The sequence below is a fragment of the Rutilus rutilus genome (genome assembly GCF_951802725.1).
Source record: "Rutilus rutilus genome assembly, chromosome: 24".
In the NCBI taxonomy this organism is placed as follows: domain Eukaryota; kingdom Metazoa; phylum Chordata; class Actinopteri; order Cypriniformes; family Leuciscidae; genus Rutilus; species Rutilus rutilus.
The window spans coordinates 8,823,366-8,884,650 of NC_140228.1; the positions used below are offsets into that span (position 1 = coordinate 8,823,366).

At 36.9% G+C, this 61,285-nt stretch overlaps 2 protein-coding genes across 3 annotated transcripts; one reads left to right on the forward strand and one right to left on the reverse strand.

Moving 5' to 3' along the window:
• The first annotated feature begins 2,870 nt into the window (after window positions 1-2,870).
• On the forward strand, window positions 2,871-23,728 carry plppr4b (phospholipid phosphatase related 4b). Its single transcript, XM_084399410.1, has 7 exons — window positions 2,871-3,209; window positions 6,604-6,789; window positions 12,994-13,123; window positions 14,288-14,483; window positions 18,458-18,515; window positions 19,890-20,063; window positions 20,461-23,728. The coding sequence occupies exons 1-7, from the start codon at window positions 3,132-3,134 to the stop codon at window positions 21,892-21,894; spliced, it is 2,256 nt and encodes a 751-aa protein (XP_084255536.1). The 5' UTR covers window positions 2,871-3,131; the 3' UTR covers window positions 21,895-23,728.
• Window positions 23,729-41,476: 17,748 nt separating this feature from the next.
• On the reverse strand, window positions 41,477-59,584 carry LOC311284271 (asparagine synthetase [glutamine-hydrolyzing]-like). 2 transcript variants are annotated; one of them, XM_084399239.1, is made up of 13 exons: window positions 59,373-59,489; window positions 56,817-56,900; window positions 48,766-49,021; window positions 47,744-47,981; window positions 45,385-45,570; window positions 45,043-45,144; window positions 44,818-44,945; window positions 43,591-43,717; window positions 42,718-42,824; window positions 42,354-42,454; window positions 42,185-42,266; window positions 41,797-41,952; window positions 41,477-41,708 (listed from the first exon to the last, which is right to left on the reverse strand). In XM_084399239.1, exons 3-13 carry the CDS (start codon window positions 49,012-49,014, stop codon window positions 41,499-41,501), a joined length of 1,686 nt encoding a protein of 561 aa, XP_084255365.1. In that variant the 5' UTR covers window positions 49,015-49,021; window positions 56,817-56,900; window positions 59,373-59,489; the 3' UTR covers window positions 41,477-41,498. The 2 variants fall into 2 exon arrangements, with proteins under 2 accessions (XP_084255365.1, XP_084255366.1); XM_084399240.1 differs by lacking the exon at window positions 56,817-56,900 and having other exon boundaries at window positions 59,373-59,584.
• Between the last annotated feature and the right edge of the window lie 1,701 nt (window positions 59,585-61,285).

Sequence of the window (61,285 nt, forward strand, 5' to 3'; positions counted from 1 at the left end):
TTAATCTCTTTTAAACACTGTCAAGTCGCGATCTCCCGCACGACATCCGACAGCGCGGCCGCGGACATCCGCCTGAGTAGCTAACGTAGTCGGATGAAAAAAAAGTTATCTTGCTGCAGTTCCTGAATTTACCGTAATCATAGTAGACGTTCGCTAAACGTATATGATCGGAACTCCACGCAGCTCCCGTACGACTCTCCATTGGAAATTAATGACTTCCGGTCAAAGGGCTATCGTTTGTCATGTGCAGTGGAAAGCCGGTGACCCCGATCGCGCCAGACCTGCCTTCCGTTTCCATTATACACCTTCCGTTTCCACTATACGCCTTCCGTTTCCACTATACTTTCTCTCACACATACATACATTATTCTCTTACATGCACACATTTTTTTCAGACATACATACATTTTCTTCTTACATACATTTATTATTTATAATAATAAATGCATACTTTGAATACATTTGCATAAGAGTAAAATGTATATATATGAAAGGAGAATGTTTGTGTATGAGAGTAGAAATGTATATGTATGTGAAAGGAGAATGTATGTGTGTGAGAGTAGGAATGAATGTATGTATGTGAAAGGAGAATGTATGTGTGTGAGAGAGTAGAAATGTATGTATGTGAAAGGAGAATGTATGTGTGTGAGAGTAGGAATGTATGTATGTGAAAGGAGAATGTATGTGTGTGAGAGAGTAGAAATGTATGTATGTGAAAGGAGCATGTATGTGTGTGAGAGTCCAAGAATGGATTTTGGCTTGTATGGCCCCTCATGTATGTTTGTTTAGTATTTTACTGGTTCTTTATCTACTGTTTATAATTACATTATTGTTGTTAAATTCTGTTTTGATGTGTTACTGTGTATTTGGTTTTATATGTTTTATATGTTCAATAAAAAATGTTGTTATTATTATTAGCCTATTATTATTATTATACACAACTGAATCACAGTCACAGAATGATTTGCTGATTTGCAGTGTGCATATGTACAACCTTCTTGTGGCATTTAATAATAATAAAAATACTCATAATTCATCCCGTATTCTACAAGAACCCATTCAACTGTTACGTCTATGGCAAGCCATAATAGCATTTAATCCTTAAAACCTTCTAGTATCTATTTTCATGCTAATAGTACTTATTTTTTAGATACTAGTATCTATTCCATTACGTACTAGTACTTATTCATTAGCTGGTGATTTTTTTTTTAGGTACTATTCGTTAGATAGTACTTATTCCAACTAGTATTTAATTATACCTAACTTGTTAAGAAAAAATAGAACTTGTGCTTATTTTTTAGTTACTAATAACATTTTAGATAAAAGATATCCTTACCTTATATACTAGTACTTTTTAAATAATCAGTATGCAAATAATATGTTGAATATTAATGAACCAACAACATATCAAAGAGAGATGACACAGGAATCGGACTGAATTGCAGTAGACTGTTTTTATAATAACAATATAATAATAGTGGAGAAAAAATAAAATAATGAATAGGCATATGTAATATAGTGCATATATACTCTTATTTTGACATGACTCTCATTCTCAGACGCAGATTAATATTCTGAATTTTTGATTGTAAGGAATTATGAATGCTCACCAAAAATCCCAATCTCTGGGTATTGTGGTTGTTTGGCTGGTGGGTATGAACCGGTTTTTGGATCTACTTAACTGTTGTTTGAATTTTATTATTGGCAGTTAAGTCTTTATTATAGCCTATTGTACATTCAAAACAATTTTGTCATATTAAACATATATCTTTCCTTGTGTTCATGCTGACCAATTAGCTAGATAAACCAACAAAGCCAGTTACTTACGAAAAATCAATCTTCTATAGCCTTAGTTTAGCCTGCAATGCATTACCATATGAACTCTGATTGGATGGTTGAGAGAATACTCATGTATAATGATCTGATTAAAAAAGATTAAAAAAGATAAAAAGATATCTCTTGATATTTTCTTACTAGTTCCTTATGAGGTTGAAGATATCTGCAAATTAATATACTAGTAGCTATTCTGTTTTGATATCATCTAATAATTTATGACTAGTAATTATTCCAATATTGACTAGTATCTTTTTAAATATTACTAATAAGTATTCTTAGATGCTACACTTATTTATTGTATACAATTACTTTTCATTCGATACTAGTACCTATTTAACAGATAGTTATTTGTTAGGTACTAGTACTGATTTATTAGACACTAGTATATTTTTTAATTGTAACTAGTAACATTTCTTATCTTACTAGTCACAACTGTTTTTTTACTCGTCTTATATATGACTAGTCAGAAAGTAATTATAGAGTTACACTGTAGAGTTCAATTAAAAATCTCACTATAATAGTTGATATCTGAATGACAGATCCCCATAGAATGGTATGGCAAATTTTTTAAATGTGTTACTAGTAACAAAAGAATAGTTGATAGTCACTATCGAAATAAGTATATCTAATGAATAAGAACTAGTATAGTGAATAAGTACTAGTACCAATTTAATAGGCACTAGAATCTAATTAATAAGTGCAAGTGTCTATTTAATAGGTAGGCTACTAGTATCTAATGAATGAGCACCAGTCTCTAAAAAAAATAAGAACTAGTATCTAATGAATAACTACTAGTATCTTTTAAAAAGGTACTAATATCTAAAGAATAAGCACTATTACTTAATGGAATATATACTAGTATCTGAAAAATAAGTAGTAGCATGAAAATAGATACTAGTAGGTTTTAAGGATTAAATGTTAAAACTGCTTGCCATAACCGTCTATATTCGTGACATTATTAATAATAATGCGAATGACTGGAGGAATGTAGCCTACAGCTTGTGCGCATGCGCGTCAGGACGAAAGCCCCTCATCCGAAAAATCTGATGTCATCTTGCCGGCAATATTTTCCTCTGTCTGTATTTTCAATTTCAATCATATTCCACTCCAATACAAATAGCGTGTGCAATTGGTGAAGGGTGTAGTAGACTGTGTGTGTCGTTTGTTTCTGTTTGCACCCACATCATGCATCTCCATGGAGCAGCAGCAGCTGATCTAGACGGCTTGTTTTGTTGAATGAAGGTGGACGCTTAGGACACAACAGGTTATTAGCGTTTTTAAAGGAGATAAATACGATGTCTGCGAGAGAAAGACTGAAAGAGAAGATGATAAAAGAGAGCGTGACACTGCTGCCATGCTTTTATTTCGTGGAGGTAAGTGACTATCTGTTTACATTTGCACGTTTGATTTGACAGGTGACAACTTCAGAATATATCAGAATAAGATAAAGATAAATATTTAGCCTATATGTTACAGTCTGAATCGATAAATGTAAAATGTAAATGTATGACTAGCAATAGTGATCAATTAAACCTGAGGAGATTGTATTGCCCATGATGCTCTTTATAGACTCCAAATAGATAGATCATGAATGGACTTCCCATTCAGGTTTCAAAGTATCAACTTCACGTCAGATGTTTCTGCTAAATTTCTTAGGAGAAATTAAACAAATGTTTGAGTTCATATTGTAATTATCCAAAAGAAGAAGAAAAAAAATTTGTTATCCATTGAATGTCAATGCTGTAGTAGAAACAATCGAGCTTTTTTATACTTTATAAGCTTTATTCACCATGAAAATGATATATTTTTTGTTGCTGATGTTGACAAAGTAACAAATTAAATAATAATAAATGTAATTAAATATATATTTGATATACAATTTTAAATATTTAAAATAATTTTATTGAGTCATTCATTTTAAAAGTTTCTTTTTCTTCATAGCTGTTTGTAATTGATCTGAATCTCACAGTTGAAACATCAAACTCTAAGGATGCTAAGGATTTATTCTACTGGTTCAAATGTTTACTTGCCCTGACAAAATTTTCACTGGCCCCACCGCAAAAAGTAGGCTAATAAATAAATAAAATAGGCCTAGTTATTGTCTTCATTGTTTTTGTCTTTGTCCTTTGTTGCTTGATTAACATTAAAACAATGACAGGTTTAGGCTGCTGTCACTTTAAGAACTGCACGGATCCAATATACTGTTACACATGCATTTTTTTCTCAACTTTTTATGGTCACTTAAGATACAACAGACTATGTTTACTAGGATACTTGCCGAGACCAGCATTTTTTTACGTAATTTTGTGTGAAAATGCCCGTTCAAGTGCAAGAAGACGTGAAAGAGAGCTCAATTCAGCATTTACACACTGTCTGAGAAGCGGCTTTTAGGCGGGCACACAAAACTCATCACACTATTGAACTGAGTCCTCTTCCGCGTCTACTTGCACTTGAATATTTAAATTGTCAAGGATTAAAAACACGCTCAAGCTGACAGTTGCGTCAACCGTCCCGAGCAATGTTTACGCTGGTCTCGGGCCATCGGGCAGTCCTTATTGTCGAGCCCTGTAGTATTTCCTTTTGATTGCATTTAATAAGCACAGTGTGCAAACAAAAATTTATCTCACTAGCTCTATTATTATTCGCATTAAATGAAAATATCAATGGGGGTTGTAGAAACAAATTAAGGACACTGATTTTTGGATTTTTATAAGAAGCTCTTTGTTTTCGCGTTGCACCCAGGCTTTTTATTGAGCATTGTTCATTTCGGTAGATATTTTCAGTGTAAAATATCATATAGTTTGAAATGTATGAGTAACTAGCATAGAGTGATGTCAGCACTGGGATGCTGTGCTTCTGTCAGCTCTTCTTAGATGTTCGCCCCAGGAGGTGCTGCTCTGCTCTCCATACATCATGAAGTGGTTAGTGGAATATATGTAGGTCAGTGTGACATAAAGAATTGAGGCGGTGCAGCTTTCACACCGCACATGCATACACAAAACACGTGATCTAGTACTTAAGAGGAAGATCTAAGCGTGCACTCATACATTATGCAGGATTGTGCTGAATCTGACATTTTCATTCATTTATTCATTCCTCCATTTGCTGTTTTTCTGTGAGGTTTGCAAAAGTCTTTGTAAATACCAAGGTCTAGAAGATCAGGATTATCATATTTGAAGGTTTTAAGCAGAAACAGCTGGATTTTGTGCTTGTCAAGATCTCATTGAAGTTTCCTCAGGTCACAGAAACCTCCCTGACCCAAGCACATTTCCTCAGCAATACTCTTATCGTAACCGGTCCTTCACCAAGCGGACACCATCTGCACCTGCTGTGATGGTGCCTGTCCCACGTGGATCTGAAAACAGCCTCTAAGAAACACTATCCTCTCCCCAATTACGGCAATCAATTATTAAGACCTCAGTGTCACCTCTTCTCTTTATTTGGGATCATTTTAAAACCAACATGAAATGCATTCACAACCCATTATTCTTCCATAACATGACTGGAAATGGATTTTCAATCAGAAAAAAAATGTGAAGGATTTTATTTGATCTATTTTTTCGCTTATACTGTATATACTGTATCTGTAATCACCTTAATTATTCCACATATGAGCAAGTATGCTTGCAAAATCGGCCAGTATATTTAATGGCAGATTGTTTTGTCATATTTAGCATGGTATGCCAGTTATTAAAAGCCCTTAATTAAATTTCTTTACAGTAGAGTGCTCGAGGTCAGTTTGCGGGCATTTGATTTGCAGATGGTTACAGCAAGCAGCTGCCGTTCTGTGCTGATTCTGCAGAGGTGACCCATATTTTCTACCAAAGCACTGGCACTTGGGACAAACCGTAGGAGATTTACAGTCAAGCCGACCATAAACACGAACGTCAAAGAGAATCATGACACATGATGTGGCACCCATCAAAAGCCTACTTCTTAAATGACAGTAGATTTTAAGTTTTACATACCAGATAATTGTTCTTACTGAGCCTTCTCCCATCAGAGCACATTGCGCATTTCGGAAGAAGGGGCTTCATAAGACAGAAACTAAACGGAGCGTTACTGACAGACTGGGAAGAGAGGTGCTGCAACAATGTAAAATATGTGAAAATTTTGATTTATTGTTGAACATTCAAGCATGAAAATCTGTCCAAAAACAAAATCAACACTTTGAAAGCGGGCATAATTGATCCCCTTTAAGATTTATGTATTTGAATGGCATATTAAGATTTAACATAAACAAACCAACAAACTTAATTTGATGCATATTTATCAGTCATACATTACATAAATGAAACGGGTAATATTTATGCACTTATATGCACTCAAACATGGCATAGTTTATTATAACTATATCATTGTGAAAACAATTCAATTTATTTAAAAAGTATGAACATGGTTAAAATATAGCTAGCTGTGGAATAAAAAATCTGAGTGTAAGCCATACCAATTCACCCCCAGTTTCAATCAAATCATATATTCACCATGTGTAACTATACGAGTTCCTAATTTAAAAAGAGCTTTCTCTTTAATGTAAGTGTGACTCCATATAGTTTTAATGCAATTCTGTGAATCTGTCACCATTGGTCTGTTTTATTACTGGCCTGAACTCATTAAATGGCTTTCATATACCTAGGATATTATTTATTTAGCAATAATGACAGGCAGACAGTATGTACATTTCCATAGGGACATGTTATGTGGTGTAATGTAATACCTTGAAAATGTTTGTTGAAGAGTTATATGATGTTTTCTCGTCTCTAACAGCTTCCTCTCCTGGTCTCATCTGTGGTCAGTGTGTATTTCCTGGAGTGGACGGACATTTTCAAACCGGTCCGCTGGGGTTTCAGCTGCCACGACCGCAGTCTGAGTCTGCCTTATATCGAACCCACGCATGAGGTTATTCCATTCCTCATGCTCCTCAGCCTCGCTTTCGCAGCTCCTGCTATTACGGTCAGTCTAACCCTGTAGTGCTACATACACACACTGCAAGATGCACTCATGCTTCTGGATACTGTACACTGGATGATGTCAGAGAGATAGGATTTGTTACCTGCATAGAGGTAAAAATGTGTCTTGATGTGTGTGTTCAGGCACTTTGTGTTTCAGCCAAGCCTGACATGACTGGAACAACATTCTGTTCAAACAATCATAGCACTAACGCTAGTCTCACATTTACATTTACATTTACATTTAGTCATTTAGCAGACGCTTTTATCCAAAGCGACTTACAAATCAGGACTAAATTAAGCGAGTCATCATGAAGAGGCAAAAGACAACAACAACGCAAGAAGTGTTCAGAATACGAAGTTCAGGCATTATTCAGAGTAGCATAAGCATGATAAGTGGGATTTTAAGGGAAAGGTGTTTTTTTTTTTTTTTTTATGAGTTTAGGTGCTCATGGAAGAGATGGGTTTTCAGCTGTTTTTTGAATGTTGTCAGGGATTCAGCATTCCGGATGAGGGTGGGGAGAGTGTTCCACCAGCATGGAACTGTGAATGAGAATGATCTGGAAAGTGATCTTGTGGCTTTCTGTGATGGAACCACGAGACGTCGCTTGTTGATTGATCGTAGGCGTCTGGTGGGGATGTAGGCTCGTAGGAGTGAGTGAAGGTAGGAGGGAGCTGAGCCTGTGATAGATCTGTAAGCAAGCGTCAATGCCTTGAACTTGATGCGAGCAGCGAGAGGTAGCCAGTGCAGAGAGATTAACAGAGGGGTGACGTGGGCCCTCTTGGGCTCGTTGAAGACAAGACGAGCTGCAGCATTCTGGATCATCTGAAGAGGTTTGGTAGCACATGCTGGAAGTCCGGCCAGAAGAGCATTGCAGTGGCAGAGCTATCGGCTATCGGCATAGAGTCTAGTGTACTCTGCATCTTACATTTACATTTATGCATTTGGCAGACGCTTTTATCCAAAGCGACTTACATTGCATTTCAAGGTACACATTTACATTCTTATCAGTTCTTGCTTTCCCTGGGAATCGAACCCATGACCATGGCGTTGCAAGCGCCAACGCTCTACTGTTTGAGCTACAGAATAACATAAAGCACACAAGCAGGTTGTATTAAGTGGACACATTTTTTGTTACTGTAGGCACTTTGCTATTCATTTTATTTGTATTAAATATAGTAATAATAAGAATAAATGTTTCTTGAGCAGCAATTCAGCATATTAGTGTCAGAAGTTTAGCATGATCATCTCAGTGTTTGCTGTTACGACCTACGTCTACTGACTAGCCAATAAAAATGCAACATGAAATGGTGTATTGATCAACGCGACACGACGTTAAAACTTAAAAATTCTTACCTCAAGCTCCATTTGCAAAGTTGGCCTTTTTTCCCTAGCATTGACCATATTTTCCTCTTTCGCTTCCTCTTACTTTTTTCAGCGCACATAAAAACCACAATTGCCAAAGTGAGAGACATCTTGCTCAATTTGTTTACCAAATTTTATTCTTCTATACTAACTTGCATCATAGCGTACGATTCAATAGGTGTCATCATTGTACAGTCTACATACATGTCGTACCCAAGTTTATTAGATCCATGTCGTATAGTGTGTTTTGTAATTATCTTATAGGATAGCTCAAATTGTACAGTCTGTAAGCAGCCATTAGTTCTAGTTCATTCATTCGTTGCAATGGTCCTGATTAATTCACTCCTGTTCCTTTGATCTTTCTTGGGTTATGCTGCAAAGCCAAACCATTACAGTTGATTTCTGAAGGATCATGTGACACTGAAGACTGGCGTAATGGTGCTGAAAATTCATTGTTTGGCCATCACAGGAATAAACTGCATTTTGCAGAATCACTGATCAGGATTTCAGATTATGTCACAGCCTGGCAGACAACTAAGCTTAAAGCGGAAAATACAGCTATGCTCATAAATATGTATTCGACTTGCTGCTAAATGCGTCAAAAACTTTGAATATCTTTTCCAAACTAAACTGAAAACTCAATGACAGGAAAGTTGTTCCAGGACCAACTAGGATGTGGATGCAGGAGCATGTCCTACTTGAGTGAATTTATAGTTTGCCTGGTCTATTATCACAGCTGACACACACCAACTGGCCTCCCCTTCAGAGCCTTATCTGACACAGTACAGAAAAGAAAGCTTGTGCACGAATAGCTCAAATACACAATGAGATTTTCCTCACGCTACTCCGTGAGCAATGAGCTGTCAGATAGCATCTTTCTCTCCTCAACTCTATGACACCTTCAGTACATCAGTACACTGCCAGAACGTCTGCCAGCCCTCTGAGGATGCCCTGATGACACAGTGAATTTGCTGTTCTCTTCTTCTAGCTAGCAAGGAGTCCTCAGGTTAACTGCTAGTATTTGAGGAGATGAGTGCAGTTTCGCAGCCGGCTTTACTGTGGATTTTTTGGTAGTTTGGTTGTTCACTCGTACTGAAAATCGGATTATTTCACACTCAAATTCATGTTGAGTTTTTGGGGCAGATTGCCGTTGTTTCGGAAATGCAGGATGGTTAGTTTCACAAACGCTAATGGGCACTTGACGCTAATGAGTTGGTTGTGGTTCTCATCTCTCTGATCCTCTGAACTTATTTGTAGATAATAGTTACTCTAGTTAGTGGCAAATGAAAGAATCAAACATAGACTGAGATCTTCACACTTTGTAAATTTTCTAAATACACCGCTGGCATTTTTTTATATTAAGATCAAACATTTATCAAGCATGTCATCAAATTTTTACGGAGCCCCCCTAGTCCCACTTTGGCAAAAAAAAATTATTATAACTATCTTGTGGCCTCAAGATAGTAACTCGTGGCCTCAAGATAGTAACTCGTGGCCTCAAGATACTAACTCGTGGCCTCAAGATACTAACTTGTGGCCTCAAGATAGTAACTCGTGGCCTCAAGATAGTAACTCGTGGCCTCAAGATAGTATATCTCGTGGCCTCAAGATACTAACTCGTGGCCTCAAGATACTAACTCGTGGCCACGAGAAAGTAAGTTTTTTCAAGGCGAACGTTCCCTTTAATGTTTCCATGGCGACGCGTCACGCGATACACTGCAGCCACAATAATACTGTATTAGATGTGTCGCTTTTATTTCGCGTTTCCTTTTTTATTAAAAATATTCACAAACTTGCTTACCATGTCATCAACTAGCCCCTGAGAGTACGGCGCCACATTTAGAATGTTCAGTGCTGCCAGATTCAAACTGTGCTTTCGCGCATTGGCTGGCGCTGAGCCAGAGTCAGACGCGTTCAGCGCTGTCATCACAACTAAGCAGTTTTTTCAACTTCATAATGTTTATTTTTGGTTTCAGATATTTAAATACACATAAGCACGAGTAAAACAATACATTTGGAGTTTGTAAAACACACTGATGTCTGTGAAGCAGCAATAACAATCTATTCAAATATAATTTGCCGACATGTGTTATTCATATTAGACAAACATAGTGCAAGACAAGGAACTATAAAGTTTACTCTATTCTTCTCAGTTCACGGGCCACTTTTTTGCATTTATTTCGGGAGAAACTGATGAATTCACGTGCTGTAAATCCGACTGACAGGACAACATTGCAGCGCCCATCTCATGTTATTATAGATCAAGATTATTTATAAAGGTTTTTAAACGAGCCCAGAGTCGGACGCGTTCAGCGCTGTCATCACAACTAAGCAGTTTTTCAACTTCATAATGTTTATTTTTGGTTTCAGATATTTAAATACATAAGCACGAGTAAAACAATACATTTGGAGTTTGTAAAACACACTGATGTCTGTGGAAGCAGCAATAACAATCTATTCAAATATAATTTCCCGACATGTGTTATTCATATTAGACAAACATAGTGCAAGAGTCAAGACAAGGAACTATAAAGTTTACTCTATTCTTCTCAGTTCACCGGCCACTTTCTTGCATTTATTTCGGGAGAAACTGATGAATTCACGTGCTGTAAATCCGACGGACAACATTGCAGCGCCCATAACGTTATTATAGATCAAGATTATTTATAAAGGTTTTTAAACAACACACTCACTTACACGTATGTGAGAATCGGAATATCAGATAGGCTAGTTGATGACATGGTAAGCAAGTTTGTGAATATTTTGAATAAAAAAGGAAAAGCGAAATAAAAGCGACACATCTGTCATACAGTATTATTGTGGCTGCGGTCAATCGCGTGACGCGTCGCCATGGAAACATTAACATGGAAACGTTCGCCTTGAAAAAACTCACTTTCTCGTGGCCACGAGTTAGTATCTTGAGGCCACGAGTTAGTATCTTGAGGCCACGAGTTAGTATCTTGAGGCCACGAGTTACTATCTTGAGGCCACGAGATATACTATCTTGAGGCCACGAGTTACTTTCTTGAGGCCACGAGTTACTATCTTGAGGCCACGAGTTAGTATCTTGAGGCCACGAGTTACTATCTTGAGGCCACGAGTTACTATCTTGAGGCCACAAGATAGTTATAATAAATTTTTTTTGCCAAAGTGGGACTAGGGGGGCTCCGTAAATTTTACATTTCATAAGATGATTTTTTATCTTCAGGCAAAAACATGATTAGATTGAATATATCATGTTAACATGAATCAAAAGCAATCAAACATTATACAAAAATCTCCAGTAAAATAACATCTAAATATGCTCAGAAGGTAATTGACAGGGGTTTATATTAACTTTGTCTCAGATTTTACTTTTAGACTTCCTTAGGAGAAATAAAAATGCACACATTAGTTGACATTCAACAACAGTATAGAGCTATAAAATTAATGCGGATGAATAATCTGGCCTTGGGAGACTTCAGTGAAAAATGTTCATACTGAAACCTCTGACATTCTTTAGCAGACTTGAGCAAATATGAGCAAGGTTTGAGACTTTGTTCTCTTTTGAAAGTACAGAGAAGACATGTAAAATGAATGTATGTTTTTCAGGACAAAAACTGTTGCAAAAAAGTGATTTTTCATTCCTATTGCACAGGAAAGAGAAACAGAAAGCACTGACTGAACGACTAAAATGACTAGCATTACAAAGACACCCGATTTACTTTCTTCTGCAGCATGTGGCCACCATGCTAGCTATTTTAGGTAATTCAATAATTTAGTTTGAGTAGCAAGCAGAGAGCTCCGATCACATTTTCATCTTATCTCAACAAGTTCTGCTGCATAAAAATGCATAGCAAAGTGTGTCTAAAAACTAATTTTAGCTGTCCAATAATGACAGTCATTAAAAATGACCCGCTCCATCCTTTCCTTAGCGCATTCTGGGTCTAAAATCTGTTTACCTACATAGGCCTGATTTAGCATCAGGCAGGAAGTGACTGCAGGCATTGAGGTGTCCTGTTGTTTCTCCAGGTGTCACGACACAATATCAGTGTCTGAGAGCCGAGTTGGTCAGATGGGATGGGACGGTGGGATCTGCATGCTTCCTGGGATCCGATTCAGGTCACGGTGTGGCACATGGACAAGCCAATGTTTAGATCGTATACTTAGCACCTCCCCCACTAGGCTGGAGCGTAGAGCACAGCCGATAGCAATCCCACTGGGATATAAACTCCTCAACTGGCGACATACACAATATAGAATAGAAGATTGCTAGCTGTTGAGTATGTACAGCCTATATTGAGCTAAAGATTTTTTTTATAAAATCAATTATATATAACAATACATTCTTTAAAAATACACATTTAACAATGTATTATATTGTATAAATATATAGTACTGTATATAGTTCACTTCAGCACTTTACAGCCCTAATGTTTGTGCAGAAGTCAGTGGGTGGGTGATTTTCAGAAGACAGGGAGGTGAAACGACGGGGACAGATCTGGAGCAGATTACGGATGGATGTGCCTTTGATGCACAGTGACAGCCCTGCTTAAGATGGGCATTAATACATAAGTGTGCAATGATCAAAACGGCCGCTCTCTCAACCCATGAGAGAGCTGATTGCATTATGGCTCATCAAAACTGTGCATTTACAAGTAGACAAGGACATTATGGCTGTTCTGTTTAGAGGCATCTGTTTAGAGGCTTCACTTCAGAGCTTCTGGATTTGGTGTCACGGTAAAAAGAACCCCCTGAAGAGTTAGCATGAGAACGTTGAATGCAATCTGAGAGGAGAGATATCCACCGTTCTGAAAATTTTATCCACTCCCACCTCTGTCTTGGTGTGTTGCATGTCCACAGATCATGATCGGAGAGGGGATTCTGTTCTGCTGTCTGTCGCGAACGCAGTGCGGAGGTGGAGCTGAAGCCGATATCAATGCGGCCGGCTGCAACTTTAACTCTTTCGTCCGGCGAGGTGTCAGGTTTGTGGGTAGGTCACATTTCTAGCAGATAATATTCTTTCAATCCTGATTAGTCTTTATTCTGTTAAAGGACCACATGGAATGATACATTTTTGTGGCTGGAATTCTGTGGAATGAAAAAAAAAATAATAATCTTCTGCTGAGCTCAAAAGAAGAAATTCTGAAACAATGTTCATGCGGCTACCTGTTACGCATTAAATGCACAAAAAAATTAAATAAATGTATCTCTCAGAACATGCATCTAAATATTCCTTGCAATAAAATGACAAAATATCAATGGACATATCGGTATCGACTGATAAGACTTTTTAATGTTATCGTTATCAGTAGAATAAGCTGATTAATTATAGCCAAATGATCATGGAATCCCACATTATTTCTAGTTGATAAACGTGAAGGCTAAATAAGGGATAAATGTACATCCAGCCGGTTGTTTTCTCGGTCTTGCATCAGCCTGAAGGGGGTTTATTCTGAGATAACAACCGGCTAGATGTACATTATCTCGCGTATTACACGGCTACTTGCCACATAAGTAAATAATTAGACACGAAATATTGAAATTGAGTTGAAATATTTTATTAGGTCTTTAAACTTAAAGCTTCCGCGGAGAGAGCAGTTGCTAGCGCGGCAAGTTCAAACTAGACGGACATTTAAGACATTACGGTATCCAGTCATACCACTTATTATACAGCATTTCGCCACATAAATAATTATGGAGATAAGAGATATTGATTTCAGATTAAACTGTAATAATACCTAATTTTATCTAATAATCCAACAGTGTACAAAACAATAGACACAAAATGGCAGCAGCTGCGTTTGTATGAAACAAGAGAGAGCGAGTCCACGATACTGGATGGCATAATGAAATAACTGTACACAAAATATTGATTTGACTGAGTTTTAATATTTTATTAGCTCACCAAATGCAAAACTTCCACAAAAAAAACACGTTCCTAGCAAGCGTATAGCGCTACTGACTTTAGTAACCCGGATGAGCCTGCGTTATCTGGAGAAACTGTTATCTGCGCGATTGACCAAATCAGAATCAAGTATTCCCCTGAGCTGTGTAATAAATACAATTATCCAATATACTTGTTATCAACTTAAAGTTAACAATAAATATCAGTAATAATCAGATATCGGTGCATTAAAGTTCTTTTTCTTTTCAGGCGTTCACGTGTTTGGTTTATGTGCCACTGCTTTGATTACCGACATTATCCAGTTGTCGACGGGTTACCCCGCCCCTTACTTCCTGACTGTCTGCAAGCCCAACTACACTTACCTCAATACCTCCTGTGAAGAAAGTTTCTTCATCCTGGAGGACATCTGCTCAGGATCTGACGCTGCTGTCATCAACGCCGGCAGGTACAGCTCTGATTCTTGGCAAACGGAGATAGATCTCTGTTGGATTAACAGTGCCACAGTCATGTGAAACAGATTATCTTAACACCCGCTGATACAGACGTTGAAGTTGATAAAAAAATCTTCAAGTACTAGTCAAGTGTGGATTCTTGACACTCAGGAATTCAGACGAACGATGCAGGCACAAGAGCCCATACAGATCAAAGCCAAGCGTCACTGCAGCCTATGAATAGGGGCTGGAGATTAACGGAACAGCTTTTGATGTACTTTTTAATAAGGTTGGTTTTCAAAGGAATGGATGAGGCTGGTGGTGACCATCTCTCCACTTGTGTAGATTCGCTAAATAATGAAGTGGGTTATGAATTTCTGAGCATATGTATGCTGACAAATACAAAGATATTGTTTACCCCATTTATAACTCCCCCTCTGTCTGAATTAGATTCGCTGTTGTGTCAATTCCGGAACGCTTTATCCGACTTGGATGTGTTGTAGACCTGCAAATATAATCAGATGTCTCAGGTTTTGAAAGTATAAATAATATGGAAGTTAATTGCATCCTTTACCCCAGACTTTTTTTTGCCAAAGATATGTAGTATATGCAGTCAAATCAGCTTGTTGTTCCTGCTTATGTGAACTGTGCTACTGTGAATGTTTATTTATCCTCTAAACAGTCAGAGAAGATGCAGACACACCATTAGGTTCAACAGATTCAGTGCACCATGGGAGTCTCCCAAAGAGCCAATAGCCATGGGCATAAACAGTGTCTCTATAACATTCACATTAGTAATTACTAATCGCACAGACAGAATCTATCTATCTGTCTTTTAGTGCTGTAAAAAGAAGGGTTTTTTTTTCCCTTCATGCTTTTGCAAGAGTTACATTATATGATCACGCTCTTATTCAAGCAAATTATTTGAAACGCTGTCTGTGAATCTCCTGTCTGTGCGACACACACACACACAGTGTGCAACAGAATTGGGGATTTAAGTTTTTCGGATCACAAACCTGTGATGTCCACCTGTACTATTTCAGTCCAGGTTGTTAAAGACAAGAAGTCTAATATTTGATCGCATATGTTTAGCTCTACTTTTAGTGAGGATTTTTCTTCTCATTTTGATGAGGCTTGTAAGCTGGTCTCTCTTGACTGTCCCTCAAATAACTTAGATGCTGAACAGTAACTTATTTTATTTAACTCTACCTGTACTGACATTTTAGACTCTATTGCTCCATTTTGGCTGAACCATGGCTAAATAATGATACACGGGCTCGGGCACGGGTGAAAAAAAAGATAAGTTGCATGTGTCTTTAGAGATATTACGTACATCATTAACAAACTATCAAAGAGCTGTGAAGGAGGCTAAATCAAAGTATTTCTCTGACATCTTAGCTAGAAATTATCAAAGACCTAAGATTCTATTTCTACAATTAACTCTGTTATAAATCATTCTATTGATCTGCACTTTGATGACCCAGCCACTGCTTATGAACACTTTTTAAGGTGCTTTACAAGCAAGATACGTGACATTACACATTATTGTCCCCATAAACTATTATCCTCCTCCTTCATCGTTTAATGCCTTTGAAACTATCTCTATAAACACTCTTCATGAACTGGTTACGAAGTTAAATCTGTAACTGACATTATTCCAGCACGCCTACTTATTCAGGTTTTTGATGTCATTGGGCCTTGAATCCTAATAAATAAGAGTCTTTCTATAGGATTTGTTCCAGATTATTTAAAGCATGCTTTTGTTAAACCTGTTGAAAAAAATCAAACCTTGATGTGATAGTTCTCTTGGATTTTAGGCCAATTTACAATTTACCTTTTATCTAAAAAATCCTTGAGAAGGTAGTTTCTGTCCAATTATTAAAACATTTTTTAGAGTCAAATGGAGTCTTTGAATCTTTTCAGTCTGGTTTTCGGAAACATCACAGTACAGAATCTGCTCTTAATGAGTGTCAGATGATATTTACTCTGAGAATTACTTTGAGTGCGGCCTTTGATATGGTCAATCATGATATTCTTATTTCTCATCTTGAACATTGTGTGGGTATTAAAGGTCATGCATTGAACTGGTTCAAATCTTATTTGAACAATAGAACTTTTTCTTGTGATGTTTATCCTCCAAATCACGTTTGTCCTGTGGGGTTCCCCAAGGATCTATTGTTGCACCCATTTTGTTTTCTTTATTTTAATTTTTTAGAAAACACAGAGTATTATTCCATTGTTATGCAGACGACACTCAAATATATGTGCCCATAATAACAATGCTGGTCTACGTGCTTTAACTGCTTGTTTGTCAGACATTAAGGCATGGATGTCCAATGATTTTTAAAATCTCAACGAGAGAAGACTGAGGCAATTGTGTTTGGACCATTAGCTGTCTCTGGCAGCTTAAATTAATTGTTGGCTTATGTAAAGCCATCGGTTAAAAACTTGGGTGTTGTCTTTGACTCTGCCCTGTCATTTGATAAGCAGGTAAATGCAGTAGTAAATTCGTGCTTTTTCCAGCTAAGACTACTGGCTAAAGTTTATTTTAATTTATATTGGTATTAGGCAATCCTATATGAACGTTTGTGAACGCTAGACTCCTCACTGGCACACGCAAATATGAGCACATTATATGAGCCGTCTTGCTCTCTCTGCATTGGTTGCTGGTGTGTTTTAGAATAGAGTTTAAGATTTTACTCTTTGTTTTTAAGGTCTTAAATGGGCCGGCACCTTCTTATTTATCTGAAATTGTGACTGTTAACATATCTGCTAGATGTTTAAGGTCATCAAATCAGAATCTGTTGAAGGTTCCCAGATCACGGTTAAAAAGAATGGGAGACCGGGCTTTTGCCATAGTCGGCCCCAAATTGTGGAATAGCCTACCGTTATCTATTAGGGTAATCGCTACAGAAGTTTTGTTTAAAGCAAAACTTAAACCTACCTTTAAGAGAAGGCTTATAATATGAGAGTCTTTCTGAGCTTGTTTCTCTGTATTTTATTGTTTTGATTGGTGTTTTTATATTACTTTTTCAATTTTTGTACAGCACAATGGTGAGCAACTGCTGTTTTATTGTGATATATAAAAAAATAAACTAAACTAAACACACACACTTGTGCGCACAGAAAGCCGCTTCAGACAGCGCTTGAACGGACAAAAACACAAAATTATGCCAAAATGCCCTTTTTGTCGAGTATCTTCGCAATCGCAGTCTCAAATTAGTTAAATGAAGTCTTAAATGAACGTAAAGAGTTGTGAGAAAATGGGATGCGTGTCAGATCCATGTGATGTGCGTCAGGTTTTACAGTGACCACAGCCTAATAAACCTGCTGCTGTCTGTCATTAAGGATAATCAAAGAACAAAATAAAAAAAGAAAATCACTCACTGCACTTGACTGAATAACTTTTGTAGTTTTAATAAGGATTAATCTATATTTAATTTATAATTTATGCAGTGAAGACTGTGAAGTGTTTGATAACTTTATTCAATTTCTCTATTTATCCTACCTGTTAGACCTATCTTAAAGCACTGTTTACAAGGTTACATGGGTCAAAAACAATAACTTTTTGTGCATTTTGACAGGGCAAGTAAAAATCTGAACCGGTCTGACTGGGCCAATAGAAAAAATTGAGCCCCGATAATTATTTATTTATTTATAATTACACTGTAATGCTGAATGGCTATAATGGCTAAAATTAAGGGGAAAAAATATATTTCATAGAGACATCAGTAGCAGTATTGGTATATAGAACACAATTACATAATGAGAAGAGAACTGTTGTTAGATTTTCACCTCTTGAAAAAAAAAAACCACATAGATTTACTTTGGGGAAGAGGATGCACTTAAAATCAATCAAATGCTCGAGCAACTGCATAGCAATACACTCTAACGCAATGTGTAGAAATGCTTCAAATGTGTCTGCTGTATTCTTGTTTCAAACTCTTTTGATGCCAGAACTGATCGGAATTGCTTTCATTTATTTTAGAAAATCCTTCCCGTCACAGCATGCAACACTGGCATCCTTTGCTGCCGTGTATGTCTCGGTGAGTAAAAGTCAGTCATTTAGAAGTACTCAGGCACTTTCAATTCACCGTGCTGCTAGAGACTAACAGATAAAAAAGCTGCACTCATGTCACCTTCTGTGAAAAACTGAACCTGATGTGTGGATAAAAGGACTACAGCTCTCTACAGTAATTTGTGCTGCAACATCCAGATGCCTTCATGCAATTTACTGGACCTTGTCAAAGTAGCAAAATGGAGTGTTGACCCCCTTGAGTCGTGTTGTTTTTATGTGTTTGTATGTAATTGTCCATTCAAGGGTAGGAATACAACAATTTGTTCAACAAAATACTGTTAAAAAACCTCATTCTAATTTTTCTCTGCTCTTGAAAGAAAAAAACAAACCAACATGAACCATGTGCACATTATATGTTAACAGAATGCCAATAATTTGCATAAAAAATAAATTGGCTAATTTAGATGTCAAAGAATGTGTTTACATGCACGATCTTACCCCAAATTTGCAAAAAGAGCTTAAAATGTGTTTGCCCATGTAAATAGTGTACTTGTCAGTTAAAGGTCATAAAGGTTTTTTGCCCATTGCTCTGCATGCAAACACCTTTACTGGTGTTCTGTCAGGTCATTCAGTGTGTTATTCAGTTATTCATTATCTCTTTTTAAGTTTTAACATCAAAACCAGAGAAAAACACGATGATTTCAAAATGTGGTTTTGAAAAGAATCCATATAGCTCTCTCAAGCTCAAGGTCATTTGTGACCCTGGACCACAAAACCAGTCTTATGGGTACACAAAATACCCGTGCGACTTGTGACTGGTTTTGTGGTCCAGGGTAACATTTGATTCATTACATAAAACAAATAATCACCTGTTATTTATATTGAGCAGTTTCGCTTAAACCCTTATGAATTTAAGTCCGTGACAAGAGCACAGTTTAAGCTGTTTGAATGAACTTGCACATTGTCGTCTTAAATGGATAGTTCACCCAAAAATGAAGGTTCGGAACAACTTGAGGTTGAGTAAATGATGACAGAATTTGTATTCTTGGGTGAACTATCACTTTAAGTACAGTCAGTCTATTAATCTTGAGTCAATGGATGCTGACTCGTTTCTCTGGGAATTTGTACCAACCAACTCACAACTCTAGGGTCTTCCCAGTCACAAAATACTCAAATGATTAAAATGCGCTTCATTGGTGCAGAGATAATGTGCTCTATGACACACTCAAATCAGCTGATTCATGTTCCCTGTGGTTAATTCATTTTTTCTTAAGTGTTTGAAGATTATTATAATTATCAAAGTGTCTTTAAACATTTTTAATGAAAAGCGTATGGTTCTGGCTCACTACCTGATTCTGCTTCAGCTTGGAAACATCACAGCAAATCTCTCTTTCTTGTGCAGATGTACTTCAACAGCACGTTGACGGACTCATCCAAACTGCTGAAGCCTCTTCTGGTCTTCTCCTTTATTATCAGTGCCATCATATGTGGCCTAACCCGTATTATTCAGCACAAGAACCACGCCATTGACGTTTACCTGGGCTTCCTGCTTGGAGGGGGCATCGCTGTTTACCTAGTGAGATGAATATAGGCATTTTATTATATATCTCATAGCATTTTAAATCTTCATCTGATAAAAGGTCTTGGTAATCTATTTACTTGCATGTACACAACATTAAAACCATGATTTAGCCAACTAGGACTTGTTCATGGATCAGATCTGTGTTGGTTTTGGAACAACATTCCCATCAAACAGTCATAAGCCAAGCTCTATATTGTAGCTCTTTCTTTCCCCTAAAATGAGTAGGAATCAGATTTGTTTAATTTCCAAACTCCAGCCTGAGCCTAACCATAAAATCAGACCAGTTAACAGCAAAGTTGTTCCAGGACCAAAAAGGATGTTGATCCAGGAATACCCTTATTTTTAAGTATGTTGGGAAATTCCAATGAAATATTGTGTTTTGTCTGTCCAGGGTTTGTTTGCTGTAGGGAACTTTCAACCGAGCAAGGAGAAAAGGACAAGTCAGTTTCACATTCGGGATTCTCATCGAACTATGGCTGACCTGTGCCATCAAGGTCACCACCTCCCTGCCAAGAGCTGCAGTGGCAGTGACGGCCTCTCATCTTCATGCTCCGAGGGCATCCTGCACCGCAATGCCCAACACCACCAGGCAGGACCTCCAAGCAGCCTGAAAAAAACTAGCAGAGATGTGGAGGTCATCAATACTCGCAGCCCTCCACACAAAGAGAACATGGTGACCTTCAACACCTTGCCCAGAGTGCATACGTCCGCCATGGACGAGTCTGTCTTCCGGAACGCCACCATCCACACGTCCTCAGTAGATTCAAGTCGATCCAAGCAGCTGCTGTTGCAATGGAAGAGTAAGAATGAGAACCATAAACATTCCCTGCATGCCATGGAAGGTGGACCAGGACTGTCTCCTCCAAACAGCATGGATGTCCGCTGCAATTCTGAACCCTCAGCTGTGGGGATCAACGGTGAACATCAGGGACCTGGAACCCCATATCTAAAAATGGCCACTGGAAGTACAACACTTCCAAGCAACCCCAGCGGAATTGCTGGCGGTGCTCGGATATCCATTCAGTCTCGACCTGGTTCCTCGCAGTTGGTCCACATCCCAGAGGAGACACAGGAGAACATGGGCGGCTTGCCAAACAACTCCCGTGACAAATGGCTGAAAAGCATGGAGAGGACTGTGGAGAAGGGCGGTGAGGTACCAGTGGTTAGGACTAACTCTAATGGCCAGCCGCGCATCATGCAAGTCATTGCGATGTCCAAGCAGCAAGGTCTCCTGCAGGGAAGCTCTCCCAGTTCTGACAGCAGCAGCCACACCAGCTCCACAGCACCGCTCCAGCGCTACAAGAGCCTAACTGAGGAGTCTGGAGGTCAAGGCAGCACTGGAGCCATCATTCGGGTGGAAGCCCATCCGGAGAACGGCCGACCCCTGGTGCATGCGCACTCCACGGATGGAAGTGGCTCCTGGACGTGGAAGTCCCAAAGCAGCTTAAGACAGTCGTTTGAGCTTAACGACTTGAATCGGGACTCGGAGAGCTCTGAATCCGTGAGAGATGGGAACAGTTCTACAGACAAAAAGAGCTCTACGGACAGAAAGAAGAATGGCTCTAATGCTCCTAAAGTCGTCGCTGTGCCAACTGTCCCAACTGTCCCTATTGTATCTACAGCAGGCAGTAACCACCATCCCATCCAGACCATTTCCACCATCCGGGTCACTCCCATGGAAATGAATGAATCTGGTTCTGAGAGCCACGACTCCAGCTTGCGTAGAAAAACCAGGATCCTCATCCCTGAAAGAGGAAACAGTCCAGATAATACCAGGAACATTTTTTACAAGGGAACATCTACCACCCCTGTTTTTAAGGAGTAGTCAGTCATTATCTTGACAAAACAAACAAATGAAGAACCCAGAAGAGGTTGGGTGTTTTTACGTAGACACATTTGCTATGTTTTACACAGTTATGCATGAGATGATTCACTGACTATATATACTTATAAATATATACATGACAGAAAGAAAAGCACAACATCCAGGTTTTGGTCGTAATTCTGTTTACTTTTGTGGTAATAACATTGTAAACATATGACAGTATATCACATGGAAATGGTCTTACCTTTTATGACACACTGTGAAGATGAAACTGTGACTGTGCCAAGTTTGAACTGCAACACTGTATTCAAGTATTTAACATCACAGATATCTTAAAAAGATTTTTCATATAGTCATACTTTCATATACATCATTCACTTATTCATACAATGATAACTATGCTAGCTGAAACTCTTATTTTTGTATTCTGTAAATAACTTTTAAACTTGGTGCTGCCCAATTCTAAGAACATTATGTAAAAAACAATTGACAAATTAGAAAAAACAGATCTTGAAAACTGTCATTTGAACTTTCTAATGACCATAAGTGCTTAGAATATTCTCTGTAGCAAATGATAGTCATAAAATGACATGCGCTTCACGTTTACTACTTGCAATACAAATACTTTACATACTCTACGTATCTGTAGGAATTTGTACGTAAAAAGTACGTTCATGTATATTTCAATAGACACAAAGGATAGTGTCCATGCAAGGATAGTGTATGTAACCGTGTCAATGCAAACATAAAAAATGAACTGATAAAAAAGAACTACACTTTATGTACAAATACCAAGGAATACTAATGAGATTCATTTCTTCCAACTAATGTCTATCTTCCACTCTTTTCTCAACTGTATATTTGCATAACAGAATTAACTGTACTTTTTTTTCCAAAAGATCATTCTGATTGTATGTCAGTTATTTTAAGGTTAGCTGCATTAGTAGCAAGACAATATTCCACAATGATTACTTAACTGTGGTTATACCACTGTGAGTTCCAGCTTTTTAGGCCAAACAGTCATGTTCAATATTTTATACACTTGAGTAGCCCACTAAGAAAAAAATAAATGGCTTTACTGTTCACAAAGTGATTTGCAATGAGCAAATGAGCTCATTAAATCTAGTGTCATCTTAGCTGTTAAACACTACAGCAGAGACATTTAATTCCATGTTCATTGACTGTGTAACTTTTTATAAACTGTAAATTAATGTGCCAAATGGTATTTTAAAGAGATTCTGTTTTGAAACATTTCTATAGAAGTCTGTATTCTTATAAACCACAAAACTCTTTCTGCACAGCTGTAGCCAATGCATGGTAGTTTGATATTTCACATTTATTTTTTGGTTTCCTTTTTGTAAATGATGCATATGTGTAGCAGCTGCAATGTGATTATTTATACTGAATATAAACGACTTGTTGACAATCTTTATAGATAAAGTTATTTTAAATCACACCAGAATACACTGTATGTTATACCTAATTTGTCAAGAGATTGTTTGGATACCTGTTAATGTGCACTAATGATTTTAGAAATGCATTAAGCATGCTGGTAGCAGTGTGTGTGTTTTCCGAGAAACATTGTACTCTGTAGCATTCTGTGTAACTGTCATCGACACAGTGACGAGATTCAGTTTGGATAGGAATGAATCCAGTCGAACCTGTTACAGTGATGTTACGTGTTAATGTCGCAGCGGCCTGACAGAAAAATAATGTCAAATTCTGTTAATACACAAACAGTTTGTTTCTAACGTAACATGGTTCTGTTTCCCTCCAGTAACATGGTAGATGAATAAAAACTGTGCTGTATCAGTGTTTGAATAAACATTTGCCATTTAAAACTGCTGAGTCGCTTCAATCATGAATTGGCTCCACATTTGCAATGGCACTTTCCACAAATAGGGTAAGAAAAAAAGTGAACAAAAAGATTAACCTTCATTTAAATATTACATGAGTTTTATTTTCTATTTATTTTATTTGGGGTATGCCATTATTTTGTCATTTTATGTCTGAATATAATTTAAAACCCAATTTGTGTTTTATGCCAACATTGTTTATGACACTTAATTGCTGGATACAGTCAAAAACATCAAGACTACTGAAGTAGGACAGGACAAAGTCTAAAATTATTTAATAGGACATCAATTTGTACCTTATTCTTGGAAAGTGCCTAATACTTTGTTTCTTCATCACTACTGTCATAAACATGAATAATGATCAGAATATGTATGTATTGTGTTTGAAAAAAAAAGTAACATTTTCAAATGCAAAATTAAGGCATAACAAATTTAAATTGCTGCCTTTGGTCTTTTGTCCATTCTCGAAAATACACTCTGTCAGAAAATTAGCGTGGTCAGATAACTCTCATCCTTTCCCCTACACCATGCTACGTCGATTGCATTAAGCTAACCAAAGCTGGCATGCAACGCTTTATCCATGGCTAGCATTTAATGAGGATGTTTTAAAAGAAATATTAATTTCACACTGGATCAAGAACGTTCCACGCCGCACAAACACACACAAAGCTGCCTTAGTGATGTGGAAACGCTGGTCTCGTTGAGACTGCCATGTGTAATTATCATCGTACAGTAAAAAAGTAGGTCAGTGAATTGACCTAAATTGAATGTGAGCGCTGCCAGATACAACTCGTCTCTTATGAACCCTTGAAGTAAACCAAAGGAAAATAAAACTATATAAACAACAACGGCAGCACTGTCACACAGAAACACTTTAAATTTTCTAGACTAGGGATGTCCAATCCTGCTCCTGAGGGCCACTGTCCTGCAGAGTTTAGCTCCAACCCCAATTAAACACAAGGTCTTACTAGGCATTCTAGAAACTTCCAGGTAGGGGTGTTGAGGCAGGCTAGAGCTTAACTCTGCAGGACAGTGGCTCTCCAGGACTGAGTTTGGACACCCCTGGTCTAGACCAAACTTTAGTGAAGTAGTAGGCTAGGCTACTTGTGGTTTTCAGTTCTCAGTTCGACATCACAACAAACAGAATCGCTGATATGTAATATACTTACAGACACTTTCTTTTAGCTTAAAAGATTCATAGTGTGAACATGTTTTACTTCAGTCTCTACAGTCTCCATGTGAAAAAGCACCCTAGTTTTTTGTAGCAACCATAATTTAAGTGTACAGGTAGTATATAGCTAGTAACCAGAAAAACTAGATAGCCTTTCATTATTGTGGTTCGATCAATGTAACTGTAAAACAAACAAACAAAACATAGCTACAACTGCTATGGTTGTAATAAAAAGGCATTAAATCCCCTCATTCCCCTAATAGGTTATTTCATATAAATACCGAAACACCGGGCTAGTTAAAATCCATAACATGTTTATTTTCATAAACTCCATAACTTACTTCAATACAGCCAAGCTTCTTCAAAAGCAGCCAATATCCTTGGCTAAAATACTAGTGTGTACTACTTGTGTTCAGTTAACATGGGAGTGCTAACCAAAAACCTATTAGGCTGCCAACAAGATCTTGAAATCTGTAAAGCTAACATGCTAATGCTAACGCTGTGGGTTCCCAATGAAATTACAGCTTCTGAATGCAAGCAACTATTGCCTTTGAATTATTTGGCATTCCTTGTGTCTGAAAGATGAGGAATTTTGTTTTTGGATATGTATTGTTGAATAATGTATTAGATATCAATTGATGATTAACGTGAGACGGTTGACATTCAAACTATACAAAAACAGTGTGATAAAATATGCATAACTGATACAGTAGATGGAAATAAGAATGATTGTTCAGGTGATGGCAAAACTTTAGCTAACCTAACAGTGCTTGAAAGAACTTGTATAAAGTCAGAGGGCATGAAATTCATAAATAGAGATAGCTAAAGTGGTATCATGGATATTTAACACCTTTGCTTACACAATTTTTTTTTCACAAATAAAAGCTCACACAATTTTGAAGCAATTAAAAACATTATAATTGGTTATCTGTGCATACACAACTATATTATAATATAAAGTATTATTTATAAATAAATAAGATATAAAATGTTTAATATATATTATAAAATATTACTTATAGATAAAATATAATATTATTTATATAGAATATATAATATAATAATATAAATAAATATAAGGCAAATATCAGAATGAGTAACAGAGTTGCAGATTTAGCCTAAATTAAGGTATCATTTAGTAGGGGACATGATTGAAGGTCTAAAATACCTGCAGAAAGCTAGCTGTTAGCCATTAGCACTCGCATTCATCTCAATGGCAACTGGTCGGCTGGTGCAGAACATCGAGAAGATTTGTAACCTGCCATCTGTGCTCATGAAATTATCTGTTTGTACTTTGTACACACCAGCATTTTTTTCAGTCATTGTAAAAGGAAAAACTGACATCAATATTCTTCAAAATTTCTCATGAATGACATGATGGTGCTAAATAATAAAAGAGTTTTCATATATTGGTGAATTACTCTTGTTAGGTCAATTGTGAAAGTCACATGGCAACTTGCTGCAACCTTCCAATGCCATTAGAAATTGAAATGCTAATGAATGCCCTTTAAGTGCAGCAGTGACCTTAATAGAACAACCATTTGTCAGCACCACAGTTTATTTATATATCACTGATTTCATATTTAACTCTCAGCATATGAGCAGTGAAAGGTCAACACTTCAAATCATGTTGTATAGGATATGGACAACAGTGACACAGGAGAAATAAAAAATAAAAAATAAAACAAAGCCCTGATTGTAAGAGCAAGAAATGCATTTGGGGGCTCAGGCCAGGCACTTACACATGATTTCTTCACACTTTGGGTGATAAATGACCTGTAGGTATTTACCGTATGGATCAGTACACAATGTAAAATGCAATTGATTCCAGCATTAAAGATGTTCCCAATATTTGCTGCAGTTTATGTCCAACAGCTTTTACCAATGGACTGTTGCATCTGTCCAGCAACATTCAGATTTGAGGCCTAACTGACAGAAAACAAGTTATTTTTAAGGCAAAGGCAAAGAAGGTCCACCGCCCATTATCAATAATGTAAGCACTGCTTACTCAGAGGTCACTCAGAGGGCATCATTCGGGAATTTAAAATGCATTTTCAGTGTGAACACACTCACACTATTTATACTACAAAATAGCATAGAGTAGTGCACAAGTATGCAAATTGGAATCAAAGAAAGTCAGTGATGTCTCAAATTCTGGACGAGTCGGTGTCTCTGGTGCAAACAACAACAACAAAAAAAGCTTGAATGGAAGTTAAAAGGCTTAAATAAGTTTAATTTGCAGTTTCTTCATCCCTAAAGACCATGTGCAATTCTTACTCTAGTTAATGGACTATAGTTAGTATGCAGGATAGTGAAGATGTTTTTTCATTTTCATCCTCAGGGAAGTAAACCATTTCAACACATTCAGCTATTATGAGCTGCATTCTCCACAACAAACAAATTCAGCTTTAGAGTAAGGAACTTGTTCCATTCATTTCATGGAGTGCCAGCTCTTCAGATGGCCTTCACCTTTACCAGCTCACATTAAAAACATCTCTGGATCTCTTATGCATACCACAGTTCCTTACTGAACTGACAACACTTGTGGCATATTTAGAATTTATAGCGCTAGTGCAAAGTACTATAAACGTTTAAGTGCTAGTGACGTTTCTGTAATTTATAGATAGATAAGACATATTCAAAAACATTTTGTGATTTAGAAAAACTGACCTTTAGATAATAAAGTATAATGTTAAAATAATTACTATACAATTGAAATTAATATTAAAATCATTATAAAAGTACATTAGTAATCATTTAATTTTAAATTATTATTTTAAAGGGGTCATATAATGGTACATGCACTTTTACAAGTTGATTGTACTGAAATGTGTGTTGGCAGTGCCTGTACACAACCATCATATAATGATAAAAATCCATCCAGTGGTCTTTTTTTAATCTCCTTATATGTTTTCCCCCATCTCAAATCGAGCCGTCTGACCGTGTGACGTCACACGGTCGGACGCCCCTCCCACGATTGTTAATTGACAGCAGCGTTTCAACACAGACCCGCCCTGAGCGAGCTGTCATCATAGTCCGCCATTGTTGATACGCTGGAGCACTGTCTATGAGCAGAATGGCGTCTAAGCGATTGTGGTGTTCTGTTCTTGGGTTAATAAGGAACACAGCAGTCATTTTGATGTTCTGAAGACGCAGTGGCTGAGTTTTGTTTTCGAAGGGAATATTCCCCACGATCAACGTCAATGCTTTCATGTTAGCGTGAATAATTTCTCACCAGACTGCTTTATAAACGAGGGTCAGTATAAAGCTGGTTTTGCTAAGAAGCTGCTCCTGAAAAAAGGATCGGTACCAACTATTCGTGTTCCTGCTGCACCTCCAGAAGAAGTGAGTGTAACGTTTTATTAACCTTTATATTAATCTTTGCAAATCGCTTGCACGCTTCACGATGAATGCGGCTGTTTACACTCAGGGTACATTACGGCATGTTTTCTATGTACAACGTTCTCAATATAATTCATAATGCCAAGTTTATAATGAACAACGTGTTATGGTTATTGTGTTATTACAAACTGTGTACGCACAGAACTGTGGCGGGGTGGGCAAAGCTCATTATCATTTAAAGACACAGGCACTTAAATGGCGTGCTGAAAACAGAGCTGTTTTTGACCAGGTAAAATTAGTGTTTTCTTACAATACTAATGAGAATTTTTTATTAAAGTAGGCTATATTACAAACTTTTAATTTAGACCCTAAAGAATCATATTAGCTTGTACAAAAATGGCATTATGACCCCTTTAATAATACTTTTTATGTCTGTATTTTTATCAGATGTAATTGATCATTGTATATAAATTCTGACATTATTAAATTAAGATACTGTATACAATACAATCTTTAATTTTATATTTTACTATTATTATTTGAATAATACATACTTTGTGTCTGTACATTTTGATCAGATGTAGTTCTTACATTATAAATTAAATTATTGTAAAAAAAAAATAAAAAATTCTATTTAAAAAAAATGATTATTTATCTAAGATATACTTTGTGCATATTTGTGTCCAGATGTATTTGATCACTGAATATTAATTCTGATTCTCTCAGTTCTGTCAAGTGTGCACTGTAAAAATCATATGATCAATAATTTATGACATGTTTTACATTACTTTAACTCATCAAAATAAGTTTCAAAATAAGCAATTTTCACCTTTTTTGTATAAGTTATACAAGATTCAACTCATTTTAATGTAATTTAAGTTTAAATGACTTTTTTCAAACTTTAACCAAGGGCTGCTGGCAGATTCATGAGATTTGTGCTGAGGATCATGTCATCCTAAACACCCCTGAATTTTTCATGAACGGCCCTGATGCTCCAGGCAAGCTGGAATTTTATTAATAAAATGCTCACTGGCTTGATGCCGAGGAGGCGGCGACAGGGACATCGTTCAGTTTTGTAATGTATAAGCCATTGGAAATGAGTCAGGTAAATGTGGAAAATTCAAGAGCCTAAATGATTTGTGTAACTTAAGTGATTTCAGAGTTAAAGTCAACATAAAATAGCATTGGAATTTGGCACAACCCATTTTCAAAATATTTAATATTAAGATTTTTTTTCTTTGAGTTACATTCACATTTTGATTTAACATAATCAAATAATTTGATTTGAAATAATTCGATAATTAATATTTTTACTGCAGAACTGGCAAGCATTGTGGAAGAAAATACTGCAAAGCAAGTCTATTCTGATCTACATTAAACAATAATAAAATGTTTCTCAAAAATACACCATTGTCATTTAAAATAAGTTTTAGGACCAAGAAAACCTATTTAGGACCTTGTCCAGATATACTGTTGTTTAATACAATATATAATCACTGCAACTGGGTCATGTACGGTGAGATATGTAATGTTAATTATTTATGTGAGTGATATTTTGCCAGTTTTACCTTCACTGACATTGAATCAAACAGTAACTTGGTGGGTCATTATTGTTGTCATGACAGCAAACTTCCAGAAGAGCCTTCATTATTCCAGGATCCTGGAAGACATACATAAAACAGCATGAAAGCAGCTTGTGGAAGGATATCAAAAATTAGAACATGTTAAATATTCAAATCGATCAGGGCCCGGTTTCCCGATAACGCTCACTCTTAGCCTGCTAAGAAGACTCGAAAGATATATCTTACCAAATTTGTTTATTTTCCTAAGTGTGTTCCCCGAACTATACCTTAGGAAGCCGCTTAAGATATACCTTCTTACGTGGGACGTGACCAGGCGCTGTCCGTGCCAATGGTGCTGAATTGTTTGAAATCGATGGCTCGAGAATCAATTATTCTCTCGTGCAGGGGCTGTTTATGTGAAAAAGCGGTCATCTTTATAAAAGAAGCACTTCAGAAATAGTTGAAATTTCAATTTATTATGATTATTGGATATTATAAAAAATAATTCAAACTATAATAGCCTATAAAAGCGTAGCCTACATATTTTAAAATTGTAACATATAGCCTATTGCTGCCACAATAACCTTTTCAAAAATTTACATGCCGCCTTTTCTTTCCCATTTTTGTTCGCTGAGGTGGAGCTGCGATGAAATATTGTTCTTGTGTAAATACTTTCCAGCATTTCAGTAATAAAAGTTTACATCTTGCGTACGGTGCTCGGCAGTGATCAAAAAGGATTTAAACCGTGAATTTTGAATCTCTTGTAAACTCGGAGATGTGGATTCAGACGGCAATTAAATTACCACACGACCTGTTTGTCAAAAAACAGAAGGTACTAATTTGGCCAGGGATTTTTACGCGGATTGGGTGAGAAAAACACTGATATTATGGATTCGGACGGCACTAAAATCACCGACTTACCCCTGTAAATGTTTAAAATACCGGACGAGCCCATGAGAAACAATATTAGCGTCCGAATAGGACTTAACTGACAGTAGCCTATGCTTTCACTGGCCTTTAAAAGAGCGTTTTAATTCAATTAATAATATTGTATAATAATATAATTAAAAATCTAACAACAATCAGTGTAATGACAATTTTATTCTTTGCATGAAAACACTTGAATTAGCCTAATGTAATACTGTCTGGGTGTATTAAAACTTCAGAATTATATTCATTTAGACCTACAACAACGCTAAGAGAGAGCTACGAATGGTCCAGACCAACCTTACGAAGGTGTGACTTACAAAAGATATACTTAGCGTACGAATGTTTCGGGAACCGTCCCATAAGGTTAAGATAGAGGTTAAGGAATAGGTTAAGAACTACTTAGAGATAAGAACGCTTTGGGAAACCGGGCCCAGATTCTTTCGTGTTCTTTCTGTTCTAACAAAAGCTTAAATGTCAGAAACATTAGTAAATCCTGACCTGCATTTGTATTTGGTTGATTATGGATGGATTTTGTTGTACCAAGTCTGCATTGTTGCTGCTTTCATGCAACCTTGAACTGACTTTGAATTTAATTAATTATGCAATTAAATATAATTATGCAAATATATGTGTGTTTTTTTTGTTGTTGCTTTATTTCAATAAACTCCACAAGACCCGTCTATCCTGCTCATCTATGGATAGATTTGCTTTCAGAGCAGAACACGAAGGTTTTAGGTGTGATTCCCATGGGAGGTAAAGCTGTTTTTTAGCGGCCTACAATCGAATCTTTAGAAACAGATGCATTTGTTCACCCTCATCTCTGTGGGTGTTCTGTGACACAAATTGATATCTGAAGAGATGAGATATGGACTTGTACAATGGAGGAATGTTTCGATGTTTACTCTAGGGGTTCTGAAGAGAACTTGATCTTTCATGTGACCACAGTTATCAAAGTTATCAGTTTAGTTATCTAAAGCCCCGGCATTCACACCAAGAATGATACATACAAAGTTCTGTCATGAAACTTTAGATGGCGCAGGCCGATAGGTTCTTAACTCAATCCTCTGCAATCACATCGTTCTCAATAGTGCACAGCTGATTGGTTCCTGCTGTATCAGTAGCCAATGAGCTTGCATGCTCAACCTTCAAATACTTGTTCAGCATTTACTGTATTTACTGTAGCTACAGCAGTGTAGCAAGACCAAGGCCAAACATATCAACATTGTCATATCCATTACCATGCCAAACACTCTGAGAGTTGTCCTGACAGAACTATGTTAGCGTCCAAAACGCACATTAACAATATGTATATTATAAGCGCGAACTGCAGTTATTTCGTCTGTCGCTAAATGCTCAGGTTCAATAAACTCAGATTTTTTTTTCAGTTCTGTGCTGTTATCGCTATAGTTGTGGTGTGGGCCTACAACTGTGCTGTACAAACCAGAGAAAGACTCCAGTAATATCACGTGTCTCCTTTACAGTTTTAGAACAGATCTCAAACATAGACTGTAAAAAAGAAAGATGTACGACATGTCTCCACTTCCACTGTAGAAAAATAAAGCCAAAATAGTGGCAAAATATAGAGTGAAGGGTTTATGACCTATATTGCAGCCAGCCTCCAGGGGGCGATCAAAATATTTTGGCTTCACTTTTTAGGATGTGTGCGGCACACTTGGGCTGTGTTCGAAATCGCCCCCTATGCCCTTATTCAATATTCCCTACTTTAGTCCACTAATATAGTCCACTTGAAGGAGCGAAAGAAAACGAGTGAGTGATTTCAGTGATTTCGCATGGTCTGTGCTTGATTTTAATAATCAAGTAAAAATGAATTTATACCTGTACGATATTATGCTATAGCCACATTGGACCAGCAGTTTGGAAAATGGATGGATGATTCAGCTGCGAGCGCCATCTTCTGGCAGGTCGCGAGAATTCATTCGGCGCGACCGTCACAGTGCATTATGGGTATTCTCTAGCCGTTGAGCAAAAATCGGTTGTACACTCGTTATTGCAGTGCATTGTGGGATTGAATGAGCGTACTAGATAAAGTCCACTATGGTTTCGGACACCACTACAAATGGCTGTCCCCTCAAATAGTGCCTTATTTAAGGGCATAGAGGGTGATTTCGGACACAGCCTTGGTCTCAATTAAGTCACAAACTGTGTATTCTTAGACGCCTATGTCAACTGTATGAGAAATAAAAGAGTAACATCTGAACAATAAAAAATTAATCTGGGAACGGATGGCTCACCTGGGACTCTGCATATTAAAGGAGGTTGAATCCTCACACTAGCACAAAAGAAGGGTGTTTTTTCCCCCCAAGATTGTCAGCATCAGTTACATTTATTTTTGTCACACTTGCTGTTTAGATCTAGGAAACTGTTAAGCCCTAGACTCACCTTTACACCTGAATACTCACATATACTGTATACACACAGACACATCATAAAGAGTTGGCCTCATTTCTGATAAATGACATATGGCGCTTTTTCACACGCGGCGTCGCACGATTAGCAGCGCGGTGAGCCGTGAAGCTAATTGCCACAACGGTGTTCTCTCACGGACTGTGCTGACATTTAGCAAGCGAAGGCCAGACATACATTTCAATCCAGTTTATGAGGATGAAAGTGGATTCTGATTTAAAGTAGCACACTAGCTTGAACAATCTTTCTGTCACAGGTTATTAACTACAAACATTTATTATTACAGCATTAAATCTGCAAGTGTTTTGTTTCATAAAAATAACAACAACAAAAAAATAATATATGGCACCACAACCTTCACAAGAGACTATCCTGAGCTGTTGAAGACAGATCTATCAATTTTTAAACTTTTAAAGCTACACTGTGTAGGATTTTCTCCTATCTAGCGGTGAAATTGTATATGACTACCAACTGAATATTACTTTCTAGCCCCTCCCATTCCGAAGGCGTTTTAACTCCTACGGTGGCCGTATTAATTCAAATCTGTCGGCAGTCGTGAGTAATCTCCCCCTCTCATTCGTCACGGTGCCACTGAGTGTAAAAACGCGAAAGGCGAAGCTTGAATTTCCAGGTCTGTCCCACTTTGGCTAATGTATTTTCAAGATGGAGGCGCAACATGGCTGCCGCCATTCGAGCGAGTCGCATTCAGAGAACGTCTAATGAGGGGAGAAGTGCCACTCAATAAACTTCCGGTTGCAGTTCCACTCTTGTTCCATATGAGGGCGCTCACATGACGAGTGCAGAATGAATGGAGGTCTATGGAGCTATTCCGCTCAAAATCCTCTTTTCTTAGGATAGAATTTTTTGTCTAGTAATTTGAATGTTGTTTTCGAAAGGGGATGCAAAGAAATTACACATTGCTTGGTGTTAGATTTTTTAGAGTCACTTATTTGCTTTAAAAAGTCTTTCAAAATGTCAATGACGTCATTAGCAGAATGCTAGCGTGTTATGGGCAACAACAACTCAACCTGTAAGACATCGAAAAGAAATAAGTACTCGTTCATTCAACTTTCAATCTAAAACCGATGTTGAACTTGCAAAACCTACAATCAAATCTGAGATTTCTCAACGGCAATCGGGTGAGGGAGACAAATTTAGCCGTCTAGCCCCATTGACTCCCATTCATTTTGCACTCATGGCGAGCGCCCCCAGTGGAACTCTGATTGGAACTACAACCAATAGGACTTAATAGGGCGTTGGAGTGAACAGGCTTTCCGTAGACGGGCTTTGTATGTATTCTAATTGGCAGATTCTACGCTTACGAGAATACTTGATTAGTTGGTAGAAGTAATTACACATTAATGAGCACATATCATTTTTAAAGAACAAAGTGTTTTTTGCTAAGAATCAACTTAAATTACACAGTGTAGCTTTAAGGAAAAAAATAAACAGGCCTACTACAATTAAAAGGTTTGGGGTCAGTAAGATTTAAAAAAAGAAAGAAATTAATACTTTTTTTCAACAAGTATGCATTCAGTTGATCAAAAGTGACAGTAAAGCTATTCAAATGTAAAAAATATTTATATTCCAAATAAATGTTCTTTTCATCAAAGAATCCTGAAAAACATGTATCACGGTTTCCACAAAAACATTAAACAGCACAACTGCTTTCAAAATTGATAATAATGAAAAAATACAGCAAATCAGCATATTAAAATGATTTCTGAAGGATCATGTGACACTAAAGACTGGAGTAATGATGCTGAAAATTCAGCTTGGCCATCACAGGATTAAATGACTAAACCTTGACTTCTTGGGCTGGTCTCATACACTCAAAAAAAAAAAATTAATTACTGTTAAAATGTGCTAAAGCAACTTAATTCTTTAACTTTTGTCACAGATTAATATGATTATGTTAAATCAACTTAAATCTGTCAAATTGAAGTTAACATAAGTACTTTGTATTTGAAATACATTAATCATTTTTGTTGACAACTAACTGGACAGTGGATCTGTAGTTCCCAGCATTCTTTGCATGTGACTGCATTAGGAGAGTACATTTTGAAATGAACTGTTATTTTATGGTTTTCAGTATAAGCCTTTGTTAGTGCTTAAAGTTCATTTACATTGGAGATATAGACATTTTTTTAATGTTTTTGAGTTTTGTGGTTACCTTTGTGATCTTTAGGCTGTGAGCGGTTACGTGAAAACAGTTTGTTGCTTCACTCAAAGAGCAAAAACTGTGCAAATTGCCAGTGCTGAGACCAGTCTCAAGTATACTTGCTCATTATATACGTTGTAGTAACAAACAAAATTTTCTTTAGCATATTAACATGTGCTGTTGTTTGTTCGTTAGCCAGAGGAGAACCGGCCCCCCGACTGAGCCTGGTTTCTCCCAAAGTTTTCCTCTCCATTCTGTCTCCTGATGGAGGTTGGGTTCCTTGCCACTGTCGCCTCTGGCTTGCTTAGCTGGGGACACTGAATATTCAACAATATTATTGCTTTGACCGCACTGACACTATTGGATGAGAACTGAACTGAGCTGGACAGTGACCACTGTTTTTCTGCAGAACTGCTTTATAGATGAAATTAACTACTTTTATAATTGATGATCTTTAAAACGGAACTGAATCAATATTTAAATATTGATTTAAATAAAGGTGACGAATTGTTGTTAGTTAGTATATTACATTTATTAAGTTGGTTTAACAATGCATCATTTGTTTAAATTAACATGTTTTATTCTTGCTGTGGCAACCTAAACTAATTGCATGGAAAAGTTTTTCTTAATTTAATTAAGTTCATTGAACAAGCTATTTTTACTTTTGCACTTTTTCCTTACCTTCTTTATTATGCAGTCTATTTTTACTCTTGCTGTGTGTTTGGTTAGGGGACAGCCAGGATACTCCTAACCAGTTTAGATGGGACATCAGGTCCTACTGCTGCTGCATGGTTGAACAGGTGCTGGGTCTCCCATGGGAAGTAAAAAAATCGGAAAGATAAGAAAAAGTGGGAAATTAGAGGTGTGAGAGATTGATAGCAAAATTCACAGCAAAAGAATGCGTTTAAAATATGTGCAGGTATTTCAGGGAATACATTAAAATTGTACAACATTCAAACTTCTATTCTCTGCATTAGCATTTTAGTTCTGCTCCTCACAATCTGATGGACACTGAAGACTGGTTGAGTTTTCCTGTCATCTGCTGGTGGCTGGGTCTCACTACAGAAACAGAGCAAAATATCAGCTTTCCAAAAGAATATTTGAATTTATGAATATGAATTTAATACAAATATTTTTAATTATTGATTTATTAATAAATGTTGCTGTCTGATAATAAAAAAAACGATTAGTTTATTGCACTGAGTGAGAACTATAACCTTACCTTTTCTATTAATTTTTATAATTTTATAAAGGATATAATTCATGATATTGCAAATGTATGTGAAAATTTAAAACCGTTGAAAACTACACTATAACAACATCGATAGATTTAAAGTTATTTGGATATTATTAATATAAGAATAGAGAAGATCTGATTGCTGGCCACATGATTTCACACAGGAGGAATGCTACCCTCATATCAGACTGGAGAATGCTATAGAACCCCTTTCACTTCCCTCTACAAACCATTGATCCAGCCATTACATGCAGGTTTTTAGCTCCAAATCCAGTAAATCCAGCACAGGTGGGACATTGTTTTGGTTATTTACTGATGAGATACATGTATTTACATGTACATGTAATACATGTATTTAAGCATGCAATGATATGAAATGGTTTAAGAAACTTTTGAAAAACAAACAAAGCTGATCAACAGTTAAAATATTAAACCAGATACAAACATGCAAATTTTAAATTCCTCCCCTATATTTCTTTAGGAAATCGAGTAAAAATGCTTTGAACAATAAACAGTGGGCACACCAAAGATACTCACAAAGTAGAAAGCCTTTTCGTGATTGATTAGATCTGTTGAACGTGAGAGTTTTTGAACAAACTGTGGTCACTGTGCATTGCATTCTGGGCACGCTGTAGCCTCCTCCAGCACCCAACAATCACGGCACCATGCAAGTTGATGTGTCACTCATCATCATACACATAACATAATTTACTGTTTACTGCTTTATGTATGCAGTTTATTTATTTATATATATATATATATATATATATATATATGTACATATATATATATATACATAGTTTATATAACAGTTTATATAATATATATAATAAATCCTTACCTTTTGAATTTTCTTTTTATCAAAAAATCCTGAAAAAGTAGCAGTTTCCATAAAAATGTTAGACAGTTTTCTACATTGATTATAATATATATGTGTGTGTGTGTGTGTTATATGTACACATATATATATATATATATATTGACCAGAAAATCAGCATATTAATGATTTCTGAAGGATCATGTGACACTGAAGACTGGAGTAATGATGCTGAAAATTCAGCTTTGCATCACAAGAATTAATCCGATTTTAAAACATATTCAAATAGAAAACATTTATTTTAATTATGTAATTATAATAATGTTTCACAATGTAATTGCTTTTACTGTATTTTTGATCAAATAAATGCAGCCTTGGTGAGTAAGCATATAAGACTTCTTCCAAAAATCTAGCAGACTCAATTAGTGTGAACATAAATAACTACACTTCTATAATCAAAGCAAAAGTACCATTGAAACGTGTTCTCTTTTGTGACTGACAGTTCAGTGAGATCAGGAGAGCATTGTGGGTGTTTGTGCGATCAGAGTCTATCTATCTATCTATCTATCTATCTATCTATCTATCTATCTATCTATCTATCTATCTATCTATTGTATCATCCTGTTGTTTTATGCAGAGGTGGACAGTAACAAAGTACATTTAGGCTACTTGACTGTACTAAGTACAGTTTTTGAGTATCTGTACTTTAGTATTATTTTTTTCTGGAAACTTTTTACTTTAACTTCATTTGAAAGACAAATATCGTACTTTTTACTCCACTACATTTCTGTCAAGGTCCTTGAGTAGAAAGTAGTAATGTCAGTCAGGGGATGACTTTGGTTGGAAATGAAAGTTGGGTTGACGTCAGAACTGGACTGATGTTGGTTTCTGACGTCAACCCGATTTTCATTTTCAACCATACAGTGTCTGTCCAACGTTGAAGATTAACGGCAATCTGGCGTTGGATTCTGACATCAACCTGATTTTCATTTTTCAACGTTGGGTTTGGTCTTCTAAATGCAAATTTTGTCATTGTTTTGGAGCACACTAGCTTATAGATAACAGTAAGCTTAACATAACAGTAAGGTTATCTAGTTTATAGATAACAGTAAGGCTAACATAGCCTATTCATAGGCTACTGAAAGCCACAAAACTTTAAATAGGGCACTATTTGAGGGAACAGCCATTTGGGTGTCCGAAACCATTGTGGACATTATTGAGTGCACTTATTCAATCTCACATTCAATCCCACTACTGGAACTGTGTTCTAGAATTAAATTTGATATTGATATGAGGGTAGGCAGGCATAGATTCAGAGGCATAAGGTAGGCTACTGTAAGTATTAGGCCTACATACAACAATGCAACAATAAAACAATGCATTGACATTTACTTTTTACTTTTGATACTTAAGTACTTTTAAAAACGAGTAGGCCTACTTCTGTACTTTTACTTAAGTAAAAATCGGTCTTTACCACTTTTACTTGTAACGACGTAATATTTGACCAGTATACTATCTGTACTTTTACTCAAGTAAGGAAGTTGTGTACTTTGTCCACCTCCGGTTTTATGTCATTCACAAAGAGTTTACTGATCTGTCTTACCCCTCTCCTCTCCATTGCTCTCCTGCAGGGTTGTGAAAGAGAGACTATCGCTATCTATCTCCAACAAACAAACAAACATTGACTGGTGCTTCATAGACGTCAAGCTGTCATTCGGGGGTTCAGCCGAATTGAATCCTTAACATCACAACTGCATCTGGAACTGACAGATTCATAAAAGGTCTGCATTTCTCAGATGTTCAAAAAATGGATGTACAGTTTTCTTTTACGTAGTTTGATATTCTCTCTTGTATGACAGACTGTGTGTAGGCAGCTTGGCTCCATATTTTACAGGCTCAGGAGTCAGGACAGCGTTCTGGTGACAGATCCGCCCTGGGTTTCCGTTCATTAGAGAGCCAGCGGGAATGTGACTGTGACAGTATCTGAAATCCTTGTGGGGGACAATGTTGGTCCCAATGAGGATTACAGCTCATTTGACATTGCAGGTTTCACAAGACAGTGGCAGTCATTTTGTCAAGTAATGCATCAGGTAAGTGGCTTTTGTGTGAGAAATTAATGCTTTTATTCAGCAAGGAGACATTAATTCGATCAGTTTATTGCACGCTTATTTCTCTAGTGCATAATGCCCCTCCAAACTCTTTGGATCTACATGATTTTCATAAATGACTGATTAAAAAAATGGCGCATTTTACAGATGGCAGATTTCAAAGCCTACCAGTTCAGGTGTGATCTCATCCTCGTGAACTCTGCATGTCCTGTCGCTGCTATGAACAAGATTTTGCTCATTTGATATTGTGATTGTAGCTTGATATTAAAAATACTTTTTAAAATTCCCTTTTGCAGCATTGGTCTAATCGTGTTTTTTTCAGTGGGTGCACTCTCTCCACCTACAGGCGAACACAGGAATAGCCTACTCAATCATCGTACCGTTTCACACCACGCATACTGAAATAAGTCAAAGCACACGTCAAGACACACTGAAGCAAAGTTTTATTAATACCATGACCAGATCTTACAAACCGATAACAGCACGCATATCAGGGTCTCAATGGAACTAACACATCTTTGATTATTCAGTGCAGGAGGTGGAAGATGCTTTACGTGACACACACATCCATTTCATTGATGTTATCCCAAATTCATTCTCTACCAGATTACAGGGTTGTTGGTGCAAAAAATAAAACAAACACTAAATCAAATGTTAAAAAGAGCAACACTAACTCTCCATAAGGCTAAATGGTCAATCTTACTTAAACCAGTGCCAGGAACTTTACTTTGAGAGACTCACAATAACAGCCATGCTGCTCTTAGGAATGCATATATCTCCATTCAATGGTCACCAAAACAGTTTGGCTGTCAACAATCATAAATTTCTTCTTTGTGTTTTGCAATAGAAATGCATTCAGGTTTCGAACAACGTAAGGGTTAGTAAATAAATGTACCTTTTCTTTCTTTTTTAGTGTACCATCCCTATAATTTCACTTGTTAAAAGCAGTTTAACTAGCCAACCAATTGCTAATCTGTCAAATAACTAACCCTACACATACAAATACACTCAAAAGGATAGTCCCACTGAAGGAACATAAGTGCTTACCACAAGTCCAAAATGGAAGTAGTTCATGGCCTGTAATACGGCTGTGCAACAATCATCCAAAATAAAGTTACTGCGTATAATTATTTTGTGTATGTATATGTTATAAATACACACGCATGTATATATTTAAGAATTATTTTTTATATATATAAAATATTTATATATAAGGTTATATATAAATATATATACAGTATATACACATGCAAATATTTCTTAAATATATACATGCATGCATATATATATATATATATGTACAAAATTATACACAGTGCACACACATTGTGTAAACTTTTTTTTATTTTGGATGCAATTAATCGCTGCACAGCCCTAAACAAACCAACAACTTTTCCAGCCCAGGGGTGCATTTTCCAAAAGCATCAGTAGTCAACTTTGTTTGCAAGTTGCATTGAGCTCTATTTGTAACAGAAATTGTGACCATAGTTGGCTTTGGGAAATGCACCCCTGATCTTAAAATCGAATGGATCCCCTTCAAGCTTTCTGAATCTTTGTATAAAACTTTTGTTTTAAAGCAGTAACAAAAATAGTATTTATAGGTTTCTATACAATTTTTTATAGTGGTGTCCTTTAACCAACTAGCTATTCCTCGCTTCGGTTCCCAAATCTTTTTAGATTCTGTTTAATAAAATAAAGCTTGAAGAAATCTGAAGAGAAAAAAATAAAATGATACACAATATACACAAATGCACTAAATTTCAGCAAGGCAGCTTGAAGGCCTGATTAGTGGACAAGGCTTAATTTCTGTGAAGACCTGGCCTGCAGTATTACAAATTCAGTTCTCTTTTGAAAAGACTAAACAACCCACCTAACATTTTTTTAATTTAGCTCATTTAACAGAGGAAGGTAGCATCAAATTCTGAACCAGCTCCATAGGCAGATGTGTGTGCTGTAAAGAATGTAATCTTTAGCCAAGGTCTGAAGAATGATGCGATTACTCGTCTTTATCAGGCTTGTAGATGGACAGGGTTCTGGCTGAGGGGTCGGTGGCCTTGATCCAGCGGGGCATCCAGTAATGTGGCGTCCAGTCGCTGCGGCCGGGGTACTTCTTCTCAAAGACCTGCCTTATGTAGAAGCCTTCTTTGGTTTTGGGGGGATTGAAAGGGAACAGCTTATCAGCCTTCTCCAACTGAGAGTCGTTCACCTGAAGGAGAAAAGATAGATTAAAGGATACACACCTTGTACTGTGCACATCCATGACATCATAGTCTGTGTGTGTACATGTGTAGTACCTCAGACTCGATGTGCTCCTGCAGGCTTGCATACCAGGATTTCTTCAAGGATGTCATACCATCACTGAAGGCCTCTTTCCTTCTCCAGAGAATCTCATCTGGGATAAGATTCATCCCTTTAAACGATTCCCTCAGGAGATGCTTCTCCACACCATTCTGCTCCAATCAAACAAGTTATTCAGTCGGATTACAAAAACCACTAATATGATATTTGAAAAACAAAAGCAATACCAATAAATTAAGCATCACTATCATTATTGCTCATATTTGGGGTTTTGGTTTTTGTATTACACTTCAGACCAGGCACCGTAACTGATGTGGGAACAGACACATTTTAGACTGACATGAGGAAGGATAAGTCACTGAATTGTGAGGTGTCAGGACTCACCTTCGGTGCTCTCATCTCTGCAGGCAGAGAGAGGTAGTATGCGGTGAATCTGTGGTCCAGGAAAGGCACTCTCAGCTCCAGTCTAGTGGAAAAGGTTTGACGTCACAAACAGTGGAAATCACCAAGTTACTGTGGGAAGGGAAGAGAAGGAAGGGGTATTTTGTCTTACCCGTGTGCAGCCGTGGTTCTGTCCGCTCTCAGCACATCAAACAGATAAAGCTCTTTCAGCAGACGTACACTCTCCTCAGCGCCCGCTTTAGGGGTCGGCGCCTAATTCAAATCAGGTCACAAATTCAGCAGAATCCAAGTCTGAAGATACAGCTAACAATGCATGACAAGACACTAATGTCTCACATAGTGACCATAGTGAAGTCCCTCTTAAAATGTCTGAATGTCCTTGAATTACATTATAAAACTACACAAATGTTGCTACACCCTACATCTCAGAACCCGTTTTATTTGAGCATTTTTAAGTGTAGCTTTTTTATACATTTGGAGTTGACACATACCTTATGATCATAAATGACATGTACCTTATGAAAGTAGATGTATCCTTGTGTCAGCTCATCAGAACCTTCACCAGAGAAAATCACAACGCTGTCTGTCTTCTCACGGATGTACTTTGATATCAGGTACATCCCTGCATAGAAGAAACAAAAACATCACTGAATACAAATCTTTTTCTGAAAAGCACTGTTGCCACCTAGTGGCTATAAGCTGAGCTAGGAAATTAATATTGAGGAAGCAAATGATGCAAAATAATATTTTTTTTATACACGCATACATACACACACACATACTTTTTTTTTTTTTTGGGTCGGACAGATAATACATCATTCAAAATTTTATTTGTGTGCACTCGCAATAACAATAAAACGTCAAACTTTTGTAAAATAATGAAAACAAACAGGATGCTCTTTCTGCCATCTCGGTCTCAGCTTGTCGAAATAAACCGAACCTCAGTGTATACTTACCTCACAGACATGAGAAATGCATCTACAGAAATCTTGAAATGTCTACTTTTAAATGAACCATTTCAAATGGAAATTGTCTCCTGGCTGTTTTTTATAACACATTCTTAATCGGTGTGCTACGGCAAGCACGAGTGTTGATTACACTATTATATATAGGCAATTAAAGGATCATTATTGATTTATACCATATAAATCATCATTACAGTTTAATTCATGTAACTTCTGGCACTCTAGCGGATAATAAACATCTTGTGGAAGAACATTGTAGTCAGAGCGTAGTCATGGTAGTCTATCTATCTATCTATCTATCTATCTATCTATCTATCTATCTATCTATCTATCTATCTATCTATCTATCTATCTATCTATCATTACTCGCGAGTAGCCCTAGTTCCTTCTACTCCTATAATTAGTCTGAGCTCCTGTACTCACCAACAGAGGCACGCACAGTGGTGATGTCAAAACTCTCCAAGTGAAAGATGACTTCTTCCACCGCGCGGATACCCTCCTCAGGCGTGAAGTTCACCTCATGGTGTTCGCTGCCAATGTAGGCTGCCACCTGCCACACAACACCAGTTAAAACAACGTGATCTGCTACTAAATACTCAAAACCACATATGGCATGTGATATGATTTTTAAACTGGAAGAACAAAATGATCCAAAAAATTATGATCCTCTTTTGCCTCGATAAAAATGAGACTACTGATGTGCAACCGGTTCATATCTGTTTACTGGAAGCATCTCAAAAATGCGTTTTAGACTTTCATGGCCCTTTAAACCATGGAACTTTTATTTTGGTGGTTTTATCCAAACATAAACCATGATGAACAATGAAACAGTGAATTATAACACAGACAGTGACGTTGACCAAAAATTTGAAGAATGGACAAAAAAAATTATGCCTTTAAAATGACGTTGAGATTGTAGTGCACATAAATGTATTAGACATTTTAAATGTTCTTACTCATTTTTCATTGAGACCAATAGCTCTAGAAAGTTATAATGCTGGGTTTTTTTTATATTTCTAAAACTCTGTTTTGATTTGTTAATAATAGTTGATAGTAGTCTCTAATGATACAATACAAACCCTATGAGTTTGTTGTCATAGGGTTATATTTTAAAATACATAATGATGCCCCCTACTCTTTTTTTTTTCTCTGCTCATTAATATTCATTTGTTTGTGTAATGAGCGTCTTGTAGATCTGTGTATTATTGGTTGTTGTTTCTACACTCCCACTTTTCCACAGCTTTACAAACCATTTCTTGAGCTTTTTTTCAAATCTGAGGAGTGAACCATCAGTAATAAAACAGGGGGGTTTGAGTCCACGTTAAAGTACAGGCATAAAGCCATTGCAAAGATTAAAAAGGTAAAAGGTTAATGCTTTTACTCTTAAACTGCACCAGATTGAAAAATGTACACAATTTTCTTCAGAAACTCAATTTTTCCCTGTAGAATCCAAGAACGGTATTAAACCTTCGATATTTTGAAGGTATTTTATCGTGGTTAGAAATTCCACAATCATACAACACTAGCATCTAATGCTTTTAAGTCAACACAAATTGTATAGAAATGCGCTATACTTAGAAAGTGCAACACATGTTCAGGCTATAGAAGCATAAAGTGCATATGACAGGCTGAATGTACAGTGTCACTTACCTTGCGGGCAGCAAGAAGATCTGGGCTGTCATCTGCACCAATGGCAAACGTCTGAATGGGATACTTAAGCTCTTCTTCTTTGGCCAGTTTCACGAGTGTCGCGGCAACCAGACTGGAATCGAGACCACCTGGAAATAAAACCATCATGGATAGGGTGAATGTAATAAAAAAGGCAAAAGTAACAAACCCACTTAAAGCAAATAACAGAAAGAGCAGCACAGGCACCTGAGAGGAGGCAGCCGATTCTTCTGTGAGCCATCAAGCGTTTCTTTACAGCGTTTTCAAACAGGATCCTAATGTTGCTCTTGACCGTCTCCAATTCAAAGCCTGATGACAAGGGAGAAAAAAGTATTTATTTTTAGTTGTCATTGATTGAAAGACGACGTACAGTGCTGCTTGAAAGTTTGTGAACCTTTTAGAATTTTCTATATTTTTTAATAAATATGATCCAAAAACATCAGATACTCAGTTTCAGTGTCACACAAAGCTATCAAATGGCTTCAGAACATGTGAAATAGAAATGCACAAGTAATCTGGACTACTTTTACGTCCCTATATGACATCTACCTGTGCCAAGGCCCTGAAGGCTGTTATAGGAGGCATGTTTAGGTTCCTCTGTGCAGCAGTGGAAGCGCTCCATCTGAACAGACTTGACTTTTCCAGTGAGCTTCAACTCAAACTCCTCAAAGTGTCCTGGGGGGAAGGGGGTGATCTCTGCAGGGGTGGACATGGAGTGTGTGATCTCTGTCAAACCTGTTTGGATTAAATCAAAGTGAAAATGTGATGCTGTAATCATTCGGCAATAAATGTGTGCTCAAAGTATTGCACCAGCAGATATGAATAAAACTAAATGAAAATGTAATTGCATATAAAATAAAAAAATAAAATAAAGAAGTTTGCTGTGCTTCTTTGTAGGGCTGCACAATTTTGCCCAACATTTTTTTTTTTATATCAGTATGACTAAGATTATTAAAATAAAAATATTACAAATGTAATTGTAAAATAAAATAAAAATACTATTTAAGTTTTTTTTTTTTTTCAGTAACTGAAATTACAATGCTAATATTTATGGCTGTCTTAATTTCTTTATTTTCAGACTTTAAACCATTAGGCATTTATTTTGGCAGAAAATGGCAGGGAGACCAACCCTTAAAGGGACACTTCACCCATTTGCATTAAGCTTTGTATTGTTAGAAACCCAGTCATATATTATAATAAATGTGGATTTTTCATCCATTTTTCCCTGAGATGGGAGAAATAAGGATTTAAGTGTTTTACTTCCTGCTTATTATGACGTAAAAATCATCATTTTGCGTCATAATAAGCAGGAAGTCACATTTCATTGAAAAGTGTTGAGACTACAGACACTCGTTCCTCATCTTTCCCAGGGGGCGGGAACCGCTCACGCTACAGGCCTATTACAGATCAGTGGGTGGGACTTGACTTTCTGAAAACTAAAAGCAATATCCTCCATCTTGTTTGGAAGCTAAGCTAACAGGCGCTGTGGAGACAGATGTAAAGTTATGACAATAGCGGAGGAGAGTGCTCAATATGATATAGAGGAAGAGGATTTCAGAAGTCTGATGCTTGAATCAGGTGTTTGTGGCTACCTTTACAAGCATTATAGCGAAGAGCAGCCGAGGCAGAAGACCTGCCTGCCGCGGACGAGGAGCCCGGACTGGCTCGGGTTAGGGCGGACTGGTGGCGCCGGTGATCTCACTATGCAACTACGAACCGCTACGAACACAGAGATAGAGTCCGACTGTGGCAAAGAATTTCAACAATGACAACTTCTCCTGGATGAAATCTCTGAATCAGACGAGGACACGGACGTTTGTGTTGTGAATCAGACGAGGACACGGACGTTTGTGTTGTGAACTATCCTAGTTTCGCACCGCATCTGACTGAACATCCAGGTAACGTTACAATGCAATAATTCACCACTTCGAAAGAAATACAAATGAAGAGTAATTCACTAATGAGTTCGCCAACTAACTAGACATTTTGTGTGAAATTAATTTCAAGCTCTGGTGGTAGCTAGCCTTGTAGACGGAAGAGTTATTTCTCTTAGGCAGATATGCGCTTTCTGGATTAGTGGGAGTGGCTTGCGCAGCTGTGCAATGTGGTGCATTGTGGGAGTTGGTGTCTTTCATACAAATGCGTCCTGAAGTTACTTTCTTTCTTTCCTCGGCCAAGAAGGCACCAAATTCAAAATTAATTTTACATTTCGACTACATATATGACCCACTTTCAATAAAGATCAATGTTCCCATGGGTGAAGTGTCCCTTTAACTGCCACTTTTTGAGAATGGACATGAAAATGCACTATCCAAACTTAAACTGTTGTTATTCAAGAATGCTTTGGAATATAGACCCAAGTTAGTTCTTGTTTTAAAGTCTGAAAGCACTTCAAAACATTAAAGTATGAAAAAGTTATGGAACTTTAAATTGACTGTAAATCAAGAGTACTGTACTAAACATTTTATACAAAATATATATTTTACAAAATAATTTTGACTCAAATTACTTCAAATTTGGAACACAACTTTGTAGACATATGGCTTTGATTTAAAGTTGATATCACAAATTAAAGTTCCTATGAGATTTTGTTCAGGCGATGTACCAAAAATAGCCACCTACGTGTTCTCCTGTAACAATACATTTCTGTTCAAATTTTACTTCTATCACAAATATGGAACCTTGAGGTCTTGTCAAAGATACAGTGAATTGAGAAAGTATTCAGACGCCAGATTTTGAGCTGCAGGCGTGTAAAAGAGCAGTGCCGTGCTTCACTCTGAATCATGCATTCATTTATTAATCTAAAACAGTTTTGCGATTTGATAGTCACACTTATCTGTATCGGGACTATGGTTTTAGTTAAATTAACCAGGAGAGGACAAATATGACTTGGTTTTATTCATTATACCTTTGGCCTCAGAACAGACTGCTAGAAAGCCATCGTCGGTAAGCAGTCTGAACAGTGGTCTTACGCCGTATGTGTCCCTCCCCAAGAAAACCTTTCTGTTAGCAGTGTCCAACAGGATGAATGCGAACACTCCATCTAGCAGAGATGCCATCTTCTCGATTCCAAAGCGATCGTACAGGTGCAGAAGGATCTCTCCATCAACTTTGGTCTGATACTCAAATTCAAAGTGCTCCTTCAGCTATAAGGAAAAAGACAGATCATTAGATGTTAAGTTAAACCATCTACGATCATTCCAACTACGATCACATGACTCAATCACACAAAGGCCTTAAAGAGGTCATGACATGAGAAATCTTTTGACATAAGAGGTCTTTGTATCATTAATACATCCTGCAAGTTCCAAAACTTAAAACATCCTTGTCATCAATAAAAAAGCATTCATATAATCAAGCTGTAAAAACACTTTGTTTGAATCCGAGGTGGCATGTGACGTCACGGGGCACAATCATTTTAATATGACTACCTCTGTACCAAGACAACAACATTGTCCACTGGTGTTCAGTCGATGAGAAGCGAATGGATCTAAAGTAGTTGTATACAAGATTGTGATAAGATTGTGATGCCACGCAGACCTTGTGCTGTTCCTGGCTGTGGATAAACAATCTTTGCATAAGCTGCCGAAGGATCCCGATGTCAGAGAAAAATGTCAGATGTCACTTGCATATGTGACTAAGTAATGAATTTTTAGTTGTTTCAGTTTGTTATTTGCCTAATAAATGACAATAAAATATTTTATTTTATATATAATATATATATATTTTGTTCATACAAAAATATAATTTTATCACAGTGATAATTTCATGTATGTCTCCATTTTAGTATATATATATACACATATATACATATATATATATACACATATACATATATACATATATACACACACACTAAAATGGAGACATACATGAAATTATCACTGTGATAAAATTATATTTTTGTATTAACAACGTTCATCTACTTACCGCGATATGGTTGTAGATCTCACCGTTGTAACACAACCAGAGGTAGGGAAACTTCTTAACACGCAAAGGCTGCATGCCATACAGCTGGTCCACAATAGCAAGGCGGTGAAACCCAAAGCAGCAGTTGGTGAATCCATTGACATTCTCAAAGCGGAAAGCATCTGGACCACGATGCGCAATCTTCATGGCATTGGTGCACTGAGTCGAGAGGCACTCATCACTACCGAACAAGGCCCATATACCACACATTCTGATGCTGGGAAAAACAATGCATAAAAATGTCATTAAAATTAGAAGGGAGCAAAAGTAATAATGTCCTAATGTTTTAACAGACCTACTGGAATGTGACATCAGGTGCATGCCAGTTTGAATTTTTTTCTACACTTCAGATGGCACCAATGCCACATGACTGAGCTGCATGCCATTAAAGTACAGAGAGCATGATTAGATAGCAGCCAGTTGGCTCACTTTGCGCAGAATCTCTTTTCTCTCTTTCTTTTCTTTTTAATCAACAGAACAAAATATACAACAGTATACAAAAGTGTACAGGAAAAAAAGCCAAAATGTAAAGATCATCCATTAATTAATCAAATTCCCTTTTTTTTTTGCTGCTGACGTAATTTGGCAAACTGAATGCAGAAATAAATGTGTGTGTGTGTTGGGTAGTTTCACCTACAGCTATCAAACTCACAATGTTGATGAACATGAAGAGAAGCGTTAGGATAATATGTGTCAAACCTTAATATTGTTTTCAGGTGTTTTTGGGTGTTTCAGGTGTCACTTAACTTGCTTAGAATTAAATGAAACTCAACACAGATCAGCATTAATGATAGTTAGACACTGGCAAAAGCTCAGAAATGGGCGTGGAGGCAGTGCTCTATAGTGCCACCTCTTGAGAAAGGTGGGGGGGTGGTTTTTCCTACTGTCACCAAGCTCAGTACATTTATTGTTCTCATCAAAGCCGGACAACTTTCTAATTTACAGTCATTAGCTACGACCAACTTGATATTAACTAAGATTGTTAAGATTAATTAAGATTTAAGAATTAAGATTGCATTGACCAAACTCCTCCAAACTTTTTACATATGGAGAACAAGTCATTGTGAGTAAACATGCTTAGTTTCATGAATTTATGAAGCTCTGGAGTTTAACAGCAAATTTTTATTTTTTTTAAGACTACCAGATATTTCAGCTGACCGATAAAGGATATAACACTAAAGTTGTCCACTAGATGGATTCATCGGATAAGAATTCCTTTAAGCCTAATCCTCTTTGTGCCCAGTCTCTAGCAGTTAGAATCACAAATCATACAATCACTACATACAATAAATTAATATATACTGTTCTGGTAACAGTTTTATAAAATTATTTTTTACAAATGCTCAGATCATTAATATATATATTTTAAAAAATGCTTGTAGATAAAAGGGTCATGAAAGAATTTTCTGAAGTTTTAACAGAGGTGTGTGTTGAACATAATTGAAGACAATGTTAGCATCTGTTATATATAATTGTAGGAGAAAACTGGTTAATTGAGTTTTTTTCCCACTATTTTCATCTTCCGGGTTGAAAATCTACATCGTGTCCTGCACTATAATACTTCGATGATGCGTCGGTGTCTCAATTATTCATGAGGTTTTTTTATATTTATGAGAAGACACTGTTTCTTAAAGCTCCAGTCCGTAACTTGTTTGGGTTAAAAAAAAATTCCAAAATATTTTTTTTTAGCAAGTACACAAGTCAGTATTCAAAACTATCTGCTTGCCTTAGCTTAATTCAAAACAGTACGCTTGTAATAATGTTTTTAATTCCAGTGGTCCTGGTGGATTTCAGCGGGCAATTCGAGCGTGTCTTTGTGTCATTACGTCACATCTGTACACAAAGAAGAGTCCCGGCTAGTCGGCTATGAGTGTGAGGATGTTGGAGGTGGAGATTTATAGCCTTTTCTCTCAGCACTTGATATAACTAAACTTATCAATTTGATGGCGGATCTATAAAGGTTCAAACGACACTCACCAGTGACAACTGGAGATTCACCCGTTGTAAAATGCAAAAGACTTCGGAGTGGCTACAAAAAAAAAAAGAGACTGCAACCGGCCCATGCGAAAACAAGGATGAATATCGGAAGGGCATTAAATGTAGTCACGCAATGCTGATGTTGTTAACATTAACAATTTGACAAAGTATAATTTGCACGGTTTGACGTGATATGAAAAGCAATCGTTAGATTTAATCAGCGCAATTTACGGCAATGCTTTTTTTCGCTTAGTTGGTCAGAACAAAAGTGGGTGTTATTGTTCAGATGACATTTTGCAGTGAAAATTCTTATGTTGGTCATACTTCCAAAAAGTAGAATCTGTGATTTTGAATGACATTATCCACACCGGCGCGGTGACTGACAGCCGCACATTCTCCTCAAAACATTGGATTCACTTGCGCTGTGCCGTGCCGAGACAACCCACGTAAAGCTGATAATTCCACGAATAACTGCAATTGCAGATTTCGAACAGAGATGGCGACAAAGGAAAAACTACGGACTGCAGCTTTAATTATTGATGACACCACGTGTGCTTTCCAATGACAATGTCAAACTGTGAGAAAAAATAGCTGTGATATATGACAGGTGCTGAGCTCGCCCGTCTCTGGCTCAACACCAGCCAAAGCACAAAAGCTCATTTGAATTTAGATCACCTGATGCTGCACTCAATGTTCTATTCACATCGGTGTGATTGTATGGGTCAAAGGGTTAATCTAATATATAAAGCAGAGCATTCAGCTACTTTAAAAAGGACAAACAGACGTTTGTCAGTGCATTTCATTTGACTTTAACTTTGCCAGCTATAAAAATCTTGCATTTCCACACGTTTTACCCGTTTTTAGTGCGAGTAGGCATGGGCCACTGACAGTTGCTCTCCCTCTCCTGCCTTGCCACATCACACCCACTTCCCTCCCTTCTTCTCACAGCCAAACACACCCATGTAAGCTGCATGTTTCAAAAAGATTGTGAGGTAGACTTGAGCTGAAAGAGCGGGGTTTCATTACCCTTAAAGGTTTTGGTAACAATTTACAATAAGGTATCATTTGTTAACATTAGTTTCAGCCATTCATCGGCAAACTAAAATGCAGGCAACCAAACATAAAAGTTACACCGCGCAATTTAAATGGTCCTCCGTACAATCCGTGCCGGTCAATGTGCCCAGTGCTCAAGCAAACACATTTTTGCGCATGCGAAGGATGATATTTTGTGTGGATATTGGAATAGTATAAAGCCTTGTTTACATAATGAACAATAGTTTCACATACATAGTGAATATGGATTCTTGCCAAATAAAGGAGGTATGAGAGTCAAATTGCGAGTTTCTCTTTAAAGGGATAGTTCACCCAAAAATGAAAATTCTGTCATCATTTACTCACCCTCAAGTTGTTCCAAACCTGTATGAGTTTCTTTGTTCTGCTGAACACAAAGGAAGATATTTGGAAGAATGTTTGTAATCAACAGATCTCAGTCCCCATTGACTTCCATAGTAGGAAAAATATATACTATGGTAGTCAATGGGGACTGAGATCTGTTTGGTTACAAACATTCTTCCAAATATCTTCCTTTGTGTTCAGCAGAACAAAGAAACTCATACAGGTTTGGAACAACTTGAGGGTGAGTAAACAATGATAGAATTTTCATTTTTGGGTGAACTATCCCTTTAAATAAATTCATTTTGGCTTGCTTGTATATGGTTTATAATGAATTCCACTATAGCCTAACTTTTAGTTTAATATATAATTTTAGAGCCCATTTTGACCCCCAAAGACCATGAATGTGACTTTTTACATACCTTAAGAACAGCCCAGTTCATGTAAAAAAAAAAAAGTTACAAAATTGTATGCCACTGAGATGAAGGAAAACTGATGGAAAATTCAGATGGGGTTGACCCCAAACACAGTATTAGGGTTAATGACTTTTCCTAATTCAAATCTCTGACAACTAGATAAACATCAAATTAACATGATGATATGTTTTTAATGTCCTGTGCACATTTTGTAGGATCGATGTTCTTAGATGTCGATTTGACACCAGGCTCGTTTAGCTGTTAAGTTATATTTCATCTTAACATAACTATAGTTATATTAAAATTAGGGCTGTGAAAAGATTAATCGCATCCAAAATAAAAGTTTGTGTTTACATAATGGGTCTCATTCATGAAACTCGAGCAGAACGAATTTTTGTGTAAATCGTGTGTAAAGTTAGCCTGGTAAGCCAGACCTACATCAAGATGTTAGGTCTGGAAACTCACCATAGACACGGCTCAATCCGAGGGGCGGGATAAACGGCTGTCTTTCAAATTCCCTCTGCACGCAATAGGACAGCGCTACAACCAACCAGAGCGTTTTCCCAACAGCTGAGCTAACGTTAGATGATAGATTCAACTTTTGCCATATCTGACAGGCAAAAAAAAGCATTTCTAAACAAACGTGTCGTAAATACTTCACCTTTGGCTTATAGTAGGGCTGCACGATATTGGAAAAAAATTACATTGCGATATTTTTTTTCCCAACGATATATATCGCGATATTGCGAGCCATCAATCCAGGCTAAAGTCAATAATTACCATTCCATGTTATTAATAATTTCACTAATAAGCAAGCTTCATTACAAGTAAAAAAAAAGGCCACTTAATATTTTATTCCAGAAACATATTTCTCTCAGAATTCGGTGAACGTTCTTCACAGGACCTAACGTTCTTCAGGTTCTAGGACCCGAAAAATTATGTTTTCTGTGCTGATTCAGTGACGCGTTCATGTAAACGGCACCTATAACCAGCAAAAGTAATGATTAATAATATGTAAAATATTGCAATGTGACATTTTAATTGTTTATTAATAAACAAGTGTTTTCTGTAAAGATTAAGTTGACAATACTGACTCGCGATCTTCGCAGCAGTGATCGGGAGAAATGCACTTTTCATACAGATTAGGCTATTATTATTTTTTTAATGGTTCTGTTTAAAAGTAGAGATTTCTATTTTATTATTATTATTATTATTAGGTGTGTGAGGCGAGTAGGCTACCTTTCATGCTGAGTTGCGGTTCATGGATGATAGTTTATAATCTCCAGTTCAGGCGCTGGCTGCTATTTAATATTTATTTATTAAATCCAGGAAATTGGATAATGAAATACTGATTAAAATTAAGATACAATTAATACGAAACGAAATTCGTTTTAAAGAAAGGCTTTGTGCTTTCTGTTTGAGGTATCTGTGAAAGTTTTAAAGCAGTCTTTTACTGCCGCTTTCACAACGGTCGCGTCCTTAATAACATTGTTTTTTCCTCATAAATGCGAACACGAAAAATAAACGACTTTAAAAAAAAAAAAACATCCACAACTTTATAACACTCCAGCAAAGTAGCCTACCTCTTTTTGGTCAACATCCTCCTTTTTGTAGACGAAATAGGCTAGTCCCAAATAGCTGACTGAATTTTGACTTTTTTGCGGCGGATCCTCTTCGTAGCGCATTTTTAGCTATAGGATTGCCAGTGAATGTTGGCTGTGAGCGGTGAGCTGCGGCACAGCGAACCAATCACTGTGCAGGCACGCGGAACGCGTATGTCACCCCAGCAAAAAGCCATACAACAATCTCGTGTTTACTGTGTGCTACTAACGTTACCCTTCACATCGCATGTTCCGGCGATGTGACTATCGCTCATTCGCACATCGCGATGTCGATGTTAAAACAGAATATCGTTCAGCCCTAGCTTATAGTCAGAAGTTACGCTGTTTGCGTAGATCACGGAGCACGCAGTGACAACCACGCCCACTACGGTCACATATTATGACGGTCACAGAATCTGGTGTAACACCGGCAAAACTACGAACACATCTTCCTTTTTAAAGAATGACTTAAGTGCCGTTCTTTGCTCTTTTCTCAAAGAAAAACTTAACTCCAAGTCCTCCAGAGTCGCGGCCAAAGCCGATTCGAAAGACTTCTTTGTTTTCAAGCCAGGTAACCGTCACATCTCTGTCGTCATTATGTTAAGCCCGCCCCGCCTACTCTATACGCGTTGTGATTGGCCTGACCCAATTTGGGTTTTTGCAGCTAGGTCTATTGAGAGTGTCTAGACCCACCTGGTTGCAAAATACATTTTGCTGCCGCTAGGGTGCGTCTAGATTTCTAGGCTAGTGTAAAGTGGTTCTGGCGTAAATTTTCGGATTCATTAAAATGTTCGTATTTTCCAAATGTTAGTTGGTACGAAAGAAATCTACACCTGCTCCCAGCCACGCGTAAATAGTGCGTTTAACATCCGAACGTTTTGCTCATTAATAAGGCTGCATTTTAATTCACCTTAATCGGGTACATATTTACACAGCATTTTGAAAAAATAGTATATATATAGTAATTACATACGGTTTTTCTTTTTACTTTAATTACGAGAGCCAGTTATAGCATCTGCAAATGGAACACAAGTCCGCAAGTCTTTTTTAAATATTTTTTTTATTATTTATTTTTATATTCAAGCTGTTTATTCTTTTTTTTTTTTTTACAAGTCCGCAAGTCACAAGTGTTGCAGCCAAGCTTCATGTCGAACCATTTTCTTTTCACTTCTGGGACTGTTCGATTAACAGATGGAACTCCATTAACTGCATCTGTGATATGCTGGCTGCAAAGCATTTTTACCTAAAGCATTTAGGTAAAAGCATTATTATCTAAAAAAAAATCCTTTTTTTTTTAGGACCTGATTCGCCACTATGTAGCCTACGCTTGAAAATAAAATGTGGCGTTTTGAATGAACTTCTGATAATAAAACTTCAATTTCTGCATCTGAGAAATTTCTCTTCTTCATTCGCTTTTGAGAAGACATGTTGAAATCCTTCGTTTGGTGTCATAATATGACGCCCATATATAGTTGTCAGTCGGTTTTAATGGGCGGGATTTATGGTAATTGAGAGAATGAGCGTGCACGCGCGCCCCATTAATGACTGATTGGAATTCATTAACACACACACTTCACTTTCAAATCTGACATTTACGAAGTATTTGTGAATCAGGAGAAGAATTTTCGGGAATTTCTCTTTACGCGCAAATCACTCACATATTTACTCGTATATTTACGAATGTTTCATGAATGAGACCCAATGTGTGTACTGTGTATAATTTTGTATATATAAATACACAAACATGCATTTATTTAAGAAATATTTGCATGTATATACTGTATATATAATTTATATTATACATAAATATAAATATTTTATATATAAATAACACATTTTTCTTAAATGTGTTTGTGTTCACAAGCGTGTGTGTATTTATATATATATATATATATATATATATACACAAAATAATTATACACAGTACACACACATTATGTAAACAAACTTTTATTTTGGATGCGATTAATCTTTTCACAGCCCTAATTAAAAAATGTTTACTAATTAATTGCATTATATCATCCATATATAAAATCACATATAACATACATACAATTTAATTTAATCTTAAATAGGCTATATTTCAACATATACAGTGATATAGTAAGAAAAGCTACATTGTGTTCAGCTGCGAGGTTTCTCTAAATAACACAGATATTCGCACGTGTACAGCTGTCTCATGAGAGGCCTGTAATCTGGGTCTGTATGAAAGGTGTTTAATCTGAGAACTGGTGAGAATGGGACACTTGGCATTGCTCAAGGTTTGGGCGAGAGCGCGTCTGCAAACAGCTGCATGTTTGACAAGAGTGACGAAAGGCTGTAAGGAAAACGTGTGTGGAAAGCCCTTATATGGAGATGGCTTGGGAGTAGTTTATGCAAGTGACTCAAATGACTCAACTCTTGCACAACATGGCGCTCTTTTAGAATCCTTCAAATTCACTAAGATAAGAACGAGGTTAAGAAATTCATGTGCGTACGCACATGTGAATTAGGTGGAGATTTTTCATGAGAATTTCTCCTGTGTGCGTACAAATATGGAATAATCCACAAAATTATTAGTGAATTAAACTTTTTTTTTTAATGAGACTGAGGTCATTATAACATGCTTTATCTTCCAAACACTTACCTCTGCTTTAGGGCTCTGATCTAAGGGGGGGTGGTAATTTATTCACAGAGCTGTTTACGCAGTCAACAAGGAAATATAAAATCCCTGAAACATAAAAATAAAAACAAAATCAAGTTCTAGAAGTTTAAACTGCTAGGGTCCAATTGACCCCAGTGGGGGAAAAAAGTGGGGTAAATCTGAGGGTGATTGGAGGGTTAATGTTTGTAAAGGTTTTATTTACTAGTATTTAGTTTAGGTCATTTATTAATTCATTAATGAATGTAACTGTTTGCAAAAACGAGGCTGAGGGGTGTTTTTGGAGTAAGAGCAATTTCTTTTTCGTGATATTACTTCTTAGCCGGGTTACATTTCTCTTGTGTCGTAAACTACAGGGCGAGGCTTCTAAAATTTGGGGCGTGATATTTAATGACACTTGTTTTCAGCTGCCACATTTATCAACGTACAATCAGTCATATGTGATTGATGAAACACATTTGTACGCTGCCAATCCCATCATGTGAACCCAGTCGCAAGACTATTTCTGTGCTTGGATCTGTATTTGTTTCTACGTTAGATTGGTAAATGGGGCCCTGTGTCATTTGGCTCTTAAGTGAGCACCACTTAGACATGACTGACAGTTGAGTACCTGGAGACAGACACACCAGTAATGCAAGTCTGTCATTTTGCAAATATTATAAAAACACAGCTTTGACAATGAATTTCAGTTCAGTGGTAGTTTAAAATGTTATGTTCAGGAGCAACACTGCAGAAAAAAAATAAAAATAATGAACCCTCTATGGCGTTTCGTCATTTATAAACGATGCAGAGAAAATACAACAATATTCAACCGAAACAAATTGCATTTTAGCATCATCATATGATATCCTTCAGTCAATAAAATAAAAATTTGTCTCATGTGCTTGACATTTGGCAACAAGGACGTGAAAGAGACATGAGCACATGTTAGGTCACATGCTATCAAGGCTCCTTTGTAAGTTCATTTTTAACTAGGAAATTCAATTAAATAAAATTGAACATCCAGATGTGTTTTCCCAAAGTTTCTTGTCATTTTAAATGCACATTTTGTAAATTCAATAACTTAAATACCCAAAAAATATCTGTGTGTTATGCTTAAATGACAGTCCTTTTAGAGGATACATTTTTTCTACATAGCTGCACTATTGTTCATTACTGGCAGTGGCAGGCAGTATAAAAGGCTTTTGAGTGCCAGGCATTTTGGTACATTATTCTATGCCAGTTTGGAACATGTGATCCATCCACAATACTACAACCAGATGTCAGGAAAGATGCCACTGACTACTGGCCTCACTACACTGACAAGCAGGGATGCTTCAAAAATGATGACTAAACAGGTCAAGCTCGAGTTGTGGAAAGCGTGGTGGGCTACACTGAAAAAGAAGAGACTTGTTGATTTTCACTTGTGCCACAATCATTGATTTGGACTTTCAAGAAAGAAACAGTGTTAAAGATTGTTTTAATGTTTTTTGAAACACTAAGACATGGTTTCAATATTTTCCAGCCAGCGAAGCTGCATCTGAACTAGCGTCAAGTTTTTACATTTTCACAAGCGAGGTCGATACGAAATATGGTAGCACAAGATGAAATGGAAAGTCAATAAATCTTTTTAATGTGTTTTATGACAAAACTGAGTCCTGCTGCCCTCTACAGAGTACACAACACAACACAAAGTTTTTTTTCTCTTTTTCTTATGTTCTAAACCAGTGGTTCCCAATTCCAGTCCTCGTGACCCACTGCTCTGCACATTTTGTAGGTCTCTCTTATCTGACACACTCAGTTCATGGAGTCTCTCCTAATGAGCTGATGATCTGGTTTAGGTGTGTTAAATAAATAAGGGAGACATACAAAATGTGCAGAGCAGTGGGTCACGAGGACTGGAATTGGGAACCACTGCTCTAAACAATGTAATGACATTAAAATTTCTAAATTTAAAAACAATTATTTTCTGGGTCTTAGGTTATGCAGCACGAGCATCACTGCCTCAGTTTTCAGCTCCACCCTGATAGGTGACAGTCGATGTCGATTGACGAACACACCTGATGACGAGTCAGGGGTAGAGGAAGTTAACGTTATTTTATTAAAGATTACGACGGCACATGGATTTAAGAAAAACTACTGAGGTGCACGGATACATTATTTATATTAAATACTACAATATTCCATTAAAAAAAATAAGAATTGTCAATTCTGATTTCATGATGACTTTAATATCGTCATCTAAAACGTGGCATCCTCGTGGCTGGCTTGAGCAGGACAACTGTGTTAGTAATATCAGCATATCATTATTAATAGGTAAACTTACATAATTGTTTGACAGATTTATGGTTAATTTATGTTTAAGCTGTTCGTTTATCCCATATGCTCAACATCTCTTGTATACTTTTTGTATACGACAGGAAAGCTGAAAAACTGCTGTGGTTTAGGCTAACATTTGAAGCAATCTGCATTCCAGCCTCCATATAATCAGTTTTTAACATTTTTAAAACACATATAGTGAGATAAATTCGTAATAAATCAATCAGATACAACGTGTACTACCTTTAAAAGATGCTTGATTTGGTGTATCTCGGGATGATGTGTGAGAAAAACCCGTTCTTCGTCAAGGCTCGGCTGATGAAACACATGTGCAGCATTTCTGCATTAGATATTTGTCCTTCGTTCGCTTGCTTGATTGGTCGAATGTGAAGGTCTTGGTCATGTGACTGCAGGGCCGTCGCTAATAGGAGGGCCTACTAAATCCAGTAGCTATCGGTAGCTATGCTATTGCATAGCTATATATTCCCATATTCTTATGAATCACATATATATTACAGTGTCAGCTTTCATGCCTGAGAGTTTAAAGAAAACCACACGCAATTTAGTTTAAGTTTTTCAAACATCTCCTCTTTCTCCCCTATATAAAAATGGTTTAGTCCGATGCAAAAGGCTTGAGGTGTGTTCTTCGGCTACCGACCGGCTTAAGTTGCACGTGAAGGCAAGGCAGACACTTTCTGATACAGTTCAGAAAATATTTCAGAATGCACAGAAACAGTTATGGGTGTACGATATTCTTATAAAATATTTAAGAGATACAGATTTGATTAGAAGGATATAGGATTTTTTTTCCACCTATAATTTAATTGTTCCTTTCGTTTATCGAGGCTTCACACTCCATCCCAGTAGGTGGCGGAAATGCACCTCAAGCTGGTTTGCCAACCACCAAAAAACACAAAAGAAGAAGACACTTTCCGCTTCCCGTAGTGACGCTGTGCCTGCGTCCTAATGTGCATACTATCCATCCTAAATAGTATGTGACATTAGTAATTGTCAATACTATTTAGGGTGGATAGTATGCACATTGGGACGCAAGGATAGACTGTAAAAAAAATAGGTCTGGAATCTGAATTCTTTGTTCGGCTGCGTCTGAAAACGTAGACAGCTGACTTGTTGCCTCGCTGCCCTAAAATGCAATGACTTTGTAGGCAGCGTTTGCAAAGATAACTTACCTCACGAAACTGATTTCGGACTTCTGAGGCAGCGTAACGGTTTAACAATCTATTCTTCAGCAAAATAGAGCGAGCTTTGGTGAAAACTGGTGAATTTTTAATGACTACAATTGCAATTTCTCGCAAGAAATGACATCATAAGTGGAAAACGTTGATCAAAAATGTGGTGTTTGGTGTTTTTAGCCCCCAACGGCGCCTTCCAGGCTGCGAGGGGATGAGGTTTAAGGTTGAAGTTAGGGTTAGCTGCCTGGAAGGAGCCATTGGGGGCTAAAAACACCATCGAGCCAAAAATGTACAAACTGACGACCAGCCGCAACTTTTAGATGCCATCTTTATTTTTGAATGGAAAGCACATTATTTATTTCAAATAAATAAATAAAGTATTTATTTCACTTGACCATTTTATTAAAACCGTAAAATTTTATTCTTCATTTCTCCTATCGTATTGGTCATACTTGATACATTCAAGAATAGCATGAAGTATCGTTTCTTAAATATGATATTGTTCACATAACCAATTTGGATGTTTCCCTATTATTTTAAGTGTGCTATTTAAGTTAGAATGCCCTAACATTACTCTATTATAAATAACCTCTTATTTCCTTGATTTACCTATATATCTTCTCTTTTATTAGTGAAGATATAAAGAAATCTACCCTTTTTTCCATTGTTCCAATTTACTTGCCATTCTTATATCGGTTTGTTCCAGATTAAAGCCTTAATTTCTGACTAAAAGCTTGCATATTGTTTCTCTCTGTATTTTGTTAATTTATCCACATCCTCATTTCTCTTTACTCCTATGCTGGAACCCATATAAAACTGATTATATCATTGTGAACAATTCCTGAATGTATTTGTAATATACTAAAGAGAATTTCTTGGCGGCTAGATTTAAAAGATCTCAAGCTCTTTAAAACTGAAACTGAGTCGGATCAAATTAAAACATTTCCAGGTTTATGTTGCTCT

Bases quoted from the DNA above. Each gene is read 5' to 3' on its own strand.
- plppr4b (XM_084399410.1), top strand. From the start codon at position 3,132: ATGTCTGCGAGAGAAAGACTGAAAGAGAAGATGATAAAAGAGAGCGTG. The intron at 3,210-6,603 runs GTAAGTGACTAT...CGTCTCTAACAG, and splicing joins CATGCTTTTATTTCGTGGAG to CTTCCTCTCCTGGTCTCATC. The intron at 20,064-20,460 runs GTGAGATGAATA...TTGTCTGTCCAG, and splicing joins GGGGCATCGCTGTTTACCTA to GGTTTGTTTGCTGTAGGGAA.
- LOC311284271 (XM_084399240.1), bottom strand. From the start codon at position 49,014: ATGTGTGGTATATGGGCCTTGTTCGGTAGTGATGAGTGCCTCTCGACT. The intron at 42,825-43,590 runs GTGAGTACAGGA...TCTTCTATGCAG, and splicing joins CACTGTGCGTGCCTCTGTTG to GGATGTACCTGATATCAAAG. The intron at 42,267-42,353 runs GTAAGACAAAAT...CTTTTCCACTAG, and splicing joins AGAACCACGGCTGCACACGG to ACTGGAGCTGAGAGTGCCTT.